The sequence below is a fragment of the Sabethes cyaneus genome, chromosome 3 (genome assembly GCF_943734655.1).
Source record: "Sabethes cyaneus chromosome 3, idSabCyanKW18_F2, whole genome shotgun sequence".
NCBI lineage: Eukaryota > Metazoa > Arthropoda > Insecta > Diptera > Culicidae > Sabethes > Sabethes cyaneus.
In genome coordinates, this window is record NC_071355.1 from 241,282,702 (window position 1) to 241,354,790 (window position 72,089).

The following is a 72,089-nucleotide window of genomic DNA, read 5'->3' on the forward strand; positions in this document are numbered from 1 at the left end:
TATGCTTGCGCTGATGAATATGCGCCGCCGCCGCGCACCGTGCGGAAGGTTCGGTTCGGTTATTAATGAATGAATAAGCCATGCAGTCGTCGGCAAAACAACAAACAACAGAAAACAAAACCGCTCTTCCTGTGCACGCGGTGGGGCAGTTACCGGCGTCGCCGGTCTCCGGTCACCGGTCGTCGTCGCTTGCCAGGAAAGGGAACTGAAGAATGGGCACAATCATCTTAATATTAAAATGAAAACAAATTAATTAATCATAGTACTTTTTTCAGCAAAGTCACGATTCAATTTAGTATGAAAAAGGAGATTATCGGCGAGCGAGCCATAAAAGTGGTCAAGTTTGCGCTTGGCCGCACACAGACAGACACGGTCAACTGCCAGCCGGCGGAGTCCCTTTCGTTCGATTCGATTGCCGATGCCGTCCGATCCGTCAAACATGGGATGGGAAATTTGCATGCCCGGAACCGGTATTTCGCCGGGACACACCGAGATCGTCATAATTTAGAAAGTTGCGAGGGCGAAGCGCTTGCCTGCCATGGCATGGAACCAACAGAATCGAACAACGCACAGTTTCACGGAAGCCTGTTTGTTTTTCGTCGGATGAAGTCAGGTCCAGAAAGAGAGCAGGTGAAACCAAACCAAAATGCCAAATCCAGGTACAAATTAGAATATTGGCGCCTTCGGTTCAGTTTCGGTCACGCTTTGGTCAGCAACAGCGGCAGCAGCAGCAGGTTCGCATGATGTGACGGACGATGGACCTTGTTTTCCGTTTTTTCTTTGTTCCACTTGCTGCGACTGTCCTTCGGCGCTGATTGACTTTTTTTTGTGGGTTCTTTTGTTTCCTTCGGGATAAATTTTACAGTTTTTTTATCTGTCTGAAAATTCTCAGCAGGTAAGCCCTCCGAACTGCGCTTTGGGAAGGCAGACAGACGGTTCTCGTGTGCTAGAGGGCCCTAAAATGTGGGTCAGATTTTGATGCAAATTGTATTGGAGATTTGGTAAAATTTTTTGCTGGCTCAGGTTTAGAACTTAACAATTCGACAGCAATTAAAAGAATTTAATGTTCTGGTGTTTTTTCTGAGTTGGCATAGTTTCAAAAATCGTCGCTTTTATCAACCATTCCTGTTTTTAAAATTCATAACTTTTGAACCACTCAACCGATTTGGATAGGATGCGTATCTAATTGTTGCCTGTGCCTGGGAAATGTATGTGGATAATTAATTGACTTTGAAACTTTTCATGTTGATTTTCACAATTGAAAAACAGCGTTATGCTAATTACCATACAATTGCGATATCTTTTATGAATTGATTGGTATAAAAACCACTGGGATCCTTGAACTGACAAAGTTATTAGAGTTTAGTCTTCCGTTATTTCGTGACGTACGCTTGAATCCATATTTTTGAATAACACTCTGCAGTAAGACGCAGTCCTACGTTCAAACACTATTTTAAAACGTAGTGTTCGAAGTGCATTGCATTGCAAGCGAATAATTTTTTAGAATACTTTTGACTTATATTCCAACTATTGCTCTCTGTGTCCAAAAACAGTATACAACGCTTCCAACAGAATCAAAGAAGTTTGACGATATTAACCTTCAAAAATTGATATTTATGTAGATGTAGATGACGATTTATGTAGAAAAGATCTGCCTTTTTTGTAATAGAATTTCACTTCGTCCACTGGTCTTTCACTTCCCACTTTCTCACTCGTATTTACTCTATCCTTTTTTCGAACTCTCGATCCCTCTCGATCTCCTAATTTCTTTAAATTCTTCGAACTGTCTCAATTCCTTTCGCTCTTAACCCTTCTCGAGATTTTAATCTCTCAATCCCTCTTTGAATCTCTCGATTCCTCTCGAACTCTTTTGCATTCTTGACGACCCTTTTCGATCTCTCAAGATCGCTCAAGATCTCTCGATTTCTTTTAATCTCTCCATCTCTTTCGATATGTTAATTCTTCTCGGTTTCTCGATCCCTCTCGACTTCCTGCTCACTCTCGATCTCTTCTAAGCTCTCTTAATAACTGAGTAATTCTCGCTAAAACGGGGCCACGACACTGACACGAGGTCTTCAAATATTGGAATTTTTGCGCTTAAATGGTTGAAAATGGTTAGAAAATTAGAATTACACTTTTGATACGTCGAAATAGTGGACCCCTCGTTCGCCAAGGGGCCTAACAGTTTTAAAAACTGACTTTTGAGCAAACCTCGGGATCTATATCATGTAATATTTCATAAATTTGCCATTTTTTCTCAGCTTTCCGATGGTGGTCTTGAAATTAAAATAGGTTGGAAGGATCATGGCGAAAACTGCGATTTTTTGATAAAATCCAATATGGCGACCAAATCCAAGATGGCCGCCAAAAATTTTTTTACTCTATTTGAAAGCCCTGTTCTTCTTTACAGAACCGGGCCATATGTTAGTTGTTTCATGGCAAATTTATGAAATATCACATGATAGAGATCTCAAGATTTGCTCGAAATTTAACTTTTTTTTGTACCTGTTAGGCCGCTTGGAGGTATCAAAAGCGTAATTCTTATTTTTCAACCATTTTCAACCAATTAAGCGCAAAAGTTCCAATATTTGAAGACCTCGTGTCATAGTGGACTGTTTCAGCGAGAATTACTCAGCTCTCAATCTTTCTTAATCCTTCTCAATCTCTTGAACCCTGACGATCTCGCGGACACTGTTTCTGGAATCCTTGATTGTTCACGATCCCTCCATCCGTTTCAATCACTCGATCCTCTTCGATCTTTCGATCGCTCTCGATCTCTCCATTACTTTAGACCTCCTAATTCTTCCGGATCTCTTAATCAATCTCGATCGCTCGGATCTTATAGATCTCACGAACTCTACCAATCCGTCGCACCCAATTGATCTCCCAATCCCTAACGATCTTTCGATCTACTCGATCTTGCTCCATCTCTCTTAATCCTTCTCTTTGATCTCATAAACCCTCTCGATCCTTTTCGATCTCTCAGTGTCTGCTGATTTCTCAATCCCACGTTCTGTGAATCCTTCTAGATCTCTTAATCCCTTGCAATCTCTTGATTTCTTGATTTCTTCCGATCTTTCAAAACATCGATCTCTCTCGAACCCAATTAATATCCCAATCCCTAACGATCACTCGATCCTCTGCCTCTTGCTGAATCTCTCTTGATCAGGAATGGAAAATCAGTGATTTTGATCAAATCTGTGAGTTATCACCTCATGCACAGATAACGATCCTTACAGTACATGACTACCAGTGAATCGTTAGTTAGTGATCACACGATTTTGCTCTCTAAACCGTCTCAGCAGTAGATCACCGTGTTACATCTTACCTAGCTACGAGAAAAAATGTTACTGATGTTGTTTGTAGTGAGATTCATACGCTGCACACAACCAATTGTCTGTGTCTGTTATATTTCTTAACACAATCATGCAATGAACACAGATCGCAACAAAGTGTTTGTCGCTTACAAGTAGTGATTTCAATGAATCTGAATCTGATCGCTCCAATGATCTTGATCGCTAGGAGCGATTTTATCCATCCCTGCTCTTGATCCTTCTCGGTCTCTTGAACCCTCTTGATTCTACTGGATCTATGGATCCCTCTAGATCTTTCGGTGCGTGCTGATCTCTGAACCCAAGTAACAATTTGGATTTCATTACAATTTTATGATGGCATTTAAGACCAAAATTGGTCTTGAAACCCGCAATAAGAGTACAATAAAACTCACATTGTTGCTTGAGAATCATGCTAGATCTCTTAAACCTTCGCAATCTCTCAATTTCTCGATTTCTTGGGTTTTTCGATATGTCAACCTATCAATCTCTCTCGTCTCAAACCTATCAATCTCTCACGTCGATCTTTCGAAACCTATCTCTCATCACTAGCGATCCATTTATAATGTCTCGATCCTTCACAATGTCTCAATCCAACACAATCTTTCACGACTTCCTTCTATCTATCGATCCCATTTAATCTCTTTCAATCTCTTGATTCCTCTCGGTTTCTTGGTTCCTCTCACTTCTTTCTCCTTTTCTCTTTCTCTCTCAATCTGTCACAATATTTCTTGATCTTTCTCAATCTCTCTTAGTTTCCTCTGATGTTTATTGATCTTTCTCGCCCTTTTAAGCCCTGTCAAACTCTCGAATTCTGTAAATCGCGCGTACCAAGTCAATCTCTCGATTCCTCACGTCATCTTGATCTCTTGACCACTTTAGGTCTTTCGATCTTTCGAATCCTGACAATCTCTCGATCACTCATCGTCTCTCGATCCTTAAGGAACTCTTGATCTCTTTCAAATTCTCGCTTCCTCTCGAACACTCTCTCTCGTATTCTTGATTTTTCTCAAACTCTCATCGATCTTAAACTTTGTCAATCTTTTGATCCCTCACGATCTTTCGATTCTTCACGATCGCTCGATCTTTCCCAATCTCTCGATTCTTCACGATCACTCGATCTTTCACAATCTCTCGATCGCTTTATTCCTCTCGGTTTCTATTGAACCCCATCTCTTAAATCCTGTCAATTTCTCGATCGCTGTTTTATAATAGTACTTCATTTCGTCCACCTACTCTTATCTTCTCTCTCGATCCTTCTCGATCTCTTGATTCCTCTGAATCTCTCGATCCTTCTTGAACATTCTCAATCTCTTGAATTCTGTCGATTTCTCAAACTCCGTCAATCTCTGGAACCCTCTCAATCTCTCGATCGCTCACGATCTCTCGATCCCTTACAATCTTCCGATCCCTTTCTATCTATCGAACCTTCACAATTACTCGATCCTTTTCGAACTTCTGACCTCTCTCGATCCCTCGATCACTTTAGATCTCTGGATTCTGCCGGATCTCAATGAATATTGATGTCTCGAACTCTATCAATCTTTCGAACCCAATTGATCTTCTAATCCCTAACGATCTCTCGATCCTCTCGATCTTGCTCCATTTCTCTTGATCCGTCTCGATCTCTCGGTACTGATTACTCAATCCCACGATCGGTGAATCCTTCTAGAGCTCTTAATCCCTTGCAATCTCTCGATTTCTCGAGTTCCTGATTTTTTTCGATCTTTTAAGCCCTGTCGACATCTTGATCTTTCACAATCTCTCGATCCCTCACGATCTCTTGATCCTTTACAATCTTTCGATCGCTTAATTCCTCTCGGTTTCTCGATCCCGCTCGATTTCCTGCTCACTCTCGATCTCTCTTAAGCTCTTTCAATCTCTCTCAATCTTTCTTGATCTTTCTCAATCTCTTGTACCCTGTCAACCTCTCTTGATTCTTTCGGATCTCTCAAGGAATCTCGATCTCTCGAATCCTATACATATCTCAAACCCTATCAATCTCTCGAACCCAATTGATATCCCAATCCCTCACGATCTCTCGATCCTTTGGATCTTTCTGCATCTCTCTAGATCCTTCTGGATCTTTTGAACACTCTTGATAATTCTGGAACTTTCGATCCCTCGCGATCTCTCAATACCTGTTGATCTCTTAATCTCTCGAACTCGGAATCCTTCTAGATTTCTTAGTCCCTCGCAATCTCTCAACTTTTCAATTTCTTGTTTTTATTCGATCTTTCAAACCTATCAAGCTCTCATGCCTCTTTCGTCTCAACTTATCAATCTCTCACGTCCCAAACCTATCAATTTCACATGTCGATCTTTCGAAACCTATCAATATCCCATCTCTATCCCTATCGATATCTCACAATGTCTCGATTCTTAACGATCCCTCACGATTACTCGATCTTTCACGACTTTTTTCGATCTATCGATCCCATTTAATCTCTTTCGATCTCTTGATTCCTCTCGGCTTCTTGGTTCCTTTCACTTCTTTCTCATTTTCTTGATCTCTCTTGATCTCTCTTAATTTCCCATGATGTTTATCGATCTTTCTCGCCATCCTAATCCATATCAATCTCTCGAATTCTGTAAATCGCGTGTACCATGTCAATCTCTCGATTCCTTACGACATCTTGATCTCTTGATCCCTTTATAGGTCTCTCGATCTTTCGAACCCTGACAATCTCTCGATCACTCATCGTCTCTCGATCCTTAAGAAACTCTTGATCTCTTTCAAATTCTCGCTTTCTCTCGAACTCTTTATCGTATTTTTGATTTTTCTCAAACTCTCATCTCGACTCGATCTTTCACGATCTCTCGATTCCTTTCGATCTCTTTATTCCTCTCGGTTTCTCGATCCCTTTCGATTTCCTGTTCACTTGTGGTCACGATCTCCCGTTTTTTCAATTTCTCGATCCTTTTGATCTTTCGATCGCATCCTTTAGATCCCTTGATTTTTCCGGACTTGTCGATGAATTTCGAGCTCCCGAATTCTATAGATCTCTCAAATCCTATCAATCTCTCGAACCTATTTGATCTCCTCATCCCTAACAATCTCTCGATCGTTTCGATATTGCTGCATCTTTCTCGATCCTTCTTGATCTGCTGATTTCTCTTAATTTCCCCCATTTCTTTTTGGTCAAGAGCAACCTTACCTTAGTAGAGAACACCGAAATGAGAGAATGGCCAAAGTAACTCAATGGCTCGCGAGTATTTCTTGATTTTTCTTGATCTCAAACCCTAGGGATCGAGTGATTCCTCACGATCTATTGTTCCTTCGCGTTCTCTCGTTCCTTCTCGATCTAACGTTCCCCTCCTAAAGCGGGGAGGGGTCTCAATGCACCATAGAAAAAAATGTTGTCCCTTTTAGTGGGGGAAATCTCTAGCCATCATAAGAACCTTCCCCGGCCCCAAAGCCCCCTACATGCAAATTTTCACGCCGATCGGCTTAGTAGTTTTCGATTCTATAAGGAACATACGGACAAACAGACAGACAGACAGAGAGACAGACAGACAAAAATCCATTTTTATAGGTATAGATTTAGTTGATTTTTTCGGTGAAAATAAAAACTAGATAGATAATTAACGCGTAGTCAATGACTGAAGGATACTATCGTCGAATAATAGTCGAAACGTCTGCTGAAAGCATCATAGTTTTTATTGTCACCGAAAAAATCAACTAAAGTGGTATATATATTTCTTGTTCTTTCTCAATTTCTTGAACCCTATGAATCTCTCGATCGCTCACGGTCTCTCAATCGCTTACAATATCTTGAAACCTGTCGATCTCTCGATTCCTATCAATCTCCCGAACCCAACTGATCTCCCAATCCCTAATCCCCCCCTCACAATCCCAATCTCAATCCCAATCCCCCCTCACTTTCAAACTCTTGATTCCTCTCGGCCTATAGGTTCCTCTCACTTCCGCTCAATATCCTGATCTCTCTCGATTTCTCTTTATTTCGCTCGATCTTTTTTGATATGCCCTGTCAATCTACCCTGTCAAACTCTCAATTTCTCACGTTTTATCGTTCCATCTCGATCTTTCTTGATTCTTATTGGTCTCTCGGTCCTTCTCGGTCCCTCTCGATCTATCGATCTTTCTAGATCTCTCGATCCCTCGATGCCTGCTGATCTATCATTCCCTTTATCTCTTAATCCTTCTATATTTCGTGTTTTTTTCGATCTTTCGATCCCTTTCGACCTTGCTATCAATCTCGATCTATCAATCCTCCTCGATTCTTCTCGATTCCCCCCGATCTTTCAATCCATCATGATCTCTCGAATCCTCTTGATCGCTTTTAATCGGTCTATTTCCTGATCTCTCTCGATTTCTATAGATCTCTCGATACCTCTCAATTTCTCTTGAATTACTTTCAATCTCGATGCATTCTGATTTCTCAATCTTTCGATTCATCTTAATCTCATTCAACCATATGTGATGATAATGATCATGCTGAATATAATGATCGTGATCATGAAGATCAGGATGTTATTTTTGCGGACCTTTATACAAGTTTTATTGGAAAAACAGTCACAAATATAGTCAAAGCTGAATCAACAGAATCGTTTTCTCTTTCATTCCATCAAACATATGCACGTTGCAACGTGTGCCAAAGGTTTGAAACCGTTAAGGCAGTGAATCAATACAACGTTATGCCTGATCCGCCCCTACGCTACGGGCGGGACCCCTTTTCAGCTAACGGAAGCATGTCGGCTCGTGTCTTCCGCCCGGCTCCCAGATGGTGGCTCAGATAGAACAGTTATCATTCAGATAAAATCGTTTTCTATGACTATAAAAAAAATAAGGAATGAATGCGCGAATGGGCGAGAGTTGTAAAGCCAATCAAAACCCAAATTCTAACGCAATGCAGCACAACAAACCGGGCGCAAAAGAGCAGATTGTTGACGCTGTTTTTTTTCCTAGGTAGGTTTACCGGTATTTTTTCCCCGTTCTGATGGCAGACCGATCGAAATCGAAATCGAAAGGCGTGTAAATAACTCTCGCTGGATGATGGTTTCATTCGTCCTTTCATTCGTGATCGTGATCCTTTCCTAAATACGAGCTGAGCGTGCACTAACTAATCAAGCCTAGCTGCTGCTGCTGCCGCTGCTGCTGTTGTTGGTGGATGGAAAATAGAGAGGACGCGTGGCAGATGCCGTTATGGCACGCATATGGCTGACTCATCCCGCGCTTCCCCTCCTTTCCGTCAACACCAAACCCAAATTTATGAATGAATCAATCGAAGGAGACAGTTTTTTTTTATCGAAACAAAAAAAAAGGTGAAATACCTTTTGTTTTGTTACCATGACTACCTATCATACGTGGCGTTCTATTTCGATTCGACTCGTAACGGTGTGTTGCTTGCTTGCTAGGGAACTCATCATCCTGGAGCGAAAACAAACAACCATTTTGCGGTGAAATTATGATATTACCACGGCTTGTTAATGAACTTTACATCGTACGTCGTCGCCGGTTCGGGGGGATTCGGTTTTCGAAGCGCGCTCTTTGATACTTCCTACCTACATGCGAATAAATTATGTTAAACGCGCTGCTGTTTCTAAACACTTTCGAACACGGGAAACAAAAAAAAAACGTTACGCAAGGTGCAACAATTTTGGAGGTGAAAATTATTAAGCCAGCCCGCTGGCGCTGGCACGGCGTCCGTCAAAAGGAAGCGCGCGAAACCGAAGGGGGAGGATGGAATTATGAATTTTCTGAATAAATTAAGCAATCAGCTAAACGGATAAGTCAGTTCGGGTTAGGTTACCGGGGCACTGGACGAATCAATTTTTCAACTTCAACTGCAAGTGGAAGAGTATGGAGCATATCAAGTGGGAATAAGTAGGCTGAATCGCAAATTGTGTAGGATGCAAAGAAGCTGGTGGCCTACTGCGAGCGGAGCGGCGCGGCGGTTGCACCGGGAAAATTTTCCCACGAAGATCCGACCGACAATTATCGAATTATACAATTCTACCTGGCCTCATCACAATTATATGAATGCTTATGAATGCAGTGTTGTTGCTTGTTTGCATGCACCATTGAAGGCCCAGCAAGGGAAACGATTTTACCAGCAAGAAATCACACAATTTTCAAAAGAAGGTCATTAAAGGAGAAGCCCGAGAAAAAAAATCGATCGATTAGTTGAGAAGGAAATTACTGGAAGACGGAATTTGTAAGGAACAATAAGGAGGTCGAAAAAGCGAACAAAAAAGTGCATAACATTTTCTACCTGTCCGGGGGATGCAGTTTTTTTTCCTGAGTGGATAGACAGGGAATGTAATCACCCGAGAAAAAAAAGCAGACGGTCCCTTGTCCCTTGTCCGAATCAGCATTCCAAAAGTTTCATTAAAACATGTGTCCTGTTGAACGAAAATCAAACCCAGTTACAAGCTTTTTTTAACCGTCTTTCGGAGCAGCGTTCGATGGCGTTGTGCCATAAAATCCCGCTCAAAAATAGCCGAAAACCTAACCGAAATTCCCATGTTTTCAACTGAAATCAATAACCGATTTTTTCCAAAATAATTCACCCCTAGCTTCATCCTTTCGAAGGTTTTTTTTCTTCTGCTCTGCAGAACAGAGAGCGGGAAAGTAACTAAAAATTGCATTTCCAGTTTTTTTTCAAAAAAAATCATTAAACTTCCCCTTTTTGTTCGAGACAGCATCCCCCTTTCACCCGATCGGAGATCGGAGTATCGAATTCAAACCGAGTGAATTAGAAGGGGTCCAAACATTATGCATCTGCGGAGCGGAGCGCGTTAGGTTTTATTTAGTTTCATTTTTTTTTGCGCAGTCATTTTGAGCGGGAAATCATCTAACCTAACGGAAAGTTAAACGAGCCGGGTTTGTTGTGTTTTGCCTGGCTTAACTATTTTCGAAACTAGAATTAACTTTCCATAAATTAAGCAATTGGGCAGCAGCTCTCTAGGCGTAGATATCAGTGTACCGACACCTCAATTTAGTCGGCGATATGATAGCCGGAGCTATTTTTTTTTTTTTTTTTTTTTTCATTTTATTAAAAGGAAGTTAACGATCGGACTCATTTTGTCCGATAAGCAAAAGGCCTTCCTTTGTTTCCGGTCCAGTGTCAGTGGCAGTGGCAAGTGCTAAGATATGGAAACAACCCGAAAATAAACCTGCATAGCATATGCTCGTAAAAGCTTTTCGCAATTAACATGGCAACAAATTATTTGAATAAAAAAATTATTAAAATGATATAAAGCGAAAACGACCGGAGCAAAGACACTGTGAGGATCAACCCGGCGCGGCGCGGCGGTCGGGAAACTCTGCCTGCCGTAATGAATTTAATGTCTCAATCGTAAAAAGAAACTCGTCTCCTCTAGAAGCCACTAGCCGGTAGTCGGGTGAAATTTTATGCAATGACCCCCGACAACCGAAAACCCCTAAAAAAAAGTGCGAGATAAGTCGTGCACTGCCGCTGATGCGCAAATAAGAAATGTCCGGAAAACACGATATTTTTGAATAAAAGGTGGCCCGGTCCTCGTGTTTTTGGCCACCGTTTTTTTTTCTTTTCGGTTTTACGACTGTCGGTATTTAAATTTTCCCGACCAACCCGACACGGTTTTCGGCTGGTTTTATTTCCTCTCGCCTCATATATTTCCATGTTTCCCTGAAGCAAGAGCAAAAGTCCCTAGATGCGAGCCGTGGATCGCCGTGGATCGTCGTTAAGCGTAATGCGAGGATGAGCGCTGGATTACAAACAGTTCAAACATGGTTCGTAAAAAACAAAAACGAACCGGACCAAAAAGCCGAAGGTATTAAGCGAAAATTAAAAAGTCGTAAATGTAAGGCAAAACAGGCAAAATGCTAGGCTCTGCCGCTCGCTAGTGTGGATCTCAATAAAACAACAACCAACAAACGACGCGCGGCACCAACGGCAAAGGTCTGACTGACTGATCGTTTACACCTTCGCTGGCCGACCGGCTGGCGCCCTTGTTTTCGGAGGGTTTTCGGTTTAATGTCCACGGAAATGACTGAATTTTAACAAATTTTCTTGATTACTCGCTAGCAGCGCTAGCTAGATAGGCAGTGCAGTACTTTGCATTACAAGTGATATTTTCCACGTTCCAGGAGACGTAAAATTAATCTGATGAGCATGTGGGAAAAATAAACCGTAAAATAAGTGGAATGGACATATCTGAAAATCTCTATGCGCAGATTATGTGGTCATTTCGTTAAATTTTAGTTGGGTAGGTGTACTTTAATGTAAAAATAAATGAATCTATTATGTTTAACAGTATTACAACAAGAGGTTTTCCCTTTTTTTAAATATTTTAACTCTAAATTTCACATTCAGCATTAAGTAGGTACATTCTGAACTTGTTCAAATGAGACTCACCTGTCAAATTGCCGCACCATCACTGCCTCTAATCCATCTAAAACTACGAAGATTTCTTCGCACTTATTTCACTTATTCAACCATTCAACTTTCACATATTTGCAGCGATAGTTGAGAAAAGTTCCATTTTTTCCCCACGCAGACTAATTTTGACAGCGCACTGAAAAGTGCGAATTGTTCGCATGGCTTACTTCGATCCACGTATGTAGCTATGGGCGTCTTTTGGCGTCATTAAAGTTGTCACTTGTCACCAAGTCAAGGTTAGTTAAGTTGAGGTATTTTTCAAAAATATTGTACAAATATAAATATTGCAAAAACAAACTAAATTTGATATTTTCAAACCTTCTCTGGAATATCAATGAGCTCGGAAATACGTACTTTTTGTATGCTACACAGCTAAGAGTAAAATACCTTTGACTGAATCAGAAATATAACTAAATTTTATGATCCACCATACTATTTAGAGCATTTCAAGCACATAAACGAGCTAGTATTTCTTTCTGCCTTTCAACGATGCAAAAAATGAACGTTTTAGCATTTGGTTTTACCATACTTACTTCACCAGCCGAGAGCCGGGGTGGCTCTTGCTGTAACAAGAATTCTTCTACATTGTACTCGGTCCTGGGCTACTCGTCGTCAATTCATTGCGCGTCTCGACATACGCAAGTCGGTTTCAACCTGGTCCAGCCATCTAGCACGTTTGGCCCCTCTATTTCTGGTGCCGGTGGAGTTCTTGAAGAGAACGCATCCTTGCGACGAGGTCGGCCCATCGCAGTCTCCCTGTGGCTCGTGATTCATACGCCTCCGCCACTCTCCGCTTTCCGTTTGTACTCCGCCAAAAATAGTCCGCAACACCTTTCGTTCAAATACGGCAAGTGCACGTATGTCTTCCGTAAGCAAAGCTTCTGTCCGCGGCGGCGTATGCTCCTTGATCGAAGCGTCTTGCGGAGGAAAAAGTAGGCTCGACTACCAGCTTGAATGCGTCGTTAAATCTCATTACTAGCAGCCCAATCTACCTAGCCTCCGTTCTGAGCCTGCCGTAGAATACCTCCGCCGGTCCGAGGTTTCTAGTAATGATGTCAAAGTTGTTTTTCGCAAACTAGGAGACTAGGAGTCGCTCCAAGGTAGTTTTGATCAGCCGCGTCAGTTTCAGTGGCTCAGTGACTGTTCGCGCTCGACTGTATCGTATGCTGCCCTGAAATCCACTAAAATATTTGGCGTGGGCACGTTGAACTGCCGACATTTTTGGAGGATTTGCCGAAAAAGGATTTAATCCGTAGTAGCACGGGCCCGCCCTTGAAACCTGTCTGATTGATACTGCCCCACGAATTCTTTTGCTATTAGACATAGGCGGAAGGGGAGCACCTTGTAGGCAGCGCTGATCAGCGTATTGCCACGTCATCGCCCTTTTTCTAGCTTCTCCTCCTCACAAATCCTTGAAACTATCTGGTGAGCTCTTTGCCACTTTTGTTGAATTGTGCCGGGAGTCGGTCCTTCCAACGGCTCCATTATACTTTAGCAGACCGATTTCTCGCCAGATCTCTTCGAGATCAGAAGCCGGCATGCTGCTATAGTTTGTAGGCACTGCTAGGTTAACTTCCGTTCTGTCTGCTTCTGTTATGCCCTTAGAAGAACTGCTTTCACCAGTCGACTACCTCTACTAGTTCGTGTGCGACCAGTTTTCCCTCTTCGTCCCTATACATAACAGGCTTCGGTGTATATCATTAACGAGATTGATTCATCTTTTCAGATAACTTGCGCGTCTCAATATCAAGTACAGTTTCAAGTACGATTTCATGCCCAAATTTAAGTGCCTCAAAGTTCTACTTCAAGTCCGATTTATACCAATTTATATTAATTTTAAATATAAGGTGCAATGTTATGTTAAGTGAAACATAGTGGAAAACTTCATAGAAAAGTACATAGAAACTCCATAAACATAGTACGCTGTACGAGCAAACAGTAACAAAAATGAAAAAATGAGATAAAAGAAGGAACAACGATAAAGAAAACAAGGAAACGAGAAAGAAAATGAAGACAAACTAGACAGAAAAGGAGGAAAAACGGAACAAAGAAGAAAAAAACGAAGATAAAACGTAAAAAAGACAGAAAAAGTGGACGTAATAAGAGGAAAAAAAGGAGTTAACGGAACATAAAAAAATAAAACGAGACAAACAAGAAGAAAATTAGGACTGAAAGGGGTGAAAAACAAGACAGGAAAAGAAGAGAAAACGGTAACGGTAACAGACAGACAGAGAGACGAAATAACTGAAAAAGAAAAAAAAAACATGACAAAAAAGGTGGGAAAACGGGAACGAAAAAAGTGAACGAGGAACAGAAAACATGGGAAACCAGAGAGAGAGAGAACCGATAAAGGAAACGAGGAAAATGGTAATAAGAGGTCAAAAAAGCAAAGCAAAGCCTAGGTTGCAACACCCAAGTAACAGTTTTAAGTTTTATTGCGTACCGCTAACGGTTTTCATGACCAATTCCATATGAGCTCCACCAGAACTTTCTGATGATCGTTATGAAACTGCGTTCCGACCAAGTGGCTCACTCTTCAGAAGGGTTTCATAACCCCCATAAGATTCAGGTCATAAGCTGAAGTAGTCCCATCACGCTCTGCTGAAAGCAGCAATAAAACCGATTGATTGTGCTTTTCGCTGCTTGACAGCTCCCTTTTTTCGCTACAAAGCTATAACGCATGCAGCTTGCTCTGCTGAAAAGCTAAATCCATTTGCCAACTTTGTTAACTTGAAAATATCCGTGAGCAGAAAAGTTAAAGTTTTACTGTCAGATCATCCTGATCGATTACCACAATAAAGTCGCTTTTTTAACAGTTTTATTATGGTTTTATAGTTAGCTTTAAGTGTATTTTGACTCGTATCCTCTTGGTATTGCGCAAAATCACAATAAAACCAGAGGTAATGGTTAATACCGCAATAAAACCTTAATAAACTTCAAATAAAACCAAGTAGCTTTAGAATTGTTACTTGGGAAGTTTGGTGGAGTACGGTCAAGGGGATCTGGAGTTATGGCGGAACATACAAACATACATTCACTTTTAAATAGCTAGATTTTTTCAAAACCGCACGAAAATATCTTTTAATTTTTTTGAGGATAGCTCAACCAACTCGACGTTGGCCTTGGAAACATTATTTTTATCAATATTAATCGAGAAAATAGTTTTCGGTGAGATTCAGCCAGATAGGGGCTCGGCCCTTTATAATTCGGCTAAAGACAATTTCGACATTCTGTGAAAGTTGTTAGAAATCGGCCATTTCGATTTCAGCTCTTTATTATTCGGCCATTCGCGTTTCAGCCACTCGGTACCAGCCCGGTGAGTCGATGTGAGGGCCAAAACTAACTAGAGCCGGCAAACATAGGGAAACAAATGAACCTAGACAGACAGTGATTTCACTTGCGACGACGGATCGCCGGAAATACTCGCGACCGTTGGCCGCCACGCCTTAAATCATATACGAAAAGTAATAAAATATGATTATGCCAATCAACCGCCCAGTTAGCTTCGGAGTATACGATGCTGGCCTAACAAGCCAGTCGTCGTATGTTTGAATCTCGACTGGGAGGTGCTGCTATAGAAACAGTAGGATCGTTGCACTAGCCCCGTAATTTTCGTGCACTCTAATAACCGGCTGCGAAGTCTGTCGATGAAGAAGAGTTAAGTTCTCAACAAGACGTGGTTTAATGGCAAACGACGTTATGCCAAACAGCCTTACGCCAAATGACTTTATGCTAAATGGGCGGCCCGGTTCTAGTTATATTGTGACGAAGCGATGGTTGGCTTAAGTGCGTAATCATACGTAAGCGAAGTTTTGTAAATTATGCCAATCATCCATTGTGCCTATCGCGGATCGCGTTCTTGCGAAGGCGGAGAATTTCCTCGAGAGGCACGACAGAAGAAGCTTCTTTAAAACGATTAATTGAATTCTAGGAACTGGCCCGTGTCAGCTCATGTTATATGCAACGACAAGAAGGGAAACCTGATTACCGGTGGCCAGGCGTTGAAAACAACATTTCGAAGTACGGGTAATAATTGAGGATGATGGACAAGCTGTGGTTTCGCCAACTTTGGACGAGGTTCAAAAAGTAGCTGTAGAGCAGAAAAACGACAAAGCGGTTAGAAAGGACGGCCGCCGAACTTTTGAGCGAACGGCTCTATAGTGCAATTCATCATGCTATTCACCCTGCGACAAATCCTCGATGAATTCCGGAAATTCAACTTGCAGACTCATCATTTGTTTGCAGAATTTAAAGCGGTGTACGATTCAGTTAAGCAAAATGAGCTGTGGTGGATTATGTTTGAACATAGTTTTCTAATAAAACTAATTAGGCTGACCTGCTACGCTTGATGGCTTAAAATAGCGGGTGAGACATCGGACTCGCTAGTAACGTTGGATGGTTTATAGCAAGGTGACGAGCTATCGAATTTGCTTTTACTATTAGGTGCTATTCGAAAAGCAGATGTGTAGAGAAGTGGTACCATCATTACGAAAACTCACAGGCAGTGCTGAAAAATTCATAGCAGCAAAAAACTCAATGAGATTTCAAGCACTAAAAATTTCAACTTTGATCAGAAGCGCCGAACTCACATATGAATTTCTCTCGCTGTTATATGCGATGTCTCTGTTGCTATGCGATGTGAACCAAATTCAGCTGTGAGCATTTTGCTTACTTCTTCCACAGATGGCATTTCATACAACGAACCAGAGAGCGAAAAAGAATTAACCGCCAGAGAAAACATCAGCTGCGAAAAAAGCTAGCACACATTCATGAATGAAGATGGCAAACAAGTTGGCAGAATTGTCATTTTTCCTTCGCGGGAATCGACATTTTCTTAACTAGAAAGTGAAAAGTGTAGTTTAAATGTGTGTTTTAGTTTAACTTTACGATTTATTTAGAGATTCATTTTCTTACGCTCAGTCACAGTTACGTATCGCACGAGAGAATGCCTATGCTGTTCAACAACGAATTTGTATGTATAGGTGTATAGCTCCGGGTAGCAGTTGAAGCAAAGCCGAATATGATCAAGCGGGAAGAAAAATGTGTGAGTTTTGGGCTTCTTGCTATGAAAACAGAAAAACTCACTCTTAGGATTCGCGGATGACATTATTGGTGCAACAGTAGAGCTGTGGAAGATCTTAAGGAGGAAGCTACAAGGATTTCTTTAATCCTTTTGAGTACATTTTCCACTGCGACCAGTTATTTGATCTATTGTGACAGGCCCCTGTTTATTGTGTACCACATCAGAGTGTCGTATCACTATTAGTATGAGTGATTTCCACTTGCTGATCGACGGCATTGTCCAAATAAGGTATTATACAACGAATAAAGTTTATTGCCTTATTGGGAGAATACATCCATACATCTGAGGGTTGTATTAAAGCCATGTCAAAGAAAGGTTTTCTTTTATGAAGTAGTGCCACGCAATAGCATAATAGATGTTCCGCATTTTCACTTTCTAGGTTATAGAAGCGACACGTGTCAGTTGTTTCAAGTGATATTTACTTGCCAGAGAAAATCATGACATGGAAGAAATAGAACGGAACAAAAGAGGAAAAAAGGAGGAGAAGGAAAGGAAAAATACGGGGGGAGGTAAATTTAGAAATAAGAACAGAAAAAAGAAATTGGCGAGGAATAAATGAAAAGACATACCGACGTTACGTTCGAAAAGGAATAAACATGACAGAAAAATAAACAGGACACAAATAGAAAAACGGGTTTAAAAATGGATGAAAAAAGACGAAAAATGGTTCAGAAAACAGAAATACAAGAAGAAAATCAGAGGGCGAAGAACGAGACAGGAAAAAAGAACAAGAGGGAAAAGCGGGCAAAAACAGGAACATTGGAGAAAAGAAGTGAAAACGAGACAAATAGACGGAAAAAGTAGGGAAATGAAAAAGAAAAAAAAGGAAATCGAGACAACAAAGAGAAATCGGAACTTGAAACAACAGAAACTAAAAGGGAAAAGAAGAACAGCGAGGGAGAGAAGAAAGAAAACCGATAGGGAAACGAAGAAACGAGAATACAAAACGAGAAAGATGGGATAAAACGGTAAATGGGAATAGGATAGGACAGAAAAAGAAGAAAAGAAAAACAGGAACAAATAGGACCAGAGGAAACGGTAAAACGGTAACAGGGGAAAAGAAAAGACGGAAAAACGGAAGATTAAAATGGAAAACCGAAGATCAAAGGAAAAAATGGGAGCCAAAAACAGAACACACGTTACGAACACAGAAGAGAAAACAGGGCATCTATTGGAGGAAAAACGGAACAGATGAAAACAAAAAACAAGTTAGGAAAAGACAAATACTGGAAAAGAAACGAAGTCTATCGATAGGTCAAGTATTTAAAAAAAGACCAAGGCTTTGCATTTAACAAGACAAACAGTACCGAAAATAAGTAAAAATTGTACAAGGAACGAAGAAAAACAGAACAGATAACACGAGACCGAATAAAGAAAAACGAGAGAAAAAGAGAAAAAACAGAAGGAAAAAGAAGAAAAGTGAGAGCCCAAGAAGTGAGTGAGAGAAACCAAGAAAATGGTAAAAGAAGAAAAACGGAACAAAAAGATCAAAAAACGGGACTGCACAGTGGTCCTAAAGCGTGAAAAGCGGAACTTTTTTCCTTTTTTTCGTAGTGTCTTTTGTTTTCATTTTATCATTTATGGTCTTCAGTACTTTTGTACGTATGAATATCCCCCTTAATCTAAAACGGTCAATAGTCAAACTAACTTTTTTGTGTTAGCATCTTCGGCAAAGTTGTAAATATTGTAAAAACAAGCAACTTTGCTGAAGAAATAATATTTCTATCTTTATCGAGTGCTGAACTATAGGGCATATTCTTTGAAATTTCTTTAAAAATTAGTTTTTCATTCTTAGCTTTTGTTAGTTGCATTTTACAAGAATACAATGTTCTAGGCAATTATCAAAGCTCTCAAAATACACGTTTTTGTAGAAGACCGCAAATCTCTGGGACTTTTACATTCTAAGTTATTATATATTCAAGCTTTAAATTTCCGTAGTTTCACGAGCCTATGGGGTAAAATGGGGCAAGCGGATTAATGAGATCAGTGTTTCATCTTAAAGCTTAAGTCAAGTACTATACACTTGTATGGGTTCCGCTAGTCCCCAACCACCCAACCCCACCCCCCTCCTCCCCCCCCTTGGAAATGGCTTGAAAATCGAGGGGCAATGAAATAATTTGTTGGACACGAGTTATTTTTTTTTTATAAAATCAATTGTTTGTGGGCTTAAGAAGAGAAAGAGAAAAAAGCGTGCAAAAACGGGACAAATAGTGGGAAAACAGAAAAAGGAAAAATAGGATAAAAGAGGTGCGAAAACAGGAAAGAAAAAGAGTGAAAACGGAAGAGACCAAAAGAAAAAGGAAGAAGAGCAAGTGTGTGTGTGTGTGTGCGTGTGTGTGTGTGTGTGTGTGTGTGTGTGTGTGTGTGTGTGTGTGTGTGTGTGTGTGTGTGTGAGAGAGAGAGAGAGAGAGAGAGAGAGAGACTCGGTAGAGGAAACGAGACGGTAAAACGAAAGCGGTAAAAATAGATCAAGCAAATCCTTCGGTTTAAACGTCTTTCTAAGACTTTAACCTTATTTACCGACAGACTTCGCAGCCGGCTGTTAGAGTACAGGGCAGCTACGGGGCTAGTGCAACAATCCTACTGATTCTATTTAGCAGCATCACCTAGCGGAGATTCGAACATACGCCGACTGACTTGTTAGACCAGCGTCGTACCTCGAAGCTAACTGGGCGGTCAAAAGAAGTCAAACGGGATACAGAAAAATGCAACAAAATGGGGAATGGGAACTGGATGAGAAAATGGGACAGGAATGATAAAACTGGCGAGAAAAAGATAAAAAACAGAATGAATGTTACAGAAAAGTCCAATGTTACACAAAAGAAGAAAAACCCGATTTAATCCACCTAGTGGTGAAAGGAACCTTTGTTATACGGTCTTACTTGGTATTTGAGATAGAAATCGACACGTTTTCGGAACATAATTCATCTATTGGTTAACGTTGCGTAATGCGTTGGTTTACATAAAATTTTTGAAAATTGAATAAGTTTACAAATTTTTAACAAAATAGGAACACTTTTAAATTTTGATAGATCCTTTTTTCATGTAATTGCTGAGTAAGGATAAGTAAGTTGTTATTAATTTGAGTAAGTGCAAATAAAAGTAAGTTGTAAGAGGAAATTTTATTCTTTAACATATACATTGCCTAGTAAAGGTCTAGTTTATAGGTTTTTGAACTATGCATAATTTCCTGTAGTGCTATTCTATTTGATTCACATCAATAGAGTTTTCTTGAATAATTTTAATCAATTTTTATTAATCTTCGGTTACTCACGCTGTTGTATTTTGTACAACACGTGTAGGTTTTTCAACGCCATATTGTTATAAAGTTACAAATCGTTGTTTAACTAACGAATATTCTTTAATAAACTTATTCTGAGCAAAATGTCATAATTATTCAATGCATTAATAATTTAAATTGTTTGAAAAATAGATCAGCATAAACCGCCATCACAGAAACGAAACAATCAGCATGCGAGGTGTACCGCAATTGACCCCAAGTGGAATTTTCTCTCGTTTCTTCATATGGAAAAATGGTGTCTGTATGCAGCAAAACTAACCAATGTAAAATGTTTAAAATGTATCCGTCTGCTGGTAGTCGAGTAATTCGTAGTCAAAATTAAGGTATTTTTTATAATCAAAGTTCTACAGTTCCTAAACAAGCAAACATAGAGGTATACTATATTCAGCAAAGTTGTGTATTTTTATCATTTGTACAATTTTGTAATACAAGAAAAAGTCATACAACAATTACAAATAGAGCAAAAATATAAAAACTGAGTTTACAAATTCATATACAATAAATAAGATTTTTCTATCTTAGCTGTAGAGATGGAAGGTTACTGTCTCTAGCAAAATTTCTTGTAATAATATGCTCTATAACTTTGCAGAGCACATCAATGTGTTATATTGACACTGAAGAAAAATAATTTTTTTTATTTCACTTTTAGGGGGATTAGTCAAAATTTAGATTCCACCAGACGATAGAGCTTTTAATTTCAAGAAACTATTCTAAAGGTTCGATAAACCTAAAACCAAGTTTTCCCAGTCAAAACTCTAGTGCACACGTTTTCTTTGGTTTGCGGCTATTGTGCGCGCGAGTAACTGTGTTGCAAAAGTTGGCGCGAGTGTTCGAGGGTTAATATCTTTTGACCGGTACAACCAATTCTTATGAAATTTTGCATATATATTCGTAGTGTCAAAACCTCTCGTTTGATATTAAAATAATTGAAATTAGGTAAATTATCTTGGTTAAAATCATTATAAATTATTGTTAATGTTGGTGTGGTGTATACGGTTGCTCATAACTTTCAAGTTAAACGTCCAATCAAAAAACCATTCAATAGTGATCTATTAGTATATATTATCTTTCAAATGAGACTAATAGCGCATAAATCGGTTTGGCCATCTCTAAGAAACAGGCGATAATTATTACCTTGTCAAAACAGGTTTTTTAAGCATAACTTTTAAACTACTTGTTTGTTTTCAATTAAAAATTCCTGAACAATTCAGCTTTAATAAGGGCTTTCATTTGATACTAAGATCGTTGAAATCGGTCATGTAGTTCTAGAGAAACCCGTGTCACGTATTTTTCACATTTTTGTTTATAACTTTTAAACGAAACGTCGTGTCACGAAGCAACTCAATAGTGATCTACTAGACAATAATACCTTTCAAACAAAAGTAATAGCGAACGATTCGGTTCAGCCATCTCTGAGAAACAGGCGATAGAAAAAATCATTACATACATACACACACACACACACACACACACACACAGACATTGCTCAAATCGTCGAACCCTATCGATTGGTATATGTGACTTGGCCCTCCGGGCCTCGGATCAATTTCGTGTTTTTCGACCAATTTTTAAACCTTTGTTATAGTATAACAAAGGTAAAAACATGTCATCTAAGAATAGACAAACAGTACAGACTAAGGCGAAAACTGGAAACAAAAAAAGAAAAGGGACAGGTGACGAAAAAACAGTACAATTAAACAAAAGACACAGGATATAAAAAAAAGAAAAACGAGAGAAAAAGAGAGAAACGGAAGGAAAAAGGAGAAAAGTGAGAGTAACATACAAGAAAACGGCGTAGAGAAAAGGGAAACTGCAACAAAAAAAACGAGACTGGAAAGGAGGTAAAAAGGAACAGAAAAGAGGTAAAACGTGTGAGACAGTAAGATGAAATATGCAAATTCTAATTTCAAGTAAAACTTCGTGTCCATGTTCAAACTCAAATCTAATTTAATGTCTAACATCAATTTTAAGTCTGGTTGACGTCCGATTTTAAGCCCAATTTCTAAGCTCAAACCTAGTTTAATTCCAATTTTAAGTTAAATTTAAACTCTGATTCCCAAACCAATTTCCAGTAAAATTTGAATTCCCAATTCCAGTCTAATGTCAAATGTCTGGTGAAGTCTAATCTCAAGCGAACGAGATCTGCAGAGAAGCACTCGACAGGAATCCGAAAGGACAGCTTAAAAGAGGCGGGCCTAACCTAGAGGGTCCGCGCTGTAAACGAGAACCTATCCTGGCCACAGGCAAAAGCCAACCGGGGGGTGGCTTAACCGTCGGCAGTGGAGATCTCTGATCTCATCCCTATGCTCTGCCGGACCTCCGGTGGACATGAACACATTAAGCAAGTAAAAAAATCTCAAGTCCAATTTCAATTCCAATTTTGAGCATAATTTCAAATCCAAATTAATGCCCAATTTCTATTTTAATTTCAAATCCATTTTCAAGTCTCATTTCAAATAACAACTTGAGATCTTTTTTACGTGGGATTAACTGTCCAATTTCAAGTAAAACGTACAGTACATATTACCACAAATTTGAGTCCAATTTCGAATCCAATTTTAAGGCCAATTTCCAGTTCAATTTGAAATAAAGCTTCAAGTCCGATTTCAACTGTGATTCTAAATGCACCTGCAAATCTACAGTTTTCATCCTAACCGGCCGGTATTTTTGTTGATAATAGATTCGCCATTCTACGGTTACTTAATTTTCCAGACCAAAACATTCTGCGTTTTGTTTATGTTTGGCTTTTGGGTTTAGAACAGTTTTATTCTTTTTTTTCGCAGACTTTTTTTGATATCGTACGATAAATCCGAATTATTGGCATAGTTTGCTTCGATTCATGTAGCTTTTGACGTCATTAAGATTGTCATTCTAGACTCAAGGTAACCGGCCAGTTATACAGGAACATTTTTCTTGACTTTTAATTTTAAAAAAATGTTTAAAAAAACGATTTCTTTTATTTTCTTAAAAAATTTCAAGCTAAATTTCCCAAAACGCGAAATAAAAGACGAAAAAACTGTGTTTTACTTCATCAAAATTTTTAGCTGCTTAAGAAAAAATAAAACTCAAAAGTTCATACCATTTCAAAACTTTTCCCAAAATCCATCTCACATCCCAACAGCAAACCGCAAGGAAATGAATAGCATAATTCGTTGCACATAAGCAAAAACAACAAATGTCCCAACAGGCCGGGCGGCTGAGCAAGCGGGGCAAGGTCAGTTGTAGCGGCCGGAGGGTGTTTGAGGCAGTGGTAGCTCATCTTCCAGTCCGCGAAGCTGCCCTTCGTAACCACCACTATCCGTCCGTCCGGCCAGCCAGCCAGCCAGTCAGCCAGCCCGGCTCTGCATCGTCGATCGATCGAATTGCACTGTTTTGAATGAACGATTCGCGTTCGGCGGATGATGCACTCTTGCCGGACCGGGTTGCTGTGATGCATCTGGTAAGGTGCATGCAAAATGACTTCGTCCCAACTCCTCACGGCAGCAGCAGATGCAGAGCAGAGTGAGCGACTCAGTGTAGACCAGTGTATAGAAGCAGTGCCATCACCATCAGAGAGTAAGAAAGAGCGCGCGTGACAGTGAGAACGAGAGGGTGAAACGTACAATGAGCATAATATGATTATAGTTTTTAGCGTTCCCGCAGGGCGGAGCTCCCGAATTGTGGATCGCATTAAAAGATATGAACTTTATGCCCGAGCCGAGGAGGCGATTGCTCTTGGCGTCGACTTCGACTTCGCCGCCGGATCGGGTGGCTGCCGCTGCTGCCGGTCTGACCGACCAGCCAGCCAGCCAGCCACCACAATGCATATTGGCTCGCCAGTGGAACGAGTAAAACAATACCGGGTAAGACCCGCGAAATGCTCATGCATCATTTTGCATCATCATCATCGTCGTCGTCGTCGCCGTCGCCGTCTTCACCGCAGTTACCGATTGGAGTTTGGTGGTTCGGAAAGGCCGGAAAACTCTGAATGTTGCCAGCTGTTTTAAGGCCTTCTTCGATCGATTAATTTGAAGTTTCTTGCTTATAAATGTTGAACAGCACCTTCTGATTTGGTGGTTGTCCGGCCATAGAGGACTTCAGCTTCACCCTATATCTTTATCTTTTAGTACAATCGAACATATTAAATTAAAGTATTTTAATGTTTTCAAGTGTGAAAACAACGAATCTACCCACACTGCTCACAGAGATGAGAGGATGTCTGCGGGCTGCACTGCAAACGAGGAGCGAAAGTGCGGCTGGTTTCGCCTACTTATGGGAATCGCGTCGCTGCAGTGCACCGGCAGCAACCAAGAAAAAGGATCGAATTCTACCCGACTCCCAGTGCCCCTCACCATAAGCCAACAGGACAGGGAAAAAGGGTGCAAAGAACGCGAGATATATAGATTACAGGTCAGTTTCTGGTGCTGCTGTTGCTTGCCAGTTGCAACGTCTGAAGCCGGGATGCACTCATATAGATGAATATTCATCATTTTTAATGGCGTTTGGGAGCTAGACCACAAGCGCACAGCAGAAAAAAAAACAACTCATTTCTGAATGCTGCCAGTTGTGCCGTGTTACACTTAATAAACTGCAAGTACTTTGGCTTCGCTTAGCGTTCAGCTTCGGTTTGGTTTGGTTCGGTTCGGTTCGGTGTACCAGCCTACGTGCAGGAGTCCATTTCAGTCAGGCCGGTAAGCCGAGAACACTAATTAAGCACTTTGTTATGTTTTTCTTTCAGTAAATTAAATTTTCACGATCGCATTCCGGCCAACAGCTTTATCCGGGGCTAAAGGAGAGCCACATAAGAGCTGCTTACCTCTTTTTTTTCGATTTTCAGCTTCACGCTACATTCGATTAGGTGGAAACTAAAATGTGCCTAACCTATAGTCGAGAATGATTTTCAACGTTTCGACAGGATTAATAGAATTTTATTACAAATTTTATGAAGGTTCTTATTAGTAGGTGTTTTACTTCATTTACTACAGGCACTAACGCAGGCGAATGTCGTCGCAAATAATAATTACGCAAACTAGATATTGGCAGCATGTTAACAGCGAGCTGAGAAACGCTGAAGAAGCAATCTAAAGTACTCTTTTTGTCTAGCAGAACATAGTGAGTACATTTTCCTGACCAGATTCGCTCTTGAACTGCTCTTGAAATCCAAAAATGATGACAGTTTGAGCCCTTAAGGGACTTGACCGTCAAAAAATTTAAATTAAACAAAATTCTATAGAGTTTTTAACTTATTTTAATACTGATTTTAGAACTTTAAACATATACTTAATGGCTCCGATATACGGCGTCCAAGAAAGGTTCCATATAACTGTGCTTGTGATTAGGTTTTGCGCATCTTTATTATATTGCAGTGCTGAGCAGTCGCTTGGTTTTGTTCAAAGCGAAATATCGATGCAAAAAACTATGTTCCAGTAAGACCGTTCTACCGCTGTATTTACACTCGTTTGGCTACAAATTTCTGGTTAGACATCCGGAAGCTTAAAAGTATGTCTTTTTTGGAAAGGGAGCAATGTCTGATGCGAAAAATGATTAATTGAGTGAACTAGAAAATTTCGATAAAGACCAAACATATATCTGGTTGTTCAATGCCAGGTGGGGTTCGCACCCACGGTCTTTCGATTAGCACTCGACTGTTTTACTAATTAAGCTACTGACATCCCGTTGTATCAGGTAGTCTAATACCTAATTTTGTTATTATTCTCTCCATTCTATCATCCTGGATACGCATCACACATTCCTCAGCGACGGTATTATTTTTATATGACTACTCTTTGTTTCCGCCGCCGAGAAGATAGACTGCTATCTGCTCTGGTAGAGCGACAGAAGCATATTCCAGGTTATCAAGCGTACGGGATGACCAACTGATTATTAACCCAAATCAGCTAAGAGTTCCAATAAAAATACAGTTCAATTTTCCGAGTCGAAGTTTTTTTTATTTCTGGCTGCACATTCGTCTAGGCAAGTTGCTCTGCTATAGCCACGCTTCCGAATCTCGAGCTTTAGTGCCGAAACAACACGATTCTTCATTCAGCCTTTCGTTCTAGATCAGTTGCTGTCGTAAACCGCTTCTAACCTGGGGTGCAGGCGCTCACTAAGTTGAGAAATCGCCAAGCCGTGAAGAGCCACCCCTGACATGGGAAGATACGCCCAAGTCAGATAAGGCTATTCCTCGTAACAACACTGTCCGCATACGACCTCAGTTTCCACCAGACCTGATTACCCGATCTCCACTAAGCTTGCTCGAAACTCGGCTGATACCACGAGGATGTAGACATAGAAGTTGCTGAAAAAGTGGCGGATAACCACTATGGGATCTATTTTATACCTACAAGTCTAGGGTAGTCCAATGCTATAATTTCGATGAAAAGAAAAATCTAGGATTACTACTGGACCAGCCCAACCGTAAGGGTTGGTCGGTGATCAACCACTCGTTAATTCTACTGCAAACATTAATTAATAAGCTAGCCTAACATGAATGGGAGTTTTCCCCGCCTAGTCCAGTGCCCTAGTCAATTTCTCCAAGTGAGAATCGCTTTCTCCGATTCTGGCGATAGCCAAATTCCATCCCATGTGCCAAGTACCTCGACCGTCCTTTTTGCTTGCGAATTCCTTCGTCTCCTTGACTGGCGTAAACTCGTAAACAAAATTTGGCTAGGCGGAAAGCATCGCCCGCACTCTCTTCGCTTACATTGCGCGCGTTCCGAGCCGTCGATCTCGCGGGCGGCAACCCTTTAGCACCGATGCGGCGAACTACAGACACGGCCATGGCGTATTCTGCAAGTCACGCGCAAATTTTAATACATTTATTTCATTTTCCGAACCACCAGGGGCGCGGAAGAATCAGTTTAATTTCAATTGCAATGCGCGCACCCTTTGAGAAACTGGTATACGCATTCCCAGAAATGTTTTATGCTATGCCGCTTTCGTCGTTCTGTTTCCTGACCAACGCAGCTAAGCATAAATTCGCGCTGATCTGAGCGATACGGCCGACTTCGTCCCAACTGCTAGCTGCTTGGGCATCTAAGGGTTGCCTCGTCGCTCCAGAGAGAGTGCTCAGGTTAATTAACGAGAATGTGCGCGATACGCTTCATACAATCTAACTGTGTTTATGAATTCATTTACCACCACATGTGGGAGTGGGAGTAATCAAAATGAACTCTTGCGGGAACTAGCGGATGAGGGAACTATAGGACAGCGGGAGTGTCGCAGGTGTCACTCACTTTAGGGCCATAGTAGGTGAGGGATTTTCCCCTCTTTAGACTTAAGTGACAAAACTAATTGTTCTGAGAACAATTTACAACGCAACAAATCGAAGTTTTTCTAATTCTTCTCGTCTAAGGGTCTGTCTTTTCTTATCTTCTGATCGTTTGATCACACACTGTTTTATTTACAACATATAGTAAAACTCTTTGATTTTGACCGCCGGCCCGTCAGGTCGATGGTTACAGTTAAACCGGGTCTCTTATTTTATTCCTTTATACTGTTTAGAACCGAGGGGCCCTTAAGGCCCATTCAGGGACATTACACAATTACGCTAGGCATCAACGGTACGCATTGTCCAGTCATATCCAGCCAAGAAACTTCCGCAATCAAATACACCACACACATGAAACTATCTTTCTTATGGTGAAATATCCAGAGATAAGCACGTATACATCTGTTTATAACGAGAAACTAGAATGAAATGTCCTTCATTTGGCAATCAAAATCCAAGAAAAAGGCGCATGCCATGGGCTAGCAACACTTCAACGGAATTCTTATAAAAATATCTTTGCTTAGAAACCAAAAGAATTAATAAAGCCCAGAGGCATTTGAAGATAAAAGTCTTTTTCTCGAAGCAATCACCAATACTATTCAAATGCAAGCCAAAACGCATTTAAGTCGCCTTAAATGCTACTTAAACGCTGTTTTGGCAAAATATACAGCTACTTTACTACTAACCTTCTTATAGTGCTGACAATGCTAATTTGCAGCTAATTACCGACACGAAGAATTTGAATAGCATGTTGGATGCCAATTTACAACACCTATGCAGTCAAAAAGCTTATATACAACAACGTGCAGTATAAATGTTTATGTTAGTGCTTATTGGTTACGTGGGATGTGTAGTTTAATATACAAATTTGCAAGTTTTCCTCACAGTAAAGTAGAAAACATCTCCCCTCATTGCTAAGCCAGAAAGCGGATAATAAAGCAATATTCGCCGTGATTGTACAATATTTCGCCGACTACCATTTCGCGAAAAACCTTAAGAGGAATGTACCATTTCACGGAAAAGTTTTTGTCGCTCGTTCGGACCAAACTGAAGCAAAGTAATAGAGGTCAGTAGACCTATGAAAACAAATAAATCTAGACAGAGGTGATTTCTGCTGGGGGTCACCACGTCACCACTGAACACTTGCTAATGTAGAGCACCAGATGCAAAAACATGGCGCCTTCAACTTTTTTGGCCTCGAGATAGATCTTAAGACCATCAGAAAAGGAAAGCCTGGGTTCTCGAAGCGAAAAGTATACATCGTTGAAATATAGCACGAAGATGAGCGGGCCTAGATGACTGCCATGTGGAATACCGGACGTAGCAACAAACTCGCTGAATAGTGATTCTCCGATTTTAACAGCCAGATACCGTTCAGCCAAGTAAGTAGGACTTCAGCCAGAGCAGTAGGGTGCCGTCAAGGAAACGCCTCGACATGGTATCCGTAGCATAAGTAGTAAATGAGAGGAGATTCGTCGTGGTTGATCGACGTGGCATGAATCCATGTTGAGAATCGTCGATGAATTGCTCACAATGGTAGAACATTGGTTCCAAAATTACTTTTTCGAATAGCTTGGATGCCGCATATAAAACGGCGGTACCTCGATAATTATCGATGTCCTTTTTATCGCCTTTCTTATGAATCGGAAACATAGACACCGTTTTCCAATCGCACAATTCAAAATCGCTATTGAAGGTGCTGAAAGTTCAGCAAGAGTAACCGACTGCTAGCCTTCGCAGACGACCTCGACATCATTACTAGAAACCTTGGCACTACGGGCCAGAAATTAAAATTTCGGGACAAATATATTTGCGGTTAAACAGCATGCCTCAGCTCAATGTGGTCTTCGGCAACTTTTTGAATAAAAAATTAATGCATATTTTGAAGGGGTCGTCCAATATTTAAGCGTTACTTAAACAACAAGACTGAAGACTGTTTTGTTTTATATGCAATAATCATTAAGATATAACTGATTTTAGGTTAAAAACCGTCTGAGGAAAAATCCGAATATCTTAGCCATCTGCAAGTATCTGCAATTAGTTTGCATACCAATTGGTAGGAAATTATTAAAGCTATCTGCCCAAATGTGTATTTCAGAGAATACCTGGAAATACCATGGCTGGGAATACCTAGGAATAGTGCGGATTTATTTTCATACATTTTATAACTTAATAGATATGCGTCCTAGCGTCAAACAGTCTTCACAGAAAATATGTATTTCAACATACTGAATAACTTTGTAGAACATTTGAAAGCAATAAAATAATCGTGTGCAAAGTTATTGAGTGTAATTGATTTTTAAGTGCTCTTTTTAACACATCATTATATTTCGTAACCGGTAAGAGATAGATAGTTACTTTATTCAGCAAAGTTGCTGATTTTAGCATGTTCTGTAACTTTTGGAGAAAAAAACTTTTTTTTTGAATTATATTTAAGAAAACAAAAGTTTGTATCACCCTAATAGGTGAATTCATGGTCACCCTAATAGTGCAGGAAGAGCCACTATATTTTATTATTTTACTTCTCCGAAGACACCACCCTTGAAAAAATACATATTTTCAATCAAACAGTTTTTTAACCTGCAAACAGTTTTATCTTATTAATTAATGCAGAAAAAGCAAAACAGCCTTTAGCAAAAATATTCCTCTTTTATGCGCAAAATGTTGTTTAGAACATCACATTGAGCTGTCTGTTGAAATAAACATGTTACAAGAAGAAATGTGATTTGAGGGGTCGTTTATAAACAAAGGTCTATTGCTGAAAATGGGTAAAAGGTAGAAGTTTCAGATCTTCACAAAAATTATTTGAAATTGATTTATCTTTAATATTTTGAAACCAAAAAGGTGAAAAAATTTACTCAGAAAGTTATTACTTAAATTGTTGTTAAAGTAGCACCTAAATATTGGACGACCCCTTCAAAAGATGCATCATTTTTTCATTTAAAAAGTTGCTGAAGACCACATTGAGCTGAGACATGCCGTTTAACCGCAAATATATTTGTCCCGAAATTTTAATTTCTGGCCCATAGTGCTTGGGATGGCGGAGTCAAGTTACGCCAGACTAAAAACGGAGGTTAGGAGGATAGGGATACAAATTAATGCGTTGAAAACCAAATATATGGTAGGAAGAGACTCCAAAGAAAGTAACGTTTGCCTCCCACGTGACTATTAACGGCGATGAACTGGAAGTGGTTGATGAGTTCGTGTATTTGGGATTTCTGGTCACCGCTGACAATAATACGAGTAAGGAGATCCAACGACGCATTCAAGCTGGAAAATGAGCCTACTTTTCCCTCCGCAACATGCTTCGATCAAGGAGAATACACCGCCGCAAAAAGCTGACCATGTACAAAACCCTAATCAGACCGGTAGTCCTCTATGGACTTGGGACAGTAACTTTGCTTACGGAAGACATACGTGCATTAGCCGTATTTGAATGAAAGATGTTGCGAACTATTTTTGGCGGAGTACAAACGGACAGCGGAGAGTGGCGGAGGCGTATGAATCACGAGCTACAGGCACTGCTAGGAGAGATTTCCATCGTACACCTGGCGAAAGTTGAGAGACTACGGTCGGCCGGCCACGTCGCAGGGATGCCGGACGACTGTGCAGTGAAATCCATTCTCTTCAAGAACCCCACCGGCACCAGGAATAGAGGGGCCCAACGGGCTAGATGGCTCGACCAGGTTGAAGCCGACTTGCGTGTGTCGAGACGCGCAATGAATTGGCGACGAGTAGCCCAGGACCAAATACAATGGAGAGGAATTCTTGTTAGGACAAGAGCCATCGCGGCTCTCGGCTGAATAACTAAGTAAGTAAGTTAAACCACAAGCCAGCAGCTCACTCACGGGACCAGTGATACCAGGCATGATAATTCAGAGGGATTCTATTAGAGGTTTTAGTAATGTGAAAGAACGAAACACAGCCAGAGAAAAAGAAAAAAGAAGACAAATTTTAATTTTTTCAACCATCTTTTTTTCTTCTTTTTCTTTTTTCTCAAGCTGTGTGTAGTTTACAAAGCTCAAAGTTATAAAAGTCTTTGTCAAGCTTCTACCAACAAAACAAAAAACCCGAATTAATCCACCTAGCGGCGTGACCTAGCCTTTCTACCTTCTATCTTTATAAAATTTCTCAGGAACTTAATTGTAGATGTATCGATGTTATATTAGACTATATTTTTAAATATCCGTTCCTTATTCCTCAAAATCCTTATTTGCCAGTAAAATTCACAACGTATTGTGTAGAATAATTATATTTTCTTTCCTTGGGTGCGTAAATATGTAAGCGTCATTTATGTTACTTGATGAACACCTTATTTAGTTTTATAATATTTATAGAAAAATAATGTAAACACAAAAGATAATTTTTACAGACTTGAATGAATATGTATAGAAAATTAGAAATTAACCCTCTAACGGGTCTACAGATGGCCTTAACTTTCGGGCTTTAGAGCCACATACGAAACTTGTTTTGAATTGACAATATGAAGTATTTGTTCAAAGCAGATTTTTTGATATTTTGATATTAATACCATGCATTCAAAAGTTAGCATCTTTGAAAAACAAGAGTTCAGAAAAATTATTATTATACTTCGGTTTTGAAGAAAAAGGATATCGACAACAAAATGATTAATCTCAAAATTTTACTATAAGTTTGCTTGGCTTCACTTTTTCAATGTATCTGAATTAGAAAAAATAACTGAATAGAACATTAGATATGAAAAAGAGAAATTGAACTATTTCTTAGCTAGCGCTCCTTCAGATAATTATTTTTGCATGAAAATCAAAACTTAAGCTTCTTTTGAATGTACTTTCATGAAAAGATAGTCATTAGCTTGATCGCATCGTTTTTACAATGTTAGAGGGTTAGGAAAACAAGATGAGGTCGAAAAATAGTGCCAAAGCTGCGCCATAAACATGCTTGAGAATGGGAAATACGATCGATATGATTCCCAGTGCTTGTCTTTTTTTGATTTATTTATTAAAACATGATACATGACGATAGAATTTTTGTAAGATTTGTTTTCGTTAGTGATATTTTAAAGGACAGATGTCTTATGTCCTTTAAAATATCACTAACGAAAACAAATCTTACAAAAATTCTATCGTGCAACGTTTACTTCCTATTTTTCATATAACATTTCTAAGCTCTGGGAATGGGAAATACTATTGATTGAAAAGAGCATCTATTGATGCGCAGAATTTGTTTGGAATTTGTACAAATTTATTTGGAAAAATCAACTCACTAGTAATTTTGATTCTATACACCACTATACCTACATGCTTAAATAAACTGCTTTTCTTGTACAATTGTGAGTAACAGTAAGTGAAGAAAATGACAATTGAAATCTGAATTCAAAGAAAAGAAAAACTTTTCGATTGAATCCCACTATTTAATATTTATTTGCAACAGATACGTACTTCCCCTACGACGTGCAGGCTTCATCAGTGTCTTATTTCAAAGCGTATACGTATCTGTCGCGAATAAATATTAAATAGTGGAATTTAGTCGGTAAAAGTTTTTTCTTTTCTTTAATTTCAGAGTTCGTATTCCACTAAGAGGCTTCAAAAACTTCAGACAATTGACATGTTTCTCACTTTTCTTGAATTTCATTGCAAATTGTCATCACATACATACATACATACATACATACATACATACATACATACATACATACATACATACATACATACATACATACATACATACATACATACATACATACATACATACATACATACATACATACATACATACATACATACATACATACATACATCACACACATCTCATACATTGAATACAATCAACATTTGATTGACATGTTTTGATTTCACACGTTTTAACGGTTTAATATACGGTGCTTAAGTGTTAAAGTTTGAATAACTTTTGAATGAAGCGTCCGATTTTAAATAACTCGGTTTCGTTTGATAGATCTCAGCAGTAATTTTTAAATAATCATAAAATGTGTGATGTTTTTCATTAAATTAATGCTTATATATTACATAAATATGTTTTAAATACTATTTTTTCACATTTCTTCATGTAACTTTCAAACTACAAGTCCAATCGTCATGAAATTTGGAAGTTAAGGGTTTGCAAGGCTCCTCTTTCATATGCAATCAATTTTGTTCAAATCGGTTAAGAGACCTATGAGATAATGAAGTCCCATATTTTTCGTATTTTTATACATAACTTTTGAACTAAAAGTCCGATCAGTATGAAATTCAATAGCGACCAATGGGACACCTAGACCTTTCATTTGACACTAAGAACATTAAAATCGGTCCAGCCATCTCCGAGAAAAGTGAGTGAGATTAAAAGCGTCACATACACACACACACACACACACACATACACACACACATACACACACACACACACATACATACACACACACAGAAAATGCTCAGTTTTCGAAACTGAGTCGAATGGTATGTAACATTCGGCCCGCAGGACCTTCTTTCCATTTCCGGTTTTCCAAGTGATTTCTATACCTTTATACTATATATTTATATAGTAGAAAGGCAAAAGGTTTGTTCCGATACGTTATGTAGTTTCTGGGAAAAAGGTACATAAAGTTTGAAAGTCGTGGTTTTACAGAAGCGGCGTTTTATTCCGGCGAGGTTGTTCTACACCGCACTGGAATGCTTATGTGTTCGATCGTTTTTCGGCTACTTCCCGTGATCGGATCATTGCAAAATTAGTATCAAAATAAGCGGAAAGACTGCAGAATCAAAATTTGAAATAAAAAATTTACGATTTTTTCAAAAAATGTAGTCGTTTATGTCCCCAAGGAACACCTGTGAAAATGAAGTCTTATATTTTTTTTATCTTTGTATACAGGGTGTTAGGTAGCTTAGTGTAGATATTTCAGGGGGTGATAAATGACCACATTTGACGAAAAAAATCCTTCTACGCATATGGTCAAATCTTAATCGTTACAAAGTTAGTGAATATCTTTAGCTTTACGTCTGTTGGCCTTAAATTAGCTCTAGAACAAAAACTATGCTAGCTGAAAATTGGTCTTAAACCTCCTGCTTCACCTCAACTTTTTAAGAGCAAAGAGCGCCTAGCTCTTTTAGTTTTGCTGCAATTTTATTTTAAACGTATGATTTTGGGTGTTGAACTAGTACCTGAAAACTGCACGAACTCATACACCACGCATAGCACACTAGATTACTGCATGTAACGGATACGATGTTGAGCGGCATGGGCTTTTTCTACTGTGATTCGTAGCTGTGAATGAACCGCTAAATAAACTGCAAAGTTAAACAAAAACACATATTTTAATGACAAGTTTATCTAATTCTAATTTTTAATGTTTTTGTCACCCCCAACCCTCCCCTTTGAAATCGGCTTAAAAAATCTTTCACTACTGAAGCTGTGCTTTATAGTAAATAAAATCTCCGCTTTCCGGTTCATTACTGATAAAGTACCGGTAAGTTACTGTGTAACCCACTGTACCGGAAAACCAAAAACTAAAGTACAACAACTGTCAACTGTGAAAGTTTAACAACCACAAAAACGTCTAGACGTTTTTGGTCGAAAAGTTTTCATTGCCTACCAGCTGAACAACCGCACCTGCAAACACCTGACATTTTGATAGATTTTCTCACCAGTCTCTGCTCTCAACAGCACTTTCTACCGTGACATTCTGCGACCTGCGAACCCAAGTAGGCGAGCCGGGCGGTGCGACAAGAAAACACATCAACCGGAGTTGTGTGTTCACCCTCTGCTGTCATCCTTCGAAGGGCCTACCCAGCAGCAGTAGTTTGTCGGTGTGGTGCTTCTTTCCCCTTCAATTATAGCGCATAATAAAAGTGAAACTTTTTGCCGACCGCAACGCGAACGCGCTTATCACTGTTGGCGGACGGCTGCGATCAGTGCGAAAAAAAGTGGCACTGATTAGCACAGTACGAAACCCTACAAATGACCCACTGATGATGGCACTGATACCATCTATGCTTGCATGCTTGCGGGGAAGAAGGCAGCGCAAAAGTGTCTCCCGCTAAAGCCTAGACGCCCATAAAGCAGCATGGTACCGAGACCGGGGAGATAAAGCCATAAAATTTAACGTAAAGAACTGTCAAAATATTTATTACTTCTTCATTCACTAGCGCTGCTGCCCTTTCTCTTTTGTGTTGAGTCATATTTTCATTATGTTGGGCCCTTTATCTTACCGCGTCCCCGTGCTCGATCGCCTACTAGGATCTGTGCGCTCTGGCCCCGCGGAGCGGGGGAAGGCTTAGTAGGCACTGCACTGCGGTGGGTTAGCAAATATAAATCATAATTTAAATTAAGTGACTTTTTATTGCCATTATCTCACGTCAGCCTGCGCTGGCAGCGGACCCATCATCGTAGGACCGGCATGATCCGGCAGATTTGCCACCACCCGGCCGGTGGCACGGCCGGTAGGTACTACAACCAGGGCAGGGACATGTGCACATAGACGACGACGACGACGACGACGACGAAAGGGACGAACAGATTATACAAATTGCTCGCTTCAAATTAAATAATAAATGAATTCATTAAATTGTGATAGTGCGACCGGCCGGCCGGCCGGCGGGTGAGAACTGACCGGGACGGATTTTGCAACTTTTATTTACAAATTTGGCTTTAATGCGCTCTAGAGTTGCCCACTAAGTGCGCAGTCGATGAAAACAAAGTCAGTTTTTGCGAGTGCCCCGCAATTGGATTCGTTGATTTTTTTTGCTTTGTGACGTTGTTGTTGTTTGTTGTTGTTCGTATTGACGCTGAAATGTTGAAATGAACTGTGAGAACAAATGGCAACAGGAAAGTTAATAATTACACCTCAGATCAAGGCCGGGGAGGCTTGATCTGCAGAACTGCATTCATTCGATTCGAGATTTTATGAACAATCATCAAAGCTGCGCTTTGTTCTGTATGAAAAGCGTAAAATTAGACTGAAATTACTTTGTTTTTGTGTAGGGTGTTTGGTAATGTTTGCTGTTGGGCACTTTGTAGGGCTTTAAGGACTATTAATTTTTCTCTTAAGTCAATTTCCTATTATGACTTATTAGTTGCAGTTGCATGTTGCAAACAGAATTTGTGAAAAGAAGCAAATGAATTTCGGTGGCGATAAGCGACGAACCCGGCTCCGGTGTGAAACCGGTCTCGTTCTCATGGCCAACTGTTGCTCCAGACCAGACCAGATCAGACGGCTTCGCAACATAGTCTTCACTCACACAAATCACCGGCGCTGCCGGTCGGGTTGCCATGGACAGTCGCGCATCGCTCTCGTATCGTTCAGATTAATCTTGTATTCTTATTTAATTTTATGATTATAATTTTGCATAAAACACGTCTTGCGTTTTCATTATATTACAACACACAAAAGTACGGTTCTGCTGGCTCGGCGGCGGTGCTGTGCGCAACTCGCAAACGCTACGCCACGGCCGAGAACCGAGGGCCGGAGCTGCAATGGTGAATGAACCGATTTTTGCGCTTACCAGCGCTAGCGCGAAGAGTCGAGATAAAATTGATGATGATGGAATTACGAATCCGCACGGCAATCATCTGCCGGCCGGGTCGGAGCTGGGAAAGTGCGGCCGATGTGATGCCGGAGCCAGAACGGAACAGAATCCAGCCGTGCCAACCCGCGCAGCCAATATGCATTTCGTATTAATCTTTCGCACTGCCAGTGAATGCATCCTTCCGACCGAAAGCGAGTATGCTGCCAGCGAAAACGGGGACGGGAAGCAAGCAAACCACAAACCATCTATTGTGGGTAAAAATATGATTGCAAATTACACCGATAGCCGACCCCGGGTACGGAGTCTCTTAAGCCAGGAGTCCAAGCTTTGGACCGAACTGGGTGGAAGACAGCAGGCGGGGTAGTATGCAAAGTACGAAATGAATCGTGGTTCAACCCTCTTTGCCCGGTGTCCGTGAGAATTGCCCGGAGGAGACCAGCGAGCGGCTGATGGCTGGAAGCAATTTGCCTGGCCTGCGGATCGGGAGTAAAGCCCTACGGCCGGTGTTTTCCGATAGGTTCCAACAACGTCCGCCCGTACGTAGGCCCGTACGTGCATACGTACGAGCGGTTTGTTGGAGTGAAAGAGACGAAATTAAATTACGAAAAATTATATCTTGAGCCATATCTGCATATTAGTGGCGCGGCATTGTGCGAACTGCTGGTAAGTGAGCGATAGAGACTGCGGACGGGAAGCGAAAGGAACGAAAGGATGCGCAGCCACAGAGGGTTGATCGAAGAAGGCTATGGCTGGAAGAGGTGGACCAGTTGTTAAAGCTTCATTGCCTCAGATAGGATTAATGGGAAGAGGGCTGAAAAATCTTTATTTCATAAGTGCAGAGTGTGGAAAGAAGATGACTGCAAGGGAAGTATGCATGAATAATAACGAAATTGGCAGCAGACTCTGGGAATTCCTAGGGAAGTCTGGAGAAGATGATTTTTATTTTCAGGACGCGTATAGAGTTAGAATCATTATTTGATCACCAAAAAGAACCACTTAAATACAAATGACAATAAAAGCTTGATTTACCATTCGACCACCAGTCATTTAATAAATCCAGATAAAAACAAAACACCATGCCCCTCCACTGCCTATGGTTTCATAGTTGACGTAAAAGCCAAAATGATCAAAATCTACCATCGTGTTTCCTCAGTAGGGCATCCGCCACAAGGTTCCATGAAAGAATCGAGAGAACGCCACCTTGTGGACATCGACAAACACTTGCCATATCCAAATGCCTGCTTGCCGTAACGACGAAAAAAAGCAATCGATTACTAAGCATTTGTTCTATCCACTTTATGATTATTGAGGGCACATTATGATAATGAGCAGCCTCCAAAATGGAAGCGAAAGATACGTTATCAAACGCGCCTTCAATATCCAAAAAAGTTCCTAAGCAAGATTCCTTTCGTGAAAAAACAACCTCAATTTTATCCACATCATGTAATACAGTGGTTGTAGACTTGCCACTTTGATAAGCATGTTGTGCTGAATGAAGAGGATCTTCTACTAAGCTTGTTTCGCGGATGTGGTGGTCGATAATCCGCTCAAGTGATTTAAGCAAGAAAGACATTAGACTGATTGGTTTAAAACTTTTTGCTTGCTCATATGTCGCGCGTCCACCTTCAGGGTGGGGATGTACCCAATAGCAATACTACACATAAACATCCTTTTCAGAATGTGTTTGAAGTATTTAAATCCTTTTTGCAGTAGAATATGGTATATTCCATCTGTTCCAGGAGCTTTGTATGGAGAGAAGCTGTTCGCAGCTCACTCAATCGCTTCAGTCGTGACAAATCTCCGAGCGAAAACCCATGAGTCTATGCCACCTAAAACGATTTCTAGATCGTTTCGAACTTCAGGTTCCACACAGCCCGGAAAGTGACTGTAAAAGAAACATTCCACACACTTAAAAAAAGCGCCGAAGTCGGCTAAATTTTGCCGAGATTTATACAGCCGAGCATTCGGTAAAATTTTTTCTGATGCCAAACGTTAGTAAAGATCCGTAAACGTCGATTTGCAAAACCGAAATTTTTACCGAACGCTCGGCTGTCCAAATCTCGGCAAAATTTAGCCGACTTCGGCACTTTTTTTAAGTGTGCAGGATTTCATTGTCATTCGAACAGTATTTGCCGTTCGAACTTCTAATATTATTAACCTGATAATCTTCCGATTTTGACAGTATTTTATTAAGTCGACTTGCCTCGCCGAAACTGGAAACGTAGCTGCAGAACCTGTGCCAGCTCGTGCGTGCTGAAGATCGTAGAGCCTTTGCATAGGCTCTCCGGGCCTGCTTGAAAGGCTCCACGCTATTCATACGACGTCGTTTCTTTAGTTCCGCGAGATGAGAACCTCGCCATGGTGTTTCTCTAGTCGTTTTAATAGTTTTTAGCGGGCTAGCTACTTCAAAAGCTTCCGCAATAAAAGATGTTATGACATCTATAGCCACATCCAAGTCTGTCGATGACTCAATCGTCGGTGCGAAATTTCGGTACTTGAAATTTCGTCGCCAGTTCCTCCGCAAAGAGTTCCCAGTCGAAATATCACGGATTGCGAAATGTTGCAGCGTTCAAGGAGACACCCAAATGATCAAAATGTATAAAGCAATGATCAGATATTGGTGTCTCATTTGAAACATGCCATTGTGCCAGGTCATGACTGATCCTGTTAGAGCAGAGTGTTATATCTAACGAGAGTGTGCAATTGAGAGTGACGACACGCCACACTAGTCGCTCCACAAAATATTCAATTTTTTTACGGAAATTCGAATTGAAATTCAACAACATCTATCTGATAGTGCAGAATCCTAGTATGGTGTTTATTAATAGATATATACAGTATTTATACTCAAAAATAATTATAAAATCTTCGATCGAAATATATATACGCTCGTTGTGGCTATTGTTCAGCTGCTGATGAGCGTCATGTCCAATCGAAACAAAAGACTAGCCATGGATGAGTGTCTGGCATGTAATTCTGCTATCAAGACGGAGGAAAAACAAGTGAAATGTGTTTATTGTGGCAACGCCTACCATATGAAATGTGCGGGTATATCCGAATCTCGCTACAATAAGATACAAAAACTCAATTCTTACTTCTGTTCAACACCATGCGAATCTTCATATGAGAACAACAAAAAGATGGATGAACTGCTAGCCACGATGAAAGCACTGCAAACCTCGGTGGATTGTATAAATAAGAAATGTGAAGAAAATGGCTTGAACCTCAAACGATCAGATGATGCTATGCAAAACTTAAGTGTGTCTATTAGAGAATTGTCGCAAAGTCAGAGTGAAATAAAATGTTCAGTCGAAGAAGTGAAAACATCTCAAATGTTTATATCTGCTCAATATGAGGATATTAAGTCTCTACATGAGGAAATGAAGAAGGACTTTGCTAGTTGCTGTAATAAAGTGGATGCTCATGACAATAAAATTACGGCTATTGATAAATCAATTATCGATCTAAAAAACGATTGCGCTTCGCGGAGCAGAGTGGTCTAAAGAACGAAATTGTCATCAGCGGTGTACCTAAAGAGCTCTCTCTGTGCGAGCAAACCATAGTAACCAAGGTTGCTGCAGCTGTTGGGGTTCAACTATTTACCACTGACATTGAAAAAATTCAGCGTATTAAGAATGGAATGGTTCTGGTTGAATTTTGTAGCTCCAAAGTACGTAATGACATTCTGCGCGCTCGTAAGGGTAAATCCATCTTCGTCGATGAAATCGACTTTGGCAACGCAGTTCTGCCGGGGAACTCCAGATCGTCTCCTAATAACAAGCGTTACCACTCTAAAGTGTTTATAAACGAGAATCTAACCAGAGAAACCAGATTAATCCTTAAAGAGGCAAAATCTCTCAGAGCGACCCATGGTTATAAATACGTTTGGTGCAGCAAAGGCAATATTTACTGCAAGCGGGATGATTCGTCAGAACCCCACGTCATCGATTCCATTGAAGACTTAAAAAAGCTGCGCTTATCTCCAAAGAAGGCTTGATGCATCTGTTGCTGTTGTTGCGGCTGCTGCTGTTGGTGGCTACTGGACTCATTACTTTTGATCTAGTCACTATGACGGATACAGCGGAAACAAACGATGCAGATGATTTTATTAACACTGTACAGTTAGGAGACAACTTGAATGTCTACTATCCATGCTTGAGTGAAACTTTCACAAATACCAGAATTAATTTATTGTATGTTAACATAAACTCGATACGAAACAAACTTGATGATCTACTGATATATATATCTAATTTTGGAACTGTTGTTCACCTTATTTGTATAACTGAAATTAGACTGAGCCCAGACGAACTTTATATGTGCCACTTACCCAACTATGAAGTAGTTTGCTGTCCGCGCTCCAATCGAACAGGCGGTGGAGCCTGTATTTTTATTCATCAGTCGTTGCAGTATAATGTCATCAGAAACGAAGAATTTTTAGAAGGTAGTTTGGTAGTTATATCTTTATTAAATCCCAAAATAAACATCGCAACAATTTATAGGCCTCCTCATGTTAGTTTTAGAGACAGTGTAGATTATTTAGATAATTTTCTCGAACGATCTAATAAACTACTTTGCGTGGGAGATTTCAACATTAACCTACTCAACGCAACCCATCGTAGTTATGTGTCGGCGGTAGAGTCTAATGGGTTTACGTTTTTGAATAAAGTTGATAGCAATTATGCCACTCGTGGAAGTGGGGCCTCAGGTTCGATCATAGATCATGCATTTACGGACTTATACTGCCAAAAATTTTACTTTTGTTCAGATAACATAAGTTTCAGTGATCACAAATCATTATTAGTATGCTTCGGGCATAGGCGTACACCTGGTTATAAAGAAAGACATAATGTCAAATATAATTTCGATCGCATTTCGTCTGAACTGGCACAATCTATACATACGACAGACACCCTAAATAATCTAACGAAGCTCATAACTGATACAATGGCAAGAAACGCATACGTTGTCCATACTAGTAAAAGATACTGTAGTAAAGCACCCTGGATTGATGAGGTTGTCTTACAAGAAATTAGATCTAGGAATCAATTGTATAAAAGAACAATTCAATGGCCGGCAAATCAAATAATTCATCAAAATTACAAAAGACAAAAAAACTACGTAGCCCGAATTATTAAACAAAAACAAAAAAGTTATTACCAAAGCTTAATAGCCCAGAATCGTTGCAACATCAGAAAGGTATGGAGCATATTGAACGAAATTGTCTTCCACAAATCTAATACCCACAAAGAAATAACGGAAATAGTTGTTGGTGAAATTACGTTGAAGGATAAAACAGCAATTTGCAATGCTTTCAATAGTTACTTCGTCAAAATTCCATGCGAACTACACAATAACGCTACAAATTTTCAATCATGATGCGCAGACACTCACGCTTCACACTACTACTCCAGGTTCCATAGTTATGCTACCGGCTACAAATAACGAAATCTGTAATTACGTTCATGGTCTAAAAAGTTCAAGCGCAGCTGGAACCGATGGAATTCCATCTAAATTGATTACAAACAACATGGCTATCTTTGTTCCCAAATTAACACATTTGTTCAACCAGATGCTCGAAGAAGGTTCGTTTCCTGACTGTTTAAAACATGCAAAAGTAGTACCTATTTTCAAAAGCGGTCAAAAAAAGTATACTTGTAACTATAAGCCTATTTCAATACTCCCAACTCTTTCCAAAGTATTTGAAAAGTTAATCGAACAAAGGTTACGCAGTTTCTTCAATCGACATACCACAATTCACAAAAACCAATATGGTTTCCAGCCAAACTCGAATACCACGAGTGCTACCATTAACCTTGTTAATGAAATTCAACGAAATATTGATCAGCGTAAAATTTGCTCTACTATTTTCATCGATGTGTCAAAAGCCTTTGACTGCGTTTCTCATTGCATATTGCTGACTAAACTGCAGAGGTATGGCATAAGGAATCAAGCCTTGACATTACTTGAATCATATCTGAACGACAGACAACAACGCGTAGTAATTGAAAACCAATCAAGCTCCGATCTCACCGTGGGATTTGGTGTACCCCAAGGTTCCATATTAGGTCCCCTGCTCTTCAATATTTTTATTAACGACATTTTTGAGCTGCCGTTGAAGGGCAAACTTCAACTGTATGCCGATGATGCTGCGGTAGTGTTCGAGTCCAATAGTGTAGAACTATTATTTGAGGATATGCAACATGACCTAAATCTAATCTATCGATGGTTTTATGACAACGGGTTAACAGTCAATGCGTCTAAAACCAAATATATAATTTTTGCCAGTACTAATCATTATGGTGACTTGGACTATGTTCTATGGCTAGGAAAAGAAAAGCTACAAAGAGTCGACTCAATCACATACCTAGGGCTGATATTACAGCAAAATCTTAAGTGGAATCTACACGTTGAACAAATACACCGGAGAATAGTAAAATTTCTCGGAATTCTTCGTCAAGCTAGCCATATGTTGCCTATGAGAGAGAAAAAGAATCTTTTCTATGCTCATGTACACTCACAAATTAGCTATCTAAATATTATATGGCAGAACGCGCCCAACTATGTTCTAAGCAAAATTTCCATTACTCTGAATAAGTTCATGAGAATCATTTTCTGGGAGCAGTATTTAGACCCAAATGTAAGAACTTTAGACTTATATGCTGTTAACAAAGTGCTGAACCTACGCCAAATTAATTATTACGAGTCTGTGCTATTTATATACAAAGTAAAAACAAATCTGATCAAACACAGTCTAAACCTACGGTTATTAAATGAAGCCCATCGATATGAAACTCGCAATGTGAGTAACTTCAGCGTCGTAACCCCAAGAACAAATTACGTTAGACTTGGTTGTATTTATCCGGCAATAATTAATTTTAATAATTTGCCAATATATCTTAAAAATACTTTATCTATTTACACATTCAAGAAAACTTTAAAAAAATACATTATAGATAATCTATACCTATAAAGAAGGATTTCTGTCTGTCTGTCTGTCTGTCTGTCTGTCTGTCTGTTTTGTGTTCCTTATAGAATCAAAAACTACTGAACCAATCGGCGTGAAAATTTGCATGTAGAGGTTTTTAGGGCCAGGAAAGGTTTTAGTGATGGTTAGAGACCCCTCCCCCCACTAAGAGGGGGGGCTCCCATACAAATGAAACACAAATTTCTGCATAATTCGAGAACTAATTAAGCAAATAGAACCAAATTTGGCATGTGGGTGTTTTCGGTGACAAGAATTTATTCTAGGGTAATTTGAGACCCCTCCCCTCTTTATAAGGGGAATTATAACTCCTCTCCCCTTTAAGAGGGGGGGTTTCCATACCAATTTCCTCATAACTCGAGAACTAATCAAGCAAATGGAACCAAATTTGGCATGTGAAGGTTTTCGAGGGCAAGAAAATTTTCTATGTTGAATTAGGACCCCTCCTCACTTTAAGAGGGGGGGCTCCTGTACAAATGAAATACCAATTTCCTCATAACTCGAGAACTAATCAAGCAAATGGAACCAAATTTGGCATGTGTGTGTTTTTGAAGACAAAATTTTTTTCTATGATGAATTGGGACCCCTCCCCACTTTAAGAGGGGGGGGGGCTCCTATACAAACGAAATACAAATTTCCTTATAACTCGAGAGCTAATCCAGCAAATGGAACCAAATTTGGCATGTAGGTGTTTTTGGAGGCAAGAATGTTTTCTATGATGAATAAGAACCTCTCCCCACTTTAGGAGGGGGGGCTCCTATACAAATGAAATACAAATTTCCTCATAACTCGAGAACTAATCAAGCAAATAGAACCAAATTTGGCATGTGGGTGTTTTCGGTGACAAGAATTTATTCTATGGTAAATTGAGACCCCTCCCTCTTTATAAGAGGAATTGTAACTCCTCTCTCCTTTAAGAGGGGGGGCTGCCATACAAATTTCCTCATAACTCGAGAACTAATCAAGCAAATGGAACCAACTTTGGCATGTGAAGGTTTTCGAGGGCAAGAAAATTTTCTACGGTGAATTAGGACCCCTCCCCACACTAAGAGGGGGGGCTCCTGTACAAATGAAATACAAATTTCCTCCTAACTCGAGAACTAATCAAGCAAATAGAACAACATTTGGCATGTGGGTGTTTTTTTTGGTGACAAGAATTTATTCTATGGTGAATTGAGACCCCTCCCCTCTTTATAAGAGGAATTATAACTCCTCTCCCCTTTAAGAGGGGGGACTTCCATACAAATTTCCTCATAACTCGAGAACTAATCAAGCAAATGCAACCAAATTTGGCATGTGAAGGTTTTCGAGAGCAAGAAAATTTTCTATGGTGAATTAGGACCCCTCCCCACTTTAAGAGGAGGGGCTCCTGTACAAATGAAATACAAATTTCCTCATAACTCGAGAACTAATCAAGCGAATTGAACCAAATTTGGCATGTGTGTGTTTTTGGAGACAATTTTTTTTTCAATGATGAATTGGGACCCCTCCCCACTTTAGGAGGGGGGGTCCTGTACAAACGAGATACAAATTTCCTCATAACTCGAGAACTAATCCAGCAAATGGAACCAAATTTGGCATGTAGGTGTTTTTGGAGGCAAGAATTTTTTCTGTGATGAATTAGGACCTCTTCCCACATTAGGAGGGGGGGCTCCAATACAAATGAAATACAAATTTCCCCATAACTCGAGAACTAATCAAGCAAATGGAACCAACTTTGGCATGTGAAGGTTTTCGAGGGCAAGAAAATTTTCTACGGTGAATTAGGACCCCTCCCCACTCTAAGACGGGGGGCTCCTGTACAAATGAAATACAAATTTCCTCCTAACTCGAGAACTAATCAAGCAAATAGAACAACATTTGGCATGTGGGTGTTTTTGGAGGCAACCATTTTTCCCATGATGAATTAGGACTTCTTACCTTTTTAGGAGGGGGGGGGGGCTCCCATTCAAACGAAATACAAATTTGCTCATAACTTTAGAACTAATCAAGTAAATGGAACCAAATTTGGCATGTGAGAGTTTTAGATGGCAGAATTTTTTTTCTGTGGTGTATTACGACCCCTTTCCCTTTTAAGAGGGTGGGCTTCCATACAAATGAAATACAAATTTCCTTATAATTTGAGTACTAATCAAGCAAATGGAACCAAATTTAGCATGTAGGAGATTTTTGAGTCTTGAATTTATTTTATGATAGTTAGAGACCTCTCACCCCTGTGGTAGGGGGATATGGACTCTCATACAAATAAAACAGAAATTTTGGCGAAACTCAAAAACTAATCCAACTCGAGAAATTCGAGACTCTTCCATAAAACAGTAATCAATAACAAGACCACAAAAACTATCTATAGTAACACTAGATCATTCAGGACGAGCCGGTCGCGAGTGTTGCCGGTGACCCGCCGTCGGAAGCGCCGCCCACTGGGGGACTTGCAAAACTCAAGAAGTGATAAAGATCATCCGAGATTCATGATTTATGTACAACACAGGTTAATTTGTGGCAATACGAAGTTTGTCGGGTCAGCTAGTATTATATAAACACAAGTGATCTGTATGCTCTCTTATGCACAAACAGACAGCGAAGGAGAACCTCCCAATCAGTCTTATGACTGCCTGAGGTCCATAAATCAAACCGAACTGCATTGTAATTTTTTAGCTATAGGGGAAGAAACCGCGATTTTTGTAATTAGTGGTTAAGGTACATGTAAAGCTCTTTCAAGGGGTTTTTATGCCTGAGATTGAGACAAAAGTTGTTTGAGACCGTTTCCATCTTGGCTTTTCCCCTTACTGAAAAAATAATTGAAATAAATGAAAATGAAAATCAAACGTAATAGAAAAAAAAATACTTCCTCTCTACCAGCTCGTATGTAAGTTGGACAATTGCCAATGTTGAGTATTCCAAGGTTGGTACTACTCAAATATTCCATCAAATCAGAGTCTCTCAGATTGAGCTGCCCCAAATGATGTGAAGAGCATTGGCATCACTGCCTACAATGAGCGGAAGCCCATTTGATTGGCAGTATCTCACCACATTTCTGAAACCGTCGCTGGGAGACGGTTCGTTATCTGGTAAGTATGCAGAACAGTAGACATAGCGCCTATGGACATCATCCACGACGAGTTCTACTGTGACTGCACAAATATCTCGAGTAGTCAACTCAGAGATAAGGCATGTACTTATTGACCTATGCAACAATATGCATGCCCTGGGCATCAAACGAGGATTTGTCATACCAGATTTGCTGAAAACAGCAAAGCTCTGGTTTCCAATATGCGTCGGATGATAGTACCTCTTGCGAAAATATGGCTCCTGAACCAATGCGATGGTGACAGAGCTATTAAAAAGTTGTTCGCATAAATACAAATTTGCTGCCCGTTTGTGTTGAAGATTTATTTGTGCAACTCTAGCTATTTGACCAGCAGAGTATACGCACTAACAATCTCCAACACAGATCAGACAGAAAATTGTAAGCGAAGCCAACTATGTTGGCCAGAACACACTTGGCGTAATATCCATAAGGGAAATGGGATAGAACTCCTATGTTGTACCCACGAGACGCAAGGGACAACAAAGATCGTCCGTACCAGAGCCCCGCGTGGCACTGTAGGGGCAATATGCCCAAAGCACTGCGTTCGCGACTGGCATGTTTTCATCCCTCCAGCCATCCAGTCATCGGCACGGAGTTATACCTTGACTTAGGGGCTCCTGATTTGCCGACTCTCACGGCAGGGTCAGGTACCGTGGCTCAATTTTTGCCTAAATGTACAATTCGGCACCAACCGCCAAAGGGTCTCTTTCTCTATGCTAATCCAGCAGAGAAAATAACTCTCCCTCGGCGTGCCCTCACCCCGCAGCCACGCCCTCCGAAAAACCGGCGCCTTCCGGTGCTTCTTGAAGAAGTAAAAAGCTGCAAATTGGCAATCGTAGCGCTGCAGAAGGTATGCTGGAAAGGCACGACGGTACGTACGTACATTATCTACCAGAGCTGTGGCAATACACACGAGCATGGGCGAGATTCAGAAGCGGGTGATCGGGTGGTAGTCGATCAACCTCGAAAAGTGCGGATAAAGAATTCTTTAACATTAGCATAATAGATTGATTGTAAATCAGACTGGGCCAAGTCGCAAAATTTAAAAAAAAATGAGTTAATGACAGCAAACGATCAAGAATTTTCTAAGCTATATTTTACGTAACGAATTGCTTGACGAGGAGTGCCAGCAAATGTTGGATGAGAAAGACGCAGGGCGAGTACAAAAGCTGTGTAGAGCCACCCGTCAGAATGTGGAGCGATACAAGCAGAAGCGAAGACAACAAACCCGACTTTTCCAGGAGCAGAAGTCCGGGAATTCGAGCAGCTGTACCGCTTTTGCAACACACCGAACTTCTATCAGAGACTCGACGAATCTCGCAAAGGCTTTGTGCCGTGGGCCGAAACGTGCCGTGATGAAAATGGAGGTATTTTGACTGACGACCGTGCGGTGATCGAAAAGTGGAGGCAGCACTACAATGAACACCTGAATGCCGTGCAAGCGACCATGCTAGTGGAGGAAGTGACTTCACGATCACGACTCTGGGTGCTGCCTACAAAGTGCTTTCCCAAATTACCATCCATCGACTGTCGCCAATAGCCAACAGATTCGTGGGAAATCATTAGCCCGGCTTCATGAAGAGTCAGTCTACAACGTCTACAAATCTTCTCTCTGTGGCAGATCCTCCAGAAGATCCCACGCATCACCTGTTCTTTGATTTCTGCCTGCTATTCAATATTGCGCTTGGAGATTTTATAAGACGAGCGGCAATCGAAATGCGGGGCACGATTTTCAATAAATCCAGTCAATTTATCTGTTTAGTAAATTGAAGTTTTTCAGCCATTACTCTAAAATAGCAAAGTAAGCTCAATCGTGAAATTTTCATCACTATGCTATGAATTGGCAAACGAGGAACAAATATTCAGATCTTTGACAATTTTCGGGACTACGGTTTGCAGATTTTTTTTACATAGATAAACAAATGCAAACTCTTCATCCGTTTCTCGATTCCAAACGGCGTACGATTCAGTTGAGTTCAGCTAACGACAAAGTCTTCAAAGACGTTTAAGCCGAAAGTGTTGCTTTTTATCATCGAATTTCCCAGATTATTTACGCAAAAATCACTTAGCACAAGGTGTTTTGCGTCCACCCCACGATACTGCATTTGAAGCAAACAGTCCGCAATCCTTCATGCATAATTATGAGCAAAGCTATACCTTCTAAAAGCACTGAATCTCCATGCAATGTAAAAGCACGTTGAGGATTGGTTCGAAAGTTAAGAAGAAATAATTTATTGACTTTTACTTCAGTTCATTCACGAGCCACATCAGCTACTACAACCTTTACAAATTTTACAGCCGTTTAGTTTTAAATAAGTTTAGTTTTCTTTTGGGGTTTTGTCACCGTAACTTGATTATCTCTGATATTTGTAGATTATTTTTGGTGAAATGGAAAAAATCCTCTTTTACACGTGACGTTTCAGTCTACTATTCTTCACTATCATTAGACGCTAATTAAGCGGCAGGAATATTCTCCTTTGTAACATCAGGATGAGTCTCATTCTGCTAGGCTAGCGATTCTTCTTCCCTGCTATGCAATTAATTAAATAAGTTTTGTCCATCCTAATTTCAATTCTGTATTTTCTTAGAATTTAGAAAAATTTTCTTTAAGCAAAGCTGAACTAATTGTGCTGCATTTCATTTTGAGAACCTAAAATGACATGCCCGAAATCTCAGCGATAAATCCACATGCTGTTTCGTTAGTGTAATATGCTCGATTAAGGATTTCATATAAGTGCTTAGAATGGAATAAACTTTGATGAACATTCGTATTATTGTAGATGGAAACCTAATTATCATCTAACCTATTTATCCCAACCTTGAAAGCATTTCTAGCCGAATTTCAAGCTCGTCAATAGTAGAATACATTCATGAACGGAAAAACACAATAAGTTGAATCTTTTTCAGACAAAAGACTTCAAGATATTTTTCCTTCAATCAACAACATCCATTACTAATTGAAAACAAATGATATCAACCGGTTTTCATTAATCATAATTAAACCTCTGGTAGAACAGCGCATTCAAATGTGTACCCTGAATCTAGGATGCACATCCTGTCCGTCCGTCAGCCCTGCCACCACCGTCGTCGTCGTCGGTCGGTGGTGGATCAAAATTTTAATTAATCTTCTACTTGCAACAACTCAGATTTTCGGTGTCAGTCCGTCGGACTTCACCGTAACTTCGCCGTAGCCCTGTAATTATTCCAATCGAAGCGCCGAAAGCTAAATTTTCAAAACAGAAACCACCACGAAACGGGCTCAAACGGGCACAAAGCTGACGAGTTTTTGAAATTAGTTACTCTACCTAACACGTAGGTACCTACACTGTTTCACCGCTTTTTTTTTCTTTCATTCATTCATAATTTCCCCAGACCCGGTTTCGGTTGTACCTAACTAACTGTGATACGAAATCGTATACGGAGCAGCCGCGCGGTCAAGCCGCATGTTATGAATGAAGGGAAAAACCCATATTCATTGAGTAATTTTCTTCCGGAACGGTACGACGTAGCGACGGAACGTGTTTCTGTCGTTGCCTAAATCCCTTCGGGGGATCACTTGCTGCCGCAAATTGCTCGATCTTGTACCGAGGTGACCGAAGTGACAATTGTCGACAGCCATTGTTCGCTAATGGTCCGGTCTGATCCAACCAACGACGTAGATAGATGATCTCTACAATAGCTTATCACAACATTGCTGATGAGAATCGTCGTTTCGCGCCACATTTCATCGCCGACAGTTTAGAAAATGACTCTTGCATCCAATTACGCTAACTGCCCAGCGTTGTAGGCGTTGACGGGTTCGGAAAATTCCGCTAATTATTCAAATCGCCCTCGAGCAACAACGTCTCAGGTACTTTACAACAACAATAACTAAATCGCTGTGCTCGCGACTGCGCGACTCCTCTCCTCTAAACAACCACTAATCCGACGGCCTGGGACTCGGACAGGCATCATTTGCGATTTAAATAGTCAGAAGTTGGTCCACCAATTTCTGTTTTATCATAATTATTGTTTCATTCCGCGGCCTAACAATTGCTTGGACGCTGTCTTTATTTTCATAATATTTGAAATTATTCCAATTATAAACCGACCGCGGAGGAAACGCGCGTGTGTTTTCGTCGTTCCAGAAAACAAAAATATGTCCCGCTCTCACGCAGTGTGGAGTGAACAAAAAAAAACAAAGCAAATGGAAATGACGCCGGATTATAAACGATCATCATTACGCCCGGGTCTCAAACAGCGGCGCAGCGCAGGTTCGTGGCCGACAGGCCGGCGGGTAATGATAATTACCGCTCATAAGACTGTAATAATGATACGGATTCCCATTCAAATCAAATTTGACTGCTTCAAACGGTCGGTCGTCGGCAGCTTTCGGAGATGAAAACATGATTTGAATAATCAAATGAGACTGTCAGAAGAAGATGACATCAAACTATGCTACGAGTGAATGAATGAGTGAACGGAGAGCTTAATGGTGATGGTCTGCTTAATGTAAACTTTTTACATCGCCCGAAATAATGCGTGGTTTGTTTGTAAAGTCAGAGCCCAAATAATGCACGTTTTATCACCGCGCTAGAAGTAGAAAATTTGGGTTTTATTTAGCATTTAGCACATAAACTTTAAACGTCTACTTTTAATCCAGATTGAACACCTGCCTGCCGGCCTGTCAGGACGTCTCCAATTGACGGTTCGTTTGATTTGATGCTCTAATGTGTTTATAATTGCCACACAGTCATCGTCCCGTAATGTCGGCCCGGCCCAGATCTTCGGGCTAACCAAGGCCAAAATCGCGGCGCCTGCTTGTCATTTGATGCTACCTCCCAGGATCAAAATGACGATCACTTGGATTTATACAGGTTGAAGTTGTTTTTTGACGTCGGTCTTACTTTAATAGGGCATGCTGGCATGCTGCGAAAACAAAAATGATCGTGACACGAAAAAGTGACAGATTTTGAACGACAATAACTCAGTCAGTTCTGTAGAGATTTTGCTGATTTGCATACCAATGGATTCACAAAACGTGTGTCTATTCTGTGGCTTTTACAAAAAGATGGATTTTTACAGCTAACTGCTGGAAATTTTACATAAAGTTGAACAGTTTTAGAGAATTTACATAAGCTTCCAGCCAAGCACGTTTGAGTTTTTTTGGGTATGAAATCGATACTTCCATTGAATTTATCAGGTAGATGTGAGAGTGAAATTAATCGTTTTTATAACCTTTTAGTCTAATTATTGTCGTTTTATTGAATATTGGGTTTTGGATATTTAGGATCTCAATTCCTCAGCTTTTTCTTTTATGCTGAGCCCTTCCAGACAATCTAAAATGCAACACAAAACACTATTAGTTTTCGTTGCTACGTGTTGCAAAAACAGTAACAGTTTCACGGCGTGCTAGTAGTGCAAGGACAAGCCACGCCCTTTAGTTACGTAGATGATGGAAAGATAGAATTAGAATAAAATGACAGACTTTGAATCCTCGTTCTAATGGAGCAGAGATTACTTGATCACATAACTAGTTTCTGCGAAACGTTCAAATGTATACTTAGTACGTGAGATAATTGTAAAAATTGCGCAAGGCTCGAAAAACATCACCAAGGATGAGAAGTAGATACAACCCAAGCAACAATGTGAGTTTTATTGTACTCTAATGATGGTCTTCAAGACTAATTTTGGTCTTAAATGCCATCATAAAAGTATAATAAAACCCAAATTGTTACTTGGGAATGTACATAGATAAGGTTCTGAAGCCGGTTCACTCTTACAATTCTTCAAACGAAATGAGTATCTTCGAACGAATTCCTGCCGAGACTTCTACTCTGACGCACCACAACAAGCGCTTTATAATTACTTCTCGCAAGAGGCAAACCTCTGGAAATCTGCAGTATCCAGGAGACTTGGACAAGCTCGTCACCTCTAATCGTGTGCTTGGTAGCTGTCGCCTGTGTACTTGGTAATTCTAAGTAAATGTTGCAAAAGTTTTATAAATTATACAGCAATAAGCCTCTTTAAGGTGAAGGTCGTCAGAGCCCAGCTGCTTTTTTACTGATTTCAGTACTTGTTATCACTATCATTTTGTTTATGCTAAGTTGCTAGTAGTAGGTAATAATCTGTTATGAACAATTATGAAACGTAGAATATCGTATCTATTTTTGCTGTAGAACTAGATCCGACAGTAATTCTATCACATAAAATATTCTTTACGGTGAATTTTATTATCAGAGAATTTTATAAGTATATTTTCGACACTTTACGACCGTAAATTAACGTAAATTAGTAGTGAAAATATTGGTCAATTTCACGCTCAACCTAAATATGACATCACTCACGTTTCCTTGGTAACGTATCAACAACGACGGTCGCGGATTCGGAATTGCAATCGAAACGAAGTAAAGTTTCTCATATCGATTCAAATGAACAGTTTGGGCAAAATCATTATAATATCTTACCAGATAACTGTTCGGGTGGTAAATTAAAGTTTTCTGTGTTTCAAGTTAAGTTTCGCGAGTGATGTGATGAATGGAATGGCCGAAAAAAATTAAAGAAAAATCGACGGAGAAAAAGTGAAAATATAGTGATGAATTTCTCAATATTTAGTGTACTTCATGCCCCAAAAAGTAATACAACTTAAAGAATGCAATGTTTAGTGTTTCGAGTTGCAAGATCTGATTACGGCTAGCAGGTTAGTTGAACTAATTTTATTTTTTTTGTGATGGTTTCCCGAGTCTATGGGAGCATGTTGATACACTGAAGAAGGGATGATTGAAGAAGTCTGAGAATTAATTTTCTTTTCATTGAAATTAGCCGAAACTAAATAAAAATGTTCATTTATGTTTATGTTTCAAGCTTAACTTAGAAATCAGTTTTCAGTTATTTAATTCGAGTTTTGTTTTAAATTTGCTAGATTTTTTTAAAACTCGATCCGTTCCGTAAAATTTTCAATACAATTGTAGTCTTTTGTAAAACAAATTCATCAAACCCTTTTATTATAAAGAAATCTATACCTATAAAGAAGGATTTCTGTCTGTCTGTCTGTCTGTCTGTCTGTCTGTCTGTCTGTCTGTCTGTCTGTCTGTCTGTCTGTCTGTCTGTCTGTATTTTGTTCCTTATAGAATCGAAAACTACTGAACCAATCGGCGTGAAAATTTGCATGTAGAGGTTTTTGGGGCCAGGGAAGGTTTTAGTGATGGTTAGAGACCCCTCCCCCCACTAAGAGGGGGGGCTCCCATACAAATGAAACACAAATTTCTGCATAACTCGAGAACTAATCAAGCAAATAGAACCAAATTTGGCATGTGGGTGTTTTCGGTGACAAGAATTTATTCTAGGGTAATTTGAGACCCCTCCCCTCTTTATAAGGGGAATTATAACTCCTCTCCCCTTTAAGAGGGGGGGCTTCCATACAAATTTCCTCATAACTCGAGAACTAATCAAGCAAATGGAACCAAATTTGGCATGTGTGTGTTTTTGGAGACCAAAATTTTTTCTATGATGAATTGGGACCCCTCCCCACTTTAGGAGGGGGGGCTCCTATACAAGCGAAATACAAATTTCCTCATAACTCGAGAACTAATCAAGCAAATGGAACCAAATTTGGCATGTGAAGGTTTTCGAAGGCAAGAATATTTTCTATGGTGAATTGGGACCCCTCCCTACTTTAGGAGGGGGGGCTCATATACAAGCGAAATACAAATTTCCTCATAACTCGAGAACTAATCAAGCAAATGGAACCAAATTTGGCATGTGAAGGTTTTCGAAGGCAAGAATATTTTCTATGATGAATTAGGCCCCTCCCCACTTTAAGAGGGGGGGCTCCTGTACAAATGAAATACAAATTTCCTCATAACTCGAGAACTAATCAAGCAAATGGAACCAAATTTGGCATGTGAAGGTTTTCGAAGACAAGAATATTTTTTATGATGAATTGGGACACCTCCCCACTTTAGGAGGGGGAAGCTCCTATATAAGCTAAATATAAATTTCCTCATAACTCGAGAACTAATCAAGCAAATGGAACAAACTTTGGCATGTAGGTGTTTTTGGAGGCAAGATTTTTTTCTATGATGAATTAGGACCTCTCCTCACTTTAGTAGGGGGGGCTCCTATACAAATGAAATACAAATTTCCTCATAACTCGAGAACTAATCAAGCAAATAGAACCAAATTTGGCATGTGGAGGTTTTTGGAGGCAAAAACATTTTCTATGGTGAATTAGGACCCTTCCACACTTTAACAGAGGGGGCTTCTACACCAATGAAATACAAATCTATACCTATAAAGAAGGATTTCTGTCTGTCTGTCTGTCTGTCTGTCTGTCTGTCTGTCTGTCTGTCCTGTGTTCCTTATAGAATCAAAAACTACTGAACCAATCGGCGTGAAAATTTGCATGTAGAGGTTTTTGGGGCCAGGAAAGGTTTTAGTGATGGTTAGAGACCCCTCCCCCCACTAAGAGGGGGGGCTCCCATACAAATGAAACACAAATTTCTGCATAACTCGAGAACTATTGCTTGATTAGAACCAAATTTGGCATGTGGGTGTTTTCGGTGACAAGAATTTATTCTAGGGTAATTTGAGACCCCTCCCCTCTTTATAAGGGGAATTATAACTCCTCTCCCCTTTAAGAGGGGGGGTTTCCATACAAATTTCCTCATAACTCGAGAACTAATCAAGCAAATGGAACCAAATTTGGCATGTGAAAGTTTTCGAGGGCAAGAAAATTTTCTATGTTGAATTAGGACCCCTCCTCACTTTAAGAGGGGGGGCTCCTGTACAAATGAAATACCAATTTCCTCATAACTCGAGAACTAATCAAGCAAATGGAACCAAATTTGGCATGTGTGTGTTTTTGGAGACAAAATTTTTTTCTATGATGAATTGGGACCCCTCCCCACTTTAAGTGGGGGGGGCTCCTATACAAACGAAATACAAATTTCCTTATAACTCGAGAGCTAATCCAGCAAATGGAACCAAATTTGGCATGTAGGTGTTTTTGGAGGCAAGAATTTTTTCTATGATGAATAAGAACCTCTCCCCACTTTAGGAGGGGGGGCTCCTATACAAATGAAATACAAATTTCCTCATAACTCGAGAACTAATCAAGCAAATAGAACCAAATTTGGCATGTGGGTGTTTTCGGTGACAAGAATTTATTCTATGGTAAATTGAGACCCCTCCCTCTTTATAAGGGGAATTGTAACTCCTCTCCCCTTTAAGAGGGGGGGGGCTTCCATACAAATTTCCTCATAATTCGAGAACTAATCAAGCAAATGGAACCATATTTGGCATGTGGGTGTTTTTGGAGGCAACCATTTTTCCCATTATGAATTAGGACTTCTTACCTTTTTAGGAGGGGGGGGGGGCTCCCATTCAAACGAAATACAAATTTGCTCATAACTTTAGAACTAATCAAGCAAATGGAACCAAATTTGGCATGTGAGAGTTTTAGATGGCAGAATTTTTTTTCTGTGGTGTATTACGACCCCTTTCCCTTTTAAGAGGGTGGGCTCCCATACAAATGAAATACAAATTTCCTTATAATTTGAGTACTAATCAAGCAAATGGAACCAAATTTAGCATGTAGGAGATTTTTCAGTCTTGAATTTATTTTATGATAGTTAGAGACCGACCTCTCACCCCTGTGGTAGGGAGATATGGACTCTCATACAAATAAAACAGAAATTTTTGCGAAACTCAAAAACTAATCCAACTCGAGAAATTCGAGACTCTTCCATAAAACATTAATCAATAACAAGACCACAAAAACTATCTATAGTAACACTAGATCATTCAGGACGAGCCGGTCGCGAGTGTTGCCGGTGACCCGCCGTCGGAAGCGCCGCCCACTGGGGGGCTTGCAAAACTCGAGATAGTGACAAAGATCATCCGAGATTCATGATTTATGTACAACACAGGTTAATTTGTGGCAATACGAAGTTTGTCGGGTCAGCTAGTATCTCATAAAGTGAGAATTACTTAAATCGACCGTTTTATTTTAAGTCAATTTTGAAAGAGCTGAAGTCCTTGGTAATAACCTAATACAGTAATGTTCCGATTTTGTCAGCTCCCGATTTTGTCTACCCCCGATTTTGTCAGATTTTTATCCCGATTTTGTCAGCCTACAAATTTTGCTTAACTTTTGTGCTTTTAAACATGATTTATCATACTATTAAGCCTGCTTGAAACTATTCTGATTCAGCTTGCGAGTTATTCGGAGTCAAAATTACAGTATTTTTATAGTAAAAGGTCTATAGTTCCTAAACAAGCAAAGATAGAAGTATACTATATTCAGCAATGTTGTGTATTTTTATTATTTGTACAACTTTATAAAACAGGAAAAAGTCATACAACAAATACAAAAACAGCTAAATTACAAAAACTGATTTACCAGATTTTTCATTTATGAGAAACAGGATTTTTCTATGTTTGCTGAAGAGATAGAAGGTTACTGTCTTCAGCAAAATTTCTTGTAATAATATGCTGTAAAACTTTGCAGAACACATCAATGTGTTATACTTAACCTGAAAAAAAACAAATGTTTTATTGCGCTTTTAGGGGGATTAATCAAAATTTAAATTTCGCTGGACGATAGAACTTTTAATTTTAAGCAACTCTTCTAAAGGTTCCATAAACCTAAAACCAAGTTTTCCCGCTCAAGGCTAATGCGCACCAAAAAAGTTTCTGGACCAGAGTGAGCTGTACACGGTTCATTGAGCTTTCGGTTGACCAATTGAGGGTTAAAATTTAATTTTTAATAGAAGTCTTCGATATTGCAAGGTCTTAAGTCTTGAATTTTGAAAACAATTTCGAAAAAAATTTTTCCCGATTTTGTTAGTTTAGACCATTTTGTCAGCCCAAAATTCAACATGGGGCTGACAAAATCAGAATATTACTGTATATCTATTATTTTCTGTATTTTTTTCGATGCTAAGATTTTTTTTGATCGGTTAATGTAAGTATTTCTAAAGGGAAAACATATTACTAGGACTCTCAATGGTTAAATTGATCTCTAAGGTCTCTTAGAAAATGGCTGAATTATGAGTGTATAAAACGTATCCACTTTCCATTATGTAATGATTTATTTTTCGTATCATAAACTCACAGAGACTATAGGTTACAGAGGCGACAAGGCACTCAAAAACCGCTAAATTTTGAATCATAACGGAGAGTTACCTTTCTTTGTGATGGTCCTCCCTATTTTGATTCAAAATTTAGCTGTTTTTGAGTGCCTTGTCGCCTCTGAAACCTATAGTTTCTGTACATAAACTGCACCACAAGAACGTAGTAAAAATCTATTTATAAATAACTGCTCTGTGAGGACTTACGTCATCAGGCGGTAGTGTCTCTGATGCAACTTTTTTTTTCAGTAAATAATTCTTATAAAGGTTGAAAAAGTTTTGCATTTATTTTGTAAGTATACTGTGATGATGTTGGAGTAGGAATAAGTTTTACTTTTGTAGTGAACAAAACTGGAAATGAAAGACGTCAAACGCTCATTCATTGTTATATTGATCGTATTGATCTCTGAAAGTCATAACAATAATAAATTCATTGTGATCGTCACTTTTCAGGATGCTTTTAAGTATAGGTTGCATTGGTGTGAGATTAGATTAGACGATCTCTGTTGATCACCACAATTTTCTACAACAAAGTTTAGCTTGACGAATCTCAGTTTATGAATTCATACACGTGAAAAAAATCAGTATTTTTCATTCAGTTGTTTATTAGTTTCAACATTAAAAAAAAATCATTTATGAAAAACCTGATGGACCTGGTCTTCCATCTGCAGCCTGAAGAAAGAAAAAACATAGGTGCTCTGTGATGGTAAAATGGCCACCAGAATGCGATCCGTCGTCTCAGCTCCGACGGTTGAACACCAAGGAGTCGGCAGCGGTCCTCGTGGGGCGGCAAACTAAGCGGATCGGTCCATGGGAGATGGCGAAGAGCGTAGCGGATGAACTTTTTCTGTATCATTTCAATTCGACGAGACCAATTAGCGTGGAAAGGACACCAAATAACAGAACTAGTTTCGAGGATCGAACTCACTAGCGAGCTGTATTATGATTTTAAGCCCAGTGAGTCACGAAACTCATCGGCTATCTTGAAAATGAATCCAACCTACCGGTTGGCCTCGAGATAACGCTGTCGTAGTGATTTCTGAATGAAAGTTCATTGTCTAACAGTACTCCCAAATCTTTTATACACTGAAGCCGGAGGAGTTGGTGGCCGGAAATAGTGTAGCCGTATTCAACAGGCGTACGTCTCCTATAAAACGAGATCACAATGCACTTCTCGATTCTTAGCGTTAAGCGGTTTGCAGCACACCAGTTCACGAACATGTTCAAATAACCCTGCAACTCCAAACAGTCGCTTAGGCACGTAATGGCTTTAAAATTTTTTGTGTCGTCCGCATAAAACAGTCAACAGCCATCTGGAAGCACACGTGAGATATCGTTTGCAAAAATCAGAAAAAGCAGCTGGCCCAAGTTGCTGCCTTGTGGGACTCCAGATTGATTGGAGAAGCAGCTGGAGACAGACGATCCGATTCTGCCAGAAACCCTCCTGCTTGTCAGGTAAGATCTAAACCAGCAGACGGCATCCGTGGATACACCAAGTCGCTCCATTTTTCCAAGAGGTATTCCGTGGTCTACTCGATCGAAAGCGGCTTTCAGGTCAAGATAAATGGCGTCGGTTTGAATGCCAGAATCCTTTGCAAATCCACCGTAGGCAGTTTCGGTGTAGACGGCCCACCCGGTATGAATATTGCAGAGTAGATATTTTAGGTTTATTATAGGAGTTAGTCGCAAATCGGGCCAGCAAGAAACCACGTGAGTCACGTATCATACGCAGTGAATTAAATCATATTTTTTCGGTGGCGATAGTCTAACAGTCAAAATTATATGCCCGACATTGTAGTTTTCCACGTCAACAGCGCTAATTCAACGGGTACGGCATCTGCCTCGAAGTCGTCGAATTCTGTCGTGTTCTCTGCTAAATATTGTTTTCGGTGGTCTCTCATCCGGCATCCTTGCTACGTGGCCAGCCCATTGTAGTCTGCTTCAATACTTCAAAAGTATCTCCATCTATTACCACCGCAACTCGAACACCCGAAGGACTACCACGCTCTCTACCTGCCACCATATACTTTGTTTTGGTAGAATTTATGATAAGCCCTATCCCCGCAGCTTCCTCCTTAAGATGCGTGTACACTTGTTCCACAGCTCTACGGTTAACACTGATGATATCGATGTTGTTCGCAAACCCTAGGAACATGCAAGATTTCGTGATGATGGTACCGCTTCTCTGCACGCCTGCCCTTCGAATGGCACCTACCAATGCAATGTTGACAGCAACGCATGACGCATGACGCCTGTTTGAGAAGCATGTTCAAGCATAGACTGCCACAGCTCATTTGGTTTAACTGATTCGTACGCTACCTTGAAATCTATAAGTAAATAGTGAGTCGGCAATATGAGTTCCTGGAATTTATCGAGAATTTGTCGCATAGTGAACATGTGGTCCGCCGCAGAGCCCCCCTCCCGAAATCCGCACTGGCATTCGACAACAAAGGTTTCCTTCAACGACCTAAGAAAAAGGATGCGGGAGAAAATTGGGGGCTCATGGTGCAAACACGATTTTTTGAAAAAATCCAATACGACGACCAAATCCAAGATGGCCGCCAAAAAAATTTACTCCGTTTGAAAGCCCTGTTCTTCTTCTTTACAGAACCGGGCCATTTGTTAGTTGTTTCATGGCAAATTTATGAAATATCACATGACATAGATCGCAAGGTTTGCTCAAAATTCAACTTTTTTTGAAACTGCTAGGCCCCTTGGCGAACGGGGGGTCCATTATTTCGAGGTATTAAAAGTGTAATTCTTATTTGTTACCCTTTTTCAACCAATTAAGCACAAAAGTTCCACTATTTGAACACCTCGTGTCAGTAGTGGCCCCGTTTCAGCGAGAATTACTCACTTCAAATCTCTCCTAGTACCTTGCCTTGCAAACGTCAGAATGTAAAGAATATTTATGTTAAATTTGTAGCCAAATTGACCATGGAGTTTCTGGGTGTTTGAGAAAGTGATTGATATTTTATTCTCAGCCGAGGTTTGCTTTGTACTTCAGCACGAATCAACCTTAGGAAAATGCTGGATCACACCGAGAAGTGAATTGATATTTCTCATTTTAAATCGATTGCCCAAAGCAATCATACAATCACACGCCAGGGGGAGTGGGAAATAAAACCAGAACCGGATTAGAATATTGTTGCTTTGAGAATGCAATAATTACAGAGCACAGTCCGAGCCTCGAGCCCGAATAGAGTGACACACGATCCGGATCGTTGGTTGGTTGGTTGGGGGGACATCATGCATGCATCGAACAACAAAACACAACTGTCAATCCCCGGCGACGACGACGACGACGACGACGACGGAAGGCAGTCATTAGGCGCAGAGCCATCATGCGACTGCGGTGGATGTTGATGATGGTGGATTTACATACCAACGCGTGTAGCCTTGAAACATCGTGCGCGAAGAATTTTGATCGATTCGGAGAAGGTTAAAATAATTAGACGAACGAAAAAAAAAACACATCGCTGAACCGGGCGCGGCGCGGTTATACCTACCTACATAGTAGTGGGCTGAATCTAATTTCCATACTCTCGCTTCTCTTTTTTTTGCGTCCGGTGGCGGTGCGGTGGCTGGCATCTTCGCTACATAATTCATGCATGATTTGGTCCTTTGTTTTCCCCGCGCGAAAGCGACCGGTTGAAATTTACGCTGCTGGCTGGGATGATCCGTCACAGGAGGCGGTGTGCTTTTTTTTTTGCTTCATGCTTCAGAATCATCTACCGACGCTTGGTGGACGCTCAGGTCCGAACGAAGTCTGCTCTGATGGTCGCCTGGTCTGACGGTCGAGAATGCGAATGTATTGATGGGAGTTTGATTTGTTTTTAATTTTGTTTTATCTGTTTACGCGGGCGCGTTTTTAGCTTTGATCCGTGCTGGTAACCTGGGCTGGTGGTGATGCCGATTGACAACAGCGGACTTTGAGGTTCCTTTTTCGGTAACCGCTTGGAATGTGCTTCTGTCCTTTGGTAACATCAAAGTAGCGATCGCGGTAAGCATTGGACATATTTTATTTACGGTGGAAAGCCGACATTTTTCGGCGGAGAAGATGATTCGTATGAATTGTTACTATTCTAACTAGGACACGGTAAACAAGGCATGATAAGAAAATTAGTTAATTACGTGTCGGAGATCTCGTGTTTACCGATTGAAAATCGTTTTTATTTCCCTTGTCTACCAAATGAATGAGCAATTTTCCATTGACTACCCAATAATAAGTCTCTTATCCCAAGGCCAGCTCGTACTGTGTTGTATGGAATGTATTTTTGTTCACGGAAAACAACTCATATTTATTTCTCATCATTCCGTGGCCAATAATTAAAATCAATTTCAATTTATATTCACCGGTTCTCCTCGCTGAAAGGCGGTGGTCTTCAATTAGTCAGCAGCAGCCGGTGTGCGGTCGGTATAGTAACAACAAACAAAGCACACTGCGATTGGCGAATAAACGCCAGAACGAACGTCAAATGCTGCATCATCATTACCTTCCGCTTCCAGCAAGAACCTGAGCCCCCAATAGTCAACTAGCTAAACTATTCGTTTTTTTTTTGTTTGGCAAAAAATCATCTTTTGAGCAGAATTTACCGGGGAAATGTAGCGCACGAATCTTCTTCGTCATTGATACAAAAAAAAACCAACATCATATGCTTATGACTTGAAGCAGCGCAGCGGGAAAGATCCTTGCTGGCAGCAATTTTCCCATATTTTCCCGGCAACAATCGATCGCGACATCGCGATTAAAAATAATATACACTCATTCTCTTTTTATCTGCCTGGTCCATTCCCGATTGAAAGCCACAGATTCCTTTGTGTTCCCATCGCAAACATGTTCTGCGAGTGCGCTCATATCCGGATAATGTTCAACCGATCGCGGTTTATTATATTATTAAATGTAAGCCTGCTTGCGCGCGAGACGATCGACCATGGCAAGCCATGGTCGGCCGTCGCCGATTCGGCTGACTACACGGGCCGCGATCGTTACCCGGTTTTTATCACGCGGCCCTGGCAGCAGAGAACCGAAGCAGATATGCAGATTATTATTATTTTTTGATCATTATTCAGCCAACCCGCCCGTCTTTCCCCATCGCCGCTCGAGCAAGCACGACCTTCGCCGCGGAAAGTCATGCTTTAAATTAACTCTTATATTTTTTGTCAGCAAATTTAACTTCCATTCTCCTCATCATCAGGTCGGTTTCCAGCAAGCCGACGAAAGGACGACGACGGCGGGAGGAAAGATCCAAGATTATCATGTTTTCCACTCGCGACCCCAGCCCGACCCCGTCCCCGTCCCAGGTTCCTATCGAAAGCCTGGCTCGCAAAGATCGATTAACGCCCAGATCCTTCGGTTGGGCTCGGTTGGAGCGCACACAGGCATTGTTCTCTTCCCGGGTTCACGCGCGCTCGCCTGCTTCGTCGATTCATTCAAAATCGCCCTGCTCCATTGTCAAAATTTAAATTTTCCCACCGCGTGTGTGTCCGTGTGTAGATGTGTGCGCGCGCGCGAGTAACGACGACGGCGACGTCACAACAAACACGATCATCATTAGCAAGTTTAAGTTCGTAGGAGAAAAAAAGGCAGTCAACTTACCATAAGGTTTATCTCGAATTTCACTATCGCTGTTATCTGAAATTAAAACGAGAAGAGAGAGAGAGAAAATGTTAAAAGGTAATTGAGATAATTGCAAACAGTGCACAGCCCAGCCCCGGGATCCTAACGAACTATGCTAACGAGTGCTGCTGTACACAATGTACCGATACCGAAGGCTAATCTGGCCGGAATTCATCAACCCAGCAGCCGTTTCGAATTGGAGTAATTTTCGGTGCTGCCACAAATTGTGTATAAATCACTAATCTAAATCAAACCGATCATGTTCGAAGCGAATGGAAAAGTGGAATCGGAAGCGAATTTGAATTCGGTCTTTCACACTTCGGAGATCCATCAGTCATCACAGGAGGCCACAATAATGATTTGTTGAACGGGGGGTCTGCTACTGGTGTTGGAAGAAGACGTAACATGCAACAGTGGGAACAATATTGATGACTAATTTGGAAGTTTGAGCTTGAGATTGATTGATGAAGACTGTTGTAAACTCGTTGTACACAGAAATCAACAGATATTGTGTTCACCAATTTTCATATGTTGCTTAAATTCAGCTGACAATTGATCGGCCACCTGTTCAGTGGATCTTAACACTAGCTATAGCGTTGTTAATTCGTTCCTCGTTTATGTAGCTTTGCTACAATTAGTCTTGTGACCATAAAATGCATGTTTGTTTCACAGTTTGCACAACATGAATCGAAATTTTCCTAGAAGGGCCTAGTGGTGCCTCCCAAAAAATGACTTTCGACCTGGTCGAGTCATCCTGCACGTGGAACCCCCTTGTTCCTGGTGTTAATGGGGTTGTTGTAGAAAAGTATTTTCATCGCATTGTCGTCGAGAATCCTAAGGGCATGTCTGGACCACCGTAGCCTACCGACTTTCGCCAGATATGCGATTGGAATCTCTCCAAGCAGTGCATGTAGCTCATAAGTCATACGCCTCCACCACTCTCCGCTTTCAGTTTGTACTCCGCCAAATATCGTCTGGCTTCAACTGCTTAAAGAACTACCGAGTATTCTTCCATTATCTGCCATATAGGTGGTCTCGATCGACTGTATCGTATGCTGCTTTAAAAACAATAAAGATGTGATTCGTGGCTTATACTCCCGACATCTGATATGTCGAATGGTAAAAATATGGCGCGTGATTGCCCGAGCTCCATGAAGCCTGCATGGTAATTCAATGCGAAACCGTGTGATATCGGTAATAGTCGGTGTAACAAGATCTGGGAGAGTACTTTGTAGGCGGCTTTGCCAGCGTTATGCCTCTCCTTCCATCCAATCCTCTGGGAAATAACCCAGTGTAGGGCCGTTGCGTACATTTCATGGCCATATTTATATAGCTCTGCCGGTAGACGGTCCTTACCAGCGGCTTTATTTCTCGATTTCTCGTATAACTTCTTGGAGATCAGGTGGTGGAACATTACTATCTTCCATGGGCACTCCCAGGACTCAGGTTCCGTTCCGCCTCCTTTTGCAATATCATAACTACAAAGCCGTTGATATTTGTTTGGTTTTTGTAGGAGTAAAATAAGAACGGAATTATTTTTGAGAACATGTATATTGAATTTTTTCCCGGTTTTCAATTTCCAATCGTGAGAATTTCTGGAGGGGACCTGCAGAATTTTAGAAGGAGCCTGATCCCCTAGGCACCCCCTCTAGCTACGCCAATGAGGAACAGCCGTGGTTTGTTTCCGTGAGCACCGAGTCGTACCAGGTTGAACGCGGAGAAATCAATATCCAGAAATCAACCGCCTTAAAAGTTCAGACCGCATTCGCGTGGATAGCCGTGAAACAGAGAGAGACAGAGAGAGAGAGAGAGAGAGAGAGAGAGAGAGAGAGAGAGAGATTAAGAGGATCGAAAGATGCAGAGAACCAAGAGAACGAGAGACCACAAGAGGATCAAGAGAATGGGAGATCTAGAGGATCGAGAGAACGAGAGACCGGGAGATCGAGAGATCGGGAGATCGGGAGATCAAGAGATTGGGAGATCGAGAGATCAGGAGATTGAGAGATCGGAGATCGAGAGATCGAGAGATCAAGAGATCGGGAGATCGAGATCGGGAGATCGAGAGATCGGGAGATCGAGAGATCGGGAGATCGAGAGATCGGGAGATCGAGAGATCGGGAGATCGAGAGATCGGGAGATCGAGAGATCTAGAGATCTAGAGATCAGGAGATCGAGAGATCGGGAGATCGGGAGATCGGGAGATCGAGAGATCGGGAGATCGGGAGATCGGGAGATCGAACGATCGGGAGATCACGGGATCGGAAGTTCTAGAGATCGGAAGTTTGAGCGATCGGGAGATCGAGGGATCGAGAGATTGGGAGATCGAGATATCGGAAAATCGAGAAATCAAGAGATCGAGTGATGGGGAGATCGAGGGATCGAGAGATTGGGAGAACGAGTGATAGGGATTGGGAGATCGAGTGATAGGGATTGGGAGATCGAGTGATAGGTTCGAGAGATAGAGAGATCGAGGGATCGAGAGATCGGGAGATCGATAAATCTGGAGATCGAAAGATCGGGAGATTGAGAGATCGGGAGATCCAGAGATCGGGAATTCGAGAGATCGAAAGTTCGGGAGATCGAGTGATAGGGAGATCGAAGAGTCGAGAGATTAGGAGATCGAGGTATCGAGATTAGGAGATCAAGGTATCGAGAGATTAGGAGATCGAGAAATCGGGGGATCGAGATATCGAGAGATCGGGATGTCGAGATATTGACATTTAGAGATCGAGATTGAGAGATCGGGAGAGCGGGAGAGCGAAATATCGGGACTTCGGGAGAGCGAGAGATTGGGAGAGCGAGAGATGGAGAAAATTGGAGATCGAGAAATCAAGAGATTGAGAGTTTGAGAGTTCAAGAGATTGAAAGATCGGGAGATCTAGAGACCAAGAGATCGAGACATCGAGTTATTATGAGATCGAGAGATCCAAACAACGAGACATCGAGAGATCGTGGGATTGAGAGCTCGAAAGATCAAGAGATTGAGAGATCGGGAGATCGAAGATCAAGAGATCGAGAGATCAAGAGATCGAGAGATCAAGAGATCGAGAGATCAAGAGATCAAGAAATCAAGAGATCCAGACATCGAGACATCGAGAAATAGAGAGCACGAGAGTTTGAGAGCTCGAGATTTCGAGAGATCGAGAGATCTAGAGAATCGAGAGATCGAGTAGATCGAGAGATTGAGAGTATCGAAAGATCAAGAGGATCGAGAGAGAGCGAGAGGTTCGAGGGAATGAGAGGATCAATAAGAATGAGAGGATCGAGAGCAAGAAAATCGAGAGGCTCGAGATTATCGAGAGGAACGTGAGATCAGTAGAATTGAAAGGAACGGGAGATTGAGAGAATCGATAGGATCGAGAGACCGAGAGATTAAGAGTTCGGAAGGATCGAGAGATCGAGGGAGAATTTAAATGTTTAAAGGAAAGCCTTGAGCTTAAACGTCTTTTTAAGACTTGACCCTTCTTGATCGACAGACGTCGCACCGAGTGGCTGTTAGAGTACAGGACAATTACGGGGTTAGTGCAGCAATCCTACTGACTTCATCTAGCAGCACCGCCTAGTTGAGATTTGAACGTTCTCAATTTGTAGGTTGATTTGTAGGTTCTCAAACCCAATCCAATTCCAAATCGAATTGAAATTTAATCCAAATAAAAATAAATGCAATCTTGATCCAATCCAAACCAAATCATAATCCAGGATAATTGCCAAATTGCCGGATTACAGAAAATTTGCAAAGTGCTGTACTTCAATGTTACATGATTACAATTGTCGTATCGTTTCCATCTTCCCTTAATCGGCGGTAGGTTTCCCTCTCGTGCAATGACTGAAATTTTTACCTTAAATCTATAAGTTCTACTACAGTAATGTTCTGATTTTGTCAGCCCCATGTTGAATTTTGGGCTGACAAAATGAGGAAACTGCCGAAATCGGGAAATTTTTTTACGAATTTTTTTTCAAAATTCAAGACTTAAGACCTTGCAATATCGAAGACTTCTTTAAAAAATAAATTTTAACCCTCAATTAGTCAACCGAAAGCTCAATGAACCGGGCACCGCACACTGGTCCAAAACCTTTTTTGGTGCGCATTAGCTATGAGCGGGAAAACTTGGTTATAGGTTTATGGAATCTTTGGAAGAGTTTCTTGCAATTAAATATTCTAACGTCTAGCGGAATTCAAATTTTGATTAATCCCCCTAATAGTGCAATAAAACATTTATTTTTCTTCAGTTTCAATATAACACATTGATGTGTTCTGCAAAGTTTTACAGTATATTATTACAAGAAATTTTGCAGAAGACAGTAACCTTCTATCTCCTCAGCAAATATAGAAAAATCCTATTTCTTGTAAATGAAAAATTGTTAAAATCAGTTTTTCTATTTTAGCTGTTTTTGTAGTTGCTTTATGACTTTTTTCAGTTTCACAAAGTTGTATAAATAGTAAAAATACACAACATTGCTGAATGTAGTATACCTCTATCTTTGCTTGTTTAGGAACTATAGAACTTTTACTATAAAAATACCCTAATTTTGACCCCAAATTACTCGCAAGAAGGCATCATTTTATTCAAAAACTCTTCCCAGAGAATCAGAATAGTTTCAAGCAGGCTGAAAAGTTTTATGAATCACGTTTAAAAGCACACAAGTTAAACAAAATTTAGAGGCTGACAAAATCGGGATAAAATCGGGGGTAGACAATATCGGAACATTACTGTATTTCGCCTAGCAGCCTGGAGGAGAAGTTGGGATCGAAACCGGCTATTTATTTATAATCCATCTGACAATTTGTATTAATGAATAGTACCTATATGATATAATTTTTAAATATTTAATCTTTTCACTCGGTTAGCAAATTGGGATGCAGACATTCCAAACTCGAACGCAGATTCCACAGTAAGTAAACATGCGTACCATCGCAACCATAGGCTGGTTGTAACCATAGCGTGTTCGATAAAATACTGGCTGCATTAATGATCACTGTCTCAAGGTTCTTCCTGATGCTCGAAAATCAGGCAGGGATAAAAGAGATGGGCAATCAATATCGTCAGCGAGCATTTTAACTACGAAAGTGGCTTGCTGCATTTTTCGTCTTCGAGCGAGCGTTTCGAGACTAAGCAGTTGACATTATCGGATCTGTTGAACGATGAAAGGTCATGACGTGCATTTTGCGGTACTGATAACAAGTTTGTTCAGCTGACACCAATTGACGAACACGTTTAGCAATATTTGCAGATGGAGGCAGTCCTCGATAGAGCGCACCACTACGTAGACTTTCAAATCATCGGCGTAAATAAGTTTGCATCTATAACCAAGCGAGAATGCGACATCGTTGAAGAAAACGACGAACAAAAGTGGTCTTAAATTACTCCCTTGCGGAACTCCTGATTTATTAACAAACGGTGAAGACGGTAAACGTGTTTGACATAAAGCGTTCTTTCAGTCAGATAGGATGGAAGCCACGACACCAATCTGATCGAGGCTCTCCCGTTCGCAACAATTTAGGGAGTAACACTTTGTGATCAATTTTGTCGAAAGTCGCTTTCAAATCCGTATAGATGACATCTAATCCTCCGTGATCGGACATGTAATTTTCAACCGGAGTGATCGGTTGAAAATGGCAGCTAACGGCTCAGTAAAAGAACTAGCACAGCGACAAAAAACAACAGTCGGGGTTCCATCCGGTCCAGGAACGTACGAGCTTTTTAACTTTTTTGAGGCATCGACAACCATGGCGGGCGAAAATTCAAACGTATCCAGGTCTACACAATACACTGAGACATTAGACGCGGCAAGTTCGGCGTCTGCATCGAACGATTGTTTGGCTTGAAAGACAGAAGCAAAATGTATGCTATATTCGCTGGAGTTAAATACGACAAGCCATTAGGAAGAGTACCGCTCTCGCCTTTGCGCCATGCAAGGCAGGGTTGATTGTAATCGCCGAACACAAGGACAGTGTTACTTAGAGAGGCCCTGTTGCAGAGTTCGCGGACGGTGCTAATGTGCTCTTCTATTAAATCAACGGATCGGTTTTTCTCGGGAGGAATGTAAATATTGCACATGAGGAAATGATGCTGTCATTTAACAGAGTCTCCGTCAGCATGATTACGTCGTAGCTATAATCGAAAGATGCCAGAAAGATATCGTCAAGTTTGTTCCTCAATTCTCTTACATTCTGATAATAAAACCAGAGGGCAGCATTGGTAACGGGTTATAATTGGCTGCCATTATGGTTTGGTTCGATCCAAGGGTTCCTCAGCTCGGGTAAAGAGGAATGTTATACAAACTTAATAAGCGTAGCTTCAATGACCCTCCCTTACCTAATTTTCCACTTTTTCCCCTTCGCGCCTTGTCTTTCTTGAGATACACGTTTGTTTCATTGCTTCCTTCTACCGTTCCCTCCGTCATTTACAAACTGTTTAAAAAAAATTCCTGACCTCATAACAAAGGTCAAACCAAAAACACGAGGTCGGATTACGTTTTTTACTGAAAATAAACATTTAAGCAAGGTTTTCCAACTGTCTTACTCGCTAAGCCCCACGATAGCAGTCATCCATTTCGACGAAAGCGATAAGTGCCCACCCGATTTGCATGCTTATCCGAGTGTTCCGTTTTGCTTTGGGCGCAATTAAAATATCGTTAGACTTCTCGAGCTTCTTTTAGAAGCTCGTCAGAAATGCTGATGCAGGAAGTCGAGATAAAACAAACCTCCCCATCACACCCGCGTGGGTACATTTTTTGTTTTCGAAAATATGCTCAACCTAGCTCGTCCGTCAATATCGCTTTGCAAAGCAGCAAAACATAAACATGAAGCCGTCATGCAAAATCATGCTAATTAGCTCTCATTACACTTTAAAAATATTTTCGTTGCAAAAAACTCACACACACCTACCGAACCGACGTACGGAGGCCCTGCGCCGCTGCGGGATGGAATGTTTCTGTCAGTAATCGGTCTGGTTAGGCATTCACCACAAGCCGCCCGGCACGGCGCGGCGCGGCGGTGGCAACCATCAGACCGCACCGCAGTGTCAGTGAATCAATTTAAATAAATACTCGAATAAAAAGTTGTTTATTTGAAGTTTCCTCACCTGAAGTTGCCAACGCAACGGCAAAGCGGTGAACCGCTCATAACTTATCTGCTATCATTCCTAGTAGGCAGTGAGTCGTCACCGCTGCAGGCAAATCATACCGCGCGCTTGAGCTTTTTGTTTGGTTAAACAGCCTACTAGGCGGTAGATAAGACCCCCAATCAGCTCCGGACGAGACGAGAATGAAGGCAATTACAGCAATCCACTGCTCGGTGCGCAGAACCGATTGGTAACAATTTGCATGACATTAGAACTGCTCTACTCTAGGATAGTTGGAGGCGCTCACTTCTCGACGGCGTCGTCGTCGTCGACACAAACGGAACTGTTCGTCCGTCCGTCTGGGAGGTGATTAACGTGCGTCACTTTGCATGCACCATTATGCGGAGACGAAGCGCCGAACCGTCGGGAAATAATTATAGCCCTGTGAAGTTTTTTGAAGTTCCCCATCAGGGTGCTGATAATGATCTCGTGATGTCGCATAATTACCACCCAAGACTGCGCGAGGGTTCCGTTTGTTGTTGCGTTTTTTTTGTGCACGGTCTACCTTTCCCAATTGAGAAAAAAGCGCGCAAACGAGGAGTAAATAATACGTGAAAGATCGTGTCCCTTGATCGTGCTCAAGAAATTCAAATGAGAAATGATAAAAAAAAAGTTGGTCCCCCTTGGAACAGAAGGGACCGGAGAAAAAAACCTCCAATTAACACCAATCGGTCATTTGCTTCGGGAGCTCTGTAATTAACATGCTGGTAATCAGAGTGACATTTTCTTCGGCGGCGAAGGACCTATCAAGCGTTGAGCGCATCCCAGCGGCGTCTGCCGGTTTGTGGTTTGCGGTCGTGGCACGCGTTACACTGAACATAGAACGCTCGCCGACTGGCCCCGGTTCAAGGCAGGTGGAGGTAACCTGCAAAATGTTTAAACAAATATAATAAACTAACAGTTCGAAATTGCAGTCATCAATTATCAACCACTTAATTTCAACCCCGGTCTTCGGTAGCGTCAGTGAGTGAAAGAGAGAGAAAAAACGACAGAAATGAAGAGGAAAAAAACTGAAGCAAAATGTATACGGAAGCGAACGAACTGAAGCCGAGATAAACAACTGTGACGCATAAAAAATAATTGCTTGTACTATTTGACAATTTTCATTCCTATTTTCTCACTTCCAGCGCGTTTATCATTGTCGTTTTTAAAAACACATAAAATTTGTCACAGCCGAGCTACACGGTTGCTGCCGGGAGCCCCGGAGCCGGAAAAGGCAAGGCAAACGAGAGAAGTCGCGCGAAAGAACGTCTGGCGGCGCGCGGTGTAGGTACGGAAAACCGGTGACCGAGCGAACAGCAAGCAGACC